At 40.8% G+C, this 64639-nt stretch overlaps 4 protein-coding genes across 9 annotated transcripts; all 4 read left to right on the forward strand.

The window, feature by feature from the left end:
* Positions 1–25379: 25379 nt before the first annotated feature.
* On the forward strand, positions 25380–28009 carry LOC115053395 (uncharacterized). 2 transcript variants are annotated; one of them, XM_029518050.1, is made up of 10 exons: positions 25380–25514; positions 25596–25901; positions 26027–26080; positions 26192–26227; positions 26448–26564; positions 26695–26719; positions 26803–26843; positions 26923–26973; positions 27047–27159; positions 27738–28009. In XM_029518050.1, exons 1-10 carry the CDS (start codon positions 25466–25468, stop codon positions 27861–27863), a joined length of 918 nt encoding a protein of 305 aa, XP_029373910.1. In that variant the 5' UTR covers positions 25380–25465; the 3' UTR covers positions 27864–28009. The 2 variants fall into 2 exon arrangements, with proteins under 2 accessions (XP_029373910.1, XP_029373911.1); XM_029518051.1 differs by having other exon boundaries at positions 26448–26558.
* A 176-nt stretch (positions 28010–28185) lies between these two features.
* nrgnb (neurogranin (protein kinase C substrate, RC3) b) lies at positions 28186–37253 on the forward strand. 4 transcript variants are annotated; one of them, XM_029517593.1, is made up of 6 exons: positions 28186–28507; positions 28599–28678; positions 28757–28797; positions 29463–31254; positions 35069–35270; positions 36615–37253. In XM_029517593.1, exons 1-6 carry the CDS (start codon positions 28354–28356, stop codon positions 36668–36670), a joined length of 2325 nt encoding a protein of 774 aa, XP_029373453.1. In that variant the 5' UTR covers positions 28186–28353; the 3' UTR covers positions 36671–37253. The 4 variants fall into 4 exon arrangements, with proteins under 4 accessions (XP_029373453.1, XP_029373454.1, XP_029373455.1 ...); XM_029517594.1 differs by having other exon boundaries at positions 35069–35224; XM_029517595.1 differs by lacking the exons at positions 28186–28507; positions 28599–28678; positions 28757–28797; positions 29463–31254 and adding an exon at positions 33396–33410.
* Positions 37254–40841: 3588 nt separating this feature from the next.
* hepacama (hepatic and glial cell adhesion molecule a) lies at positions 40842–46433 on the forward strand. Its single transcript, XM_029518266.1, has 7 exons — positions 40842–40938; positions 42952–43299; positions 43585–43866; positions 44932–45022; positions 45272–45339; positions 45494–45564; positions 46086–46433. The coding sequence occupies exons 1-7, from the start codon at positions 40842–40844 to the stop codon at positions 46431–46433; spliced, it is 1305 nt and encodes a 434-aa protein (XP_029374126.1).
* A 3906-nt stretch (positions 46434–50339) lies between these two features.
* Positions 50340–57220, forward strand: pde9ac (phosphodiesterase 9ac). Of its 2 annotated transcripts, none has more exons than XM_029517445.1 (18): positions 50340–50408; positions 51956–52026; positions 52687–52764; positions 53136–53179; positions 53329–53383; positions 53648–53718; positions 53852–53939; positions 54047–54128; positions 54223–54297; positions 54380–54466; positions 54624–54728; positions 54904–54986; positions 55271–55427; positions 55572–55685; positions 55870–55974; positions 56067–56195; positions 56278–56373; positions 57170–57220. In XM_029517445.1, exons 1-18 carry the CDS (start codon positions 50340–50342, stop codon positions 57218–57220), a joined length of 1560 nt encoding a protein of 519 aa, XP_029373305.1. The 2 variants fall into 2 exon arrangements, with proteins under 2 accessions (XP_029373305.1, XP_029373306.1); XM_029517446.1 differs by having other exon boundaries at positions 53852–53929; positions 54049–54128.
* The last annotated feature ends 7419 nt before the right edge of the window (positions 57221–64639 follow it).

Raw genomic sequence — 64639 nt, forward strand, 5'->3', positions numbered from 1 at the left:
CACATACTACAGAGTAGACCAGAGACTGGAGACTAGACCGGACCCTTCCAGGGACACGAGTCATGTTACTGCAACCACGTAAATAATGAACAACCTGTAGACCAATAGTTACGTGTCGTGAACGAATCATTCATTTCTACACTGAGAGTATGCAACAGAAAGACCCGTTCGCGAACAAATCTGAGTCTGTGGCGCACACATGCAGACCGGGGAACCTTCGAGACAGTCATGAACGAATCAGTCGTGACTACACTGAGAATGCACAGCGGTCATCTGACCAGTGAACGAGAGACTCAGACCCAAAGACCCTATTATATGAGTCATTAAGGAATCAGCCATTCCTACACAGAGAATATGCGGCAGAAAGAATCCGAGCATGTGGCGCGCATGTGTGAACCAGGGAAAAAAAATCACGAGTCACCCACCGAGATGACTTGCCACCCCCAAGCCATACAAAAGATTACTTCAATATGAATCGTTCATGAGCAACACATTACTAGCTAGCTCTACTTTACATCCCGTGACGTGCTTTCTCAGGTTGGACGACAAATTTGAACTGAAACAAATCCGTTTTGGTGTCAAGAATCTAAAACGTGGGCTTGACATAATTGTTTCTTTTTCCATTTCTTTGTCCATTTTCTGTCTCATCCACACCGCCAAGTTATGTTTTGTCTTGAAAACGGTGTATGGCATGACCGTAGTACAGTTACGGGAATACGGTTGAGACAAACCATACGAGAATCAGCAGAAAGTTTATTTTCTCAGAATTTTGACAAGACAGAATATCATCAGCTGGTGTAAGCGCAAAAGTAGCGAGTAACAAGAGCATCAATAGAAATGTAGTGGAGTAAAATGTACAATATTTAGCCTTCAAATGTGGTGAAGTGAAAGCAAAGGTATCCTCCAAAAATAATATTCAAGTAAAGTACAGAAACTCAAAAACTGTACTTAAGTACAGTACTCAAGTAAATTGACTTCGTTACTGTCCACCCCTGTACAAAGCAAGGAAGCCCATGTTTTACCAGAATTGCTGGAGTTACTGAAGCAAGAGAGATTGAGCATCCAGGAGGCCGGGCCTGTCTTTGCAGTATAAACCTCCAGAATTTCATCAAGACAGCAGAACAAAGAAGAGCTGGCATGAGGTGTGGGGCTATCTGCAGCTCCGGAGCAGAAGAAACCTGCAAAACACAGGCCTAACACAGGGAGGCATTAAAGAAAGGTTGCAAGCATGATTCTATATTTCATTATTTGTAAGCTTAGCCTTGTTTAGTTTTAACAAATTATTTAATAAATAGCAGTTATAAACTGAAGCATGATACCTCCATGGAGTTTATAGAGTTGGCCCTATATAGTCATTAAAATTGCTGATGAGTGCGATGCCTATTAACTAATGGAAACCTGGTGGACTCTCCCACCTGTTGGCTGTGAGGCTCCAGGACTGAGGCAATATTTCCCAGGGGGACACGGGAGACAGTGAGAGGAAGCTCCAGGCTCTGGGCTGAAGCTGCCAACAGGACAGGGTTTTGGTGACCCACTGCCTGACGGACAATAATGTCCATGGGGACAGACATCTCCATAAGGCTGGGAAACAGGAGAAGGCTCAGTGGACCCCAGGGAACAAAAATGTCCTGTGGCAGACAATGAAGTCACATATCTCTGTGAGAACATGGCAATATTTACAATGAAGGATTCAGGCTTGATTTGGAAAAGGAAAAGACACTTTTATATTGAAGTGCTCAGTTATGACATTGTTAATCATAGTGAATGACTGGTCTGTCAACACCTGGGACACAGAGTCCAGATGGCTCTGTCAGGGCACTGCTGTTACAGAAGGCGCCAGGGGGGCAGGGGGAGCAGTCATCAGGGGAAGTCCTGCTGGCTAATGGACTGAAATGGCCCATCGGACATGGAGACGGCACAGAAGAACCTTCCATGCAGTAGAAACCTGGGCAAAGGAACGTGTCTCATGTCATATGAACACACAGAACCGCTTTTTCCCTGCCAATGTGAGTACGCATGTTTTTTAAGTACCTGGCGGGCAGGCATTACAAGAAGATTTTCCAGATGAATCCTGAAAAGTGCCAGGAGGACAGACGGCTGGCTGAGCGCTACCATATGGGCACGCATGGCCAGGTGGGCACCGACATCCTGTGACCCAGTCAGAGAAGGAAAAGTTCAGATTCTCGTCTGGTTACTTATTATCTCCTATAAATCGGGTCATGGACCTCCAAAAGAAAGATTTATCCTAAGCACACAGCTTTTCATAACCAATGGGAAACATAGCTGGGTTATGTCATCAAGACCAGTGTGATACCATGGAAACAAAGTAATGAAGACAGTGACTCTGAGCAGTATTTGTCCTGTATGAAAATCCTGTGGGAGGCAGAGAGAGGATAAAGCAGGTTCTGCAGCAGGTGCCCTGACTCTGACAGCAACGATATGAAGACTATTTATAGGTTCTGGGTCATTTCATGCTCAAATTAGCAAAACGTCTTCTCAATAACAGACAAAAAGGGGGACAAGGATGCCTTTCAAAAAATCTCAAGATGGGGAGGTAAAGCTCATCAGAGACATAAAATCGCCTCCACGGTAGATGTGAGAACAACCACATTGCAAAAAAGAAAAATAACGCACATACCTCAGGGAAAGTACTCAAAATGACATATTACATTTCCTGCCCGAAAGGCTTTTTATAAAAGTAGTTGAACTGCAAAATTAGAATACTTTAAGTTGCAATGAAAGTGACCAAAAGAGGAAAGCCTATCCAATGTGAATCATATATCTCCAGTATTGTTGCTTCCTTGTCACAAACTTGGAAACTGCTATTTGTTTTGGTTTTCTCAGGGTTGCAAAGGATCATGTGGACATGGATAATCTTTGCAATAGTTTGCTATATGTTAATGGACAACCACTTTTTACAGTATTTCAGCCATTTTCTTAATGTGAGAATTAATTTACTAATTTACAGAGGGTGTATTAAGTTTGATCTTCTGAACTAACTGAGCATATTTTGGCTATTATTATAAAGCAGACTTACTACATGGGGATCAGACACTGTGTAATAAAAGAAAATGATGACGTGACTGCAGTGGTTAACCCTGGACTGACCCCTGATGATGTGTACTGTACCGAGCTGATGTCCAGATACTGATCCTCGTGGACAGAACCACCCTTGGGGGCAGAGTAGGTCAGCCAAGGTCTGAGCCCACAGGGGGCAGTAAAAACCAGGGTAACAAGCTTCACAGTCAGCCTCAGACTTAGCAGAGGACCTCCCCAAAAAAGTGCCTGTATAGAGGAGACAAATGCTCATAAGAATAAAAGTAACCTCTACTAATTTCTTTACTCAGACACACACACAGACAGAAAGAGAGAGAGAGAGAGAGGAGAGAGAAAATGAAACAAGATGGCATAATTCACTGGGTTAAGTAGCTAGCTGGCCATTACAGCAGTTTTAGTATACTGTCATTAGGTTTTACAACCTCCTCTAAGTGTGCGATACATTAGGTTATTATACCATACCTCGGATGGTTTATGGCATTGTAGACTACCTTTGGAAAAAGTACAATGAATAGAAAGAGACCAAACATATTTCTTTCAGGGAAATGACAGGGGAGTTACATGTTTTCTTCTGGTTACCAGCACATTCTTCATAAAGGCTGGGAGTAATTTCCACACTCTTCAGAGCTCATTCTGCGTATGTTCATTTTCTACCTGGAGGACAGGGACTTGGCTTTGCACTCCCTCCAGGACAATAGTGGCCTGCAGGACACACATCACCGTAGAACTGACCCAGGCTTAAATTGCCAGGAAGTGAGGATGGCCATGTGGTATCTCCTGCAACTGACACAACAGACATTTATTGGATGTCATTACTTATTAGGTTAGCAAATAAATGGAAATGTCAGGGACACTTTCTTCAATACAAGAGAGAGTAGTGGAATAGGTAAATCCTCCAATGAGACCACACCATTACTGTGGCAACAAAGGCCAGGAAAATGCTTATTAAAAAAAGAAATGCAGTGATAAGAAAATGTGCACAACACACAATTTTTTTAAACTTGTGTCTGACTAACATACAATGCCATTTCTAAAATAAACAGTAACACTCCATGGAAGGCTAGAATAAGCAGCTTGTTACCTGAGATACTACCAAAAGGTGTGGCTACTCTGGATCCTCCTGTGCAGTAGAATCCAGGGGCACAGGTCCCGGATGGGGAGGAGAGACTAGCCTTGGCACAGTAATGACCAGGCAAACAGGGCTGGCATACTTCTATTGAACCTGCCCCTGATAAACCAAGAACACAACACATTTATATAACCTGACAGGATAACTTGGAAATGAAATATGGTTTGAATTACAGTGAAGCAAAAATTTCCACTTGACTGGTTTTCAATAACTTTTTCTTTGATAAAGGAAGGTAGGGCTACTTTAAAAAAATATACATCATCAATAACTTCAAATGTCACAAACAGTGTGTGTAACAAGTAAGTGTTATATGTCACCATCTATTGAGCTGAAGGTGCCTGCAGGGCAGGGAACCATATACGTGGTACCCTGAGGACAGTAGGACCCTGCAGAGCAGCGGCCTCCTGTTGGGCCCTCTGCTGGCTGGGCAGAAACAGACCCCTGGATGCAGAGGTAACTGGGAGCAACGAGATGATGAGGACAGAGATTATTGGGAGTGGATGTGTAAAAGAAGAGGTGAGAGATTAGAATGACAGAGAGACAATGAAAAATGGAGGTTTAATTATAGACAAGGGTCTCTCCGTGAACATGATAAGGTACGTGTTAATTTTGCTTCTGTTTACCCGGGAGAGCAGACCCCAGTGGGTGCAGCTAGTCCAGAAGAGCTACAATAACTCCCAGGAGGACAGCGCGCGCAGCCCAACTCATTGGACACCCCCATCTGTGCGTTGAAGGCACCAGCTGGGCATGGGAATGCAACACCAGACTGTGTTCCTGTAGATAAATAGCATGTAATGTCTACAGATGGTCCTGAACTAAACACCACAGGGCCATCCTTATCTTGATTATGCTGTGGAATATCCATTTGCATAATTAGAAAGCCATTTACTGTTACAACCATTTGTTCAGGACAACACACAAAGCTCTTTGCATGTGATACACCAGGGGTCCCCAACCCCTGGTACTGGGCCGTGGTTGTGCATAATATAAAGTGTAGCGGTTACATTTACATTCTTTTTTTTTTTTTTTTCATTACAGTAAACACTCTTTCTCCATGGACAATTTCTCTGGCATGCAAGTGGTCCACAACCCGAAAAAGGTTGGGAACCCCTGTGATACCCCACATCAATCATTAATCAATCTCTTTAAGCGTACAGAAGGGCTTGATATGATACCAAAGCACATTTGTCCTGAATATACTAGAATAGCTGCTCCAAACTATCCTACCTGGTGGGCAATAATGTCCTTTAGGACACAGCATGGGAGTGTGAGATCCAGACACATGTCCAGTGTCAGCATCCACTGAGCCAGCACAGTAAAATCCTGCTGGACATTTATCACACTCAGCCTGTGGAGAGGAAAATTATGCACATCAAGCTTTATGCACAGGACGCATACAAAATCAAGATCGCAGACATTCACTGATATCTATGTATGATCCGACTGAACATTTTCGATGCTTGTGTATATTTTTGACAAACGCTAAACTATAAACTGTTCATCAAATTAGTAAGACACATACAAGCATTTATATTCTTTATGTCCAGTCTATTGAGTCAAATATTGTGCAAGTATATTATGTAGTAGGTGCACCTCGCACCTTTGACTGCAGGATATATCAGAATACTAGCAGATAATTCTACTTGTCTTCCTCACCTGTCCTGATAAAGCCTGGTAGGTACCTGGCAAGCAGGCTAACTGCATATCAGAGCCAGGTGGGCACATGTGTCCAGGGGAGCAGGGTATAGCCTGCTGGCTGGTATTTTTTCTGCCTGGACAGTAGAAGCCAGCTGGACAGGTAACAGAAGGGAAAGAGAGCCCTCTGGTGACACACAGGAAACCTACAAAACAAACACAATTGTTGAGCAATCCCAGAGATTGCGTGAAAGGATTATCCCTTGATAAATCCAATTATGTAATGGACTCTTCATCTTCTAACTATATTATGTAAGACAAATATTTCATCACTAATGTTTATTATTACATGCTGTAAACATCAGTGGTGAAATATTTGTCTTCAACGCGATAAATTCGTACCAACCTGGAGGACAAGGACGGCAATCAGAGAGATGAGTGTTCATGGTGTTATTGCTATAGTGTCCTGTGGGGCAGGGAACTGGTGCTGAGGAGCCCTGGGGACAGTAATGACCTTCAGGACATCTGTCACCTGTCATCCCTCCATCCTCTGGTGTGGGTGACCGGGCCCCTGACAGGCAGTAGTGTCCAGCACCACATTGGCCTGTTGCAACACCTTTCCCAGGGGACTCACAGAAGTGGCCTGGTTTGAGAAAACCAAAAGAGTGACAATTCGTAAAAATGGAAATGTGTGGAACAGAACAAGCAGTATGTTGAATCAATTCCAGGTTAAAATGCTACTTTTGATCACCAGTTGCTTTCTGTTATGTAATTAATTACCATTTACTGTCAATGTCACTCTAAACCCTAAGTCAAATACTCTTAAGGACACTAATATTCATTAGTAGTGAATGATGTGTGACCTGGAGGGCAGGGTAAGCAGTCCTGGGGTGCTGCCATCCGTGTGTGAGCGTTGATAAATCCAGCTGGGCATGGGTACTGGTGTTTGGACCAAGTCCCAGACGGACAGTAATGACCCTCTGGACACTCATAACTCCCCGACAAAGAGCCATTATTCCTGGCAGGACAATAAAAACTATCCAGACAAAATTAGAAAGTAAGAATTTAGTTCTTTGCTTCTGTGATGGCAATTAGTCTTGAACATTATCGCATCTGACCGTGTTGGTTTGGCATTCTGTGTGTAAACATCAAAAACAACTCTTACATTAGCTTCATTTTGAAAAATGTGCATATGTTTATTGTGCTAAGCAAGTGTGTGTGTACCCCTTGGGACATGTGCTACAGCTGGCTTGGCCATCTCCTGCACTGATGGTTCCCAGGGGACACTGCCGAGGTGCAACAGAGCCCTCCAAACAGTAAAATCCTGGTTGTGTGACAAAAAAAAAAAAAAAAAAAAAAAGTCAAACAAAGAAATCACACTCAAGCACACACACATACAAACACACCTCAAGACAGTTCGATTTCAAGTGTCAACAGAGCAGCAGCTTATGTTTAGCCCTATTAACTTGAGAGGTGGCTTTGTTTACCTCCTCACTAAATTGGCTCGGGGTTTATCTAAATCTGACACTTATTTCTGTACCTAAGCAGTTCCCCCTTTTCTGTTGTACTTACAACAGGTAAAGTATGGCAACTTTTTGTTGCTGCTTCATGTTGAAAATGCCATTCTTTGGTTTCATTAACCTATTGTTTTTTTTGTTTGTTTATTTTATTTTGCTTTTATGAGTGACAATCTTAACTCTGTCACACACTTTTTGAAGAATGAGCCACAGACTAGAATGATCTGATCACCTTTTGGGCACGGCCCTCCGCGGCTATCTCTTAAAGGTGGGTCTGGACGGTCTGCACCTTCCAGACAGAAGAAACCAGGCCAGCATTCACCTGAAGGGACAGACAGCCCCACAGCATCACAGTAATGACCAGGGAGACATGGCTGGCAATCTTCCTGAGAAAGTAAATTAGAGAGAGAAGAAGAGGGGAAGAGAAAAAAGGAGAGCGTAGCTCTAACCAACAATGATTTGGGATTAGATATTGATTGGGTGACACAGGGCAAGAAGGAAAATAATGTAAGTTACTGCGAATAATGTGGCATAGCAAGGCCTCTGACCACAAACTGTTTTGCTGAAACACCTGCTATGCCAAGTAAGACCAAGTACTCAACATTAAACAATAATAACACAATACATTTTATGAATAAAATCAAAAAAGGTAAAATGTATAAGCAACTAAATATCAAACCTAACAACTGCAATTTTTTTCCATCTCCATTTTTCTTACATCATTTCATGTTGCTCACTGTTAACTTATAAATAATTCTATATAATTAATTATATATAATATATTATATAATATTATAATATATTATATATATTATAAATATATAGTTTATTTGCTTTTTAATATTATAACTTTGAATACATTATTATGAATATATATGAATATATCATGAGTATAATTTTCAATCATTCTCAAGGAGATATGTGAGTGAGGCATAGTCGAATGAGCTAAAGTGACCTGGGAGACTAATTTGGTGAGGTTAGAGAAGGTTCCACGAGGACAGGGCAGAGGATGAATGGTGGCCTTGGGGCAATAATGACCGACAGGACACGGCCCTCCTTCCCCTGGTGAGAGACACAGGAAACACAGCATACAGTTGTCAGTCTCCTCTTTCTTTAGATAATGATCAGGCTGTCAAGGAGGCATACTGACATATTAGCAAGAGAAAATGTGGTTGTCATTGTTAAAATGGGGTGTATTTCCCAAATGTATGAACCTGCACGTCTTGTAAATATGTGTGTCTACCTGGACCCTGTGACAGAGGTTGTGGAGAAGTGTTTCCATGCAAGCAGTAATATCCTTCCTGACATGGTCCAGTGACAGCCGTATCATTTCTAAAAGCACAGTAATGTCCGCCGTCACACTGTCTGCACTGAGAGACAGACCAATACCCCGAGTCAGAACTATAAGTTCCCTCTGGACAGCCTCTCAAGTCAAATCCGGTTCCTTCAGGGCAATAAAAGCCTACAGGCCACAAAATAAACCCAAGGAAATGCATGTCAGAAAGACAAATTTTGCTTCAAGTTCAGCTTTTTTACTGATCATTGCTTGTTTGTTTCTGGTTTAGTTTGATTTGTTTTAAAGAGGTTTCCTAAGCATACATTAAACCCACAAACCTGCAGGACACAGGTGCAGAGTGCCAGACACACAATACCAGCCTGGCACACATGGCTCACACTGAGTAGCACGGGTAACAGCAACATAAGTGCCGGGATCACAGGGAACAGGCTGAACTGTTCCCTCTGGGCAGAAGTAACCCTCAGGACAAGGTCCCCCAGTGATTCCATCCAGAGGGGTGGATGTGACAGCACTTTGTACACAGTAATATCTATAAAGAAACAACAGAGCATTAAAAAAAAAAACATAAAATAAATATAAGCCATAGTCCACCAGGGATGGATAGTTTTTAAACCTGATAAAATCTCAAATAATCTCAAATACCAATGGAAGTAGCATTTATTTAATCGTGAGTCTGACGTACCCCGCACTGCAGCGTCCACTAGGTTGAATAAGGCCAGCAGAGTCACAGTAAAATCCCCCCAGACAGGGTTTGCAGTCCTCCTGTCTGTGTAGACCTGAGCTGTTTGACCATCTTCCTTTAGGGCAGGCTACAGGAGCAGTGGTGCCTGTAAAGATGTAATATATACCAATTCCCATTTCAGCTGCAGTAAACAGAGCGCTATATAGGAATCTGCTCAATAAATGCAGAGATGTCACAGTTATTGAATTTGCTGACACATTACACTGTTGGCAGAATTTAAGTGCAACTTGAAAGTCAGATGCTCTTACAAAACACCAATGCTGCATGCAACATTGAGCAGCTCAGGACAAGGGTAAACCCCGAGCCTGTTTACCCTACAGCAGCTGTTTGTAAGCATTGGTCAGCACCCTGAGTCACTCCAACAAGTGTACAACAGCCTCAAAAGTTACAAGATAAATGTTGTCAGAATTTCCTTTGGGCCACCAAATGGTAATTAGCATGAATAAAACATTATAGCCCTAGAATACGATAGAGTAAAATGTTAATAGCCTCACACAGCATACATTTGGTTACATTAGCCTATAAAACAAGTTGCATCAGTGCCAGATTACAAAAACCAAAATTTGGAAAATGCATCCTCAGCTTCTCATAGCTGTTTTGGTTTTTTTTTTTTTTTGGAAAGAAGAACAAGCCAGTAACCTGAGGGGCAGTATTGACCAGGTGGACACAGAGAACCTGAGGGTCCATCCGTTGGGTTGGGAAAGGTTGCTCCCTCTCTGCACCAATATCCAGCATAGCATGGTCCTACGGGTCAAACATTTTTACAACCCACTTTCAGTATGACCTAATCTAAATGCAGCACCACACGACTTCTGGTAAAAAAAATACTGTAGTTAAATATATATTTAGTTTTATCTTTAGAGATGCATTTTACTAAGATACATATCAGCATCTTGAAAAATAAGTTAAGTCAAAAGCTAGTTGCAATTTGAGTGAAGTTTAAACTTTAAATATTTAACATTTGAATGTTTAAAGCAGATGGAGGGACTTTCCTCCTGGGCCTGTCCTAAACCTTTCAAATAGCATATTTAACACCACGAGAAAGAATAACACAAGAAAGCTGCAGGAATTTCTGTGTAAACTGTGGAAAATAATCCTGTGAAACATAAAGTAAAAAAAAGGAAGAAAGCTGATGAAAAGGGGAAGACATCTCTCTTTCTCACCTGCAGGCTCTGATAGTCCCATAGAAGGACAGTACTGTCCAGCAGGACACGGCAGGCAGCCTGCTGGGCTGTCTGAATGCTGTCTCGGGTTGAAGGAGCCTATGGGGCAGGGGTGTTGATTAGGAAGAGCTGTTCCTGCAGGGCAGTAAAATCCTTTGGGGCACGGCCTTGGCAAGGACACATTGCCCTGACCCAGTCGTGAATCACAATAAAAACCTTTGAAGAAGATAAATACTTGTTTTTAATTCAACAAAGTCAACATGGTAGGGTAGTAAAGAAGAGATGATTGAAAACTCTAACACCCATATGTGTAGAATTAGAGCCCTTCGCATTGCATTCTTTTCTGCAAAAGCAAAAATGGCACAAGACTGAATAAAATTCTTTCTAAAAAATAAAAGAAATTTGCTTCTTCTGATAATGTTAAAAGAGGTGTGATGGCCCCTACCTGCCTCACATATAGTGCAGATTTCCTGCCTTTCTCTGTTCTGATAGGTTCCTGGTGGGCAGGGCTCTGGGGCTGCACTACCCAGTGGGCAGAGGTGACCAGGTGGACATGGCAGAGCTGCATCCACAGCCTGACCAGGAGGACACCAATAGCCTATCAAGTGACAAGAGACAAATATGGCGCTTAAAAGAATGAGGCTGAAACTTTAACAAAGTATATGTATTGTATGTACCAAGCAGTATATGTATTTTTATCCAACAAACAAGTTGCAGAAGTATTCAAGGTTTATATTTCCATTGATTTATGAAACAATGACCTGGGCTGCACGGTCCAGTGGGAGCCCTTAGACCAGCTCCTCTGCAGTAGAATCCTGCAGTACAACGCAGGCAGCTAGCAATGCTTGATAGACCTGGTACTGAGGAGTAAGTACCAGCTGGACACAACTCAGGCTCTCCTGAGCCCTCAACTGTAGAGAGATATAATTGGGAAACTCAGTCATCTGTTCATTTAATGGGGGGGCTGCCAAATTTTATTAGAGGTGGTGGCAATAATACAGATTCCAGACAGGCAGGGATCAGTTGCATGAACAAAACCAGGCAAGAACACAACAAGCAGAACATGAGTGACATGACTTGGGAAAATGACTTTACTGAAATAGTCGATATATATACTGTGAACTGAGAAGGGTAGGGAAAACAGGTGAGGTGGCAGTCATCGGTGGGCGATTAGGGAATGAGAGACAAGTGAGCATCCAGTGGGTGGACTGAGAGCATTAGGAGACAGATGCAGAATGGCAAAAATAACCAGGGCTGAAACAGGAAGCACGGTACAGGTCACACTGGACAGAAACTGTGGAGACATCCTACACAGGTCAACAGTTTATCAACACAAATAGGCACAAGATGACACATGTTCATACCTGTGGGTAATTTAGGCTGTCCAATTCACCTGAGGTATAGTTATAACTATTCTAAAGTCTTAGTCCCCATTACAGCCATGTCTTTGGTGTGTGGGTGGAAGAAATCAAGAAAAAAACACCAATGTTAAAGGATGGGACCCCTTACTATAAAAAAAAAAAATATTCAAAACAGCTGCTTGGGGAATATAAAAAATATGAAAGGACTTTGTGGACTCACATACTCCGTTGTATTGGTCTATGATATATTGTACTTTTTATTAATATGACAGCTCAGTTTCTCTCAGCATCTTCTGTCTTTCCACTTCCTATGAAAGTTTTTTCCAATAAAACCTAATTATAAATATTAATAAACGAGTACACCAGGCATCTGTGAATCCAGTGCACCAGGCAAGCGCCAGGCTACACAACTATTAATAGGCTTAAAAACCGTGCTGGCAATTTGTTGATGCAATCATTCCAAGGCAGTAAAGCAGGGCTTACCACAGTATGTCCCAGGTGGACAGATGCTGCCTCTTTCTCCATCTGTTGGTCTGGCCTCAGTAGCTCCTCCCACACAGTAATACCCAGGGGAGCAGGGGCCCATTGGCAGAGCCAAACCTTTTGAGCATCATAACATAATTTATTTGTTATTTATAAAATTTACATACCCAAAATTATAAACAGAGACTGACATTTCGTCCTGCAAAAAAAATAAAAAAAATCCTACTTCAAAGGTGCCTGCAAATGAATTGCCTGAAGGGTATCTTATCGCACAATGCTCTGAATTATTATTTAAAGTGAGTTCATCAAATCTTGGTATATCATTTGTGTGTAAATGAATGAAAACCAAGATCGCTGATGTGCTGACTGCATACTAGTGACTATGGGTGAACAACTCTGTTTGTAATTGTCAATGCCCAAGTACCTGAAATGTTGCAGAAGCTTCCAGGAGGACAGGGCAGAGGCTCAGAGCTACCTGAGGGGCAGTAAAAGCCCGCTTGGCAGCGCCCCCCTGTTGAAGTAGCTGGACATAGGCAGTTGGCATTTGTGTAATTGTCTAGGTCAAAAGGTTGGGAGTTCCATGCAGCTGACACACAAAACCAACCTGAGAGGACAAAACGCAGCATGAGACAAAGTGAGACATTGAAGCTAATGCAGTGAATTTTGGAGTTCTCTCTGTCTCTGTTCATGACCCTGTACACAACCACATTTGCTCCTGAAATATTCTGTGCCATCACTGTGGAGATCAGATGATTACTTTCTAAGCTCAGGGTGAAGAAAGATGCTAAACAAAGCAGGAGGATAGCAGTGCAGCACTTTTGAGGGAGATGAGTCATCCATAAGAAATGTAAGGCTTAATAAGCAGTGAGCCCATGCTACCTGAGGTTTTAATGATTTTGTGGATGATATATGGAGCTGCGTTGCTTTGCATTTTGCACATAAATAAATAATTTAAAGAGGATCATTTAAAAAGCTGCCGTTGTTGCTGAAATATTGAAGTCGGGGTTTTTCAAGAGGATAAGTATAATAATGTGGCTAGTGTGGAATCATGTTTCATTTTTAATGTGAAATCTTTTTCTCTCTACCCTCATGTTGCACAGACTGTTTTAGACTGGCCTGCCAGCCCCTGGAGACAAATAGACTTACACAGAGGACAAAGCCCTGACACTGACGAACTAGGCTGTGTGGCTGCGATTGTATCCTTGGTTGAAATAAACAAAGACACTATTACTGACCAGCTTTGCACTTCCCAGACACTTTGGTCAGCCTCTCCTTCTCACAGTAGTGTCCTGGAGGACAAGGTAGACAGCTGTCCAGACTCTGAGTCATGAGCTCTGGGTTGTAGTATCCACGAGGACAGGGAAACTGTGTGGCATGCCTCGTGCCTATATATATATATATAAAATACAATTAGATTATTGGAGCCTGTAAAGTAAAGCATGTAAAGTAAAGGCTAACAAAAAAAATCTGAGAAAATATGTGTTATTAAATTTATCAACACGCAAAAATCATGATTGTTAGTGATAAGGCAGAGTCTACCATCAGGGCAATAGAATCCAGGGGGGCAGGGGAACAAGGTGAAGTTGCTGGTCTTTTCTGGACAGTAGTATCCAGCAGGGCAGCGGGAACACAGTGACTGGCCTGTGAGGTTGGTGTACGTTCCAGCTAGGCATGGCAGTGGGCTCGCACTGCCCTCTGGGCAGTAATGAGCTGGTGGGCAAGGACCTCCTTCTGAGCCTAGAGAGGAAAAACAAATTAGATGTGGTAAATGAATGACTGCAAAGCCTTTAATTTCATGAATCCGGTGACAAACTAATTAATTCAGTAATCAGTCATTCAACAAAACACCCTCATGCATTCAGATCTGTTTCTCTTCTGATCTGATGCCTATTCATAAGATTTCTATTCACACATTATATATTAGTTCCGTTCTCCACTATATAATTTCATTAAAGAAACACATGAATTAATAATCATTGATCGTTGAACTGTTGAATCATTGGGTTAATATTTGAAGATATTTATACAGTTTACCCTGCAGAAGGGAGTACGGGAGTAAGTACATTATTGTTGCATGATATAATGAGCACAAATAAATGCTGAATGAAAGCTTTCATATGAAATCATATGAAATCAACTTTGTGCCATCTTACCTGTACCTGTTGTATCTCCCCCTGGACAGTACAATCCCACCTCACATTGTCCAGATGGATGAGTGGATCCTGCAGTATGACAGAAGTGACCCGGTGGACACGGACTACAGCCAGAGACGTCTGTCAGATGAAGACTGCAGCCACACAAATAAAACTTATATAGTTACATAGTAAATAAAACAAACTGGGCTGTGTAAGTGGAAAATTTCGGCCTTCCAACCTTTTAGAATAAGTCCCTGGTGGGCAGGGAAAAGGAAGACTAGTGCCCTCAGGACAATAACTGCCCTTTGGACAATCTCCTCCTATACCTGTGCTGAAGTTGCCACCTGGGTTCTGAAAGTTAACACCTTAAAAAGTTGCACATTTTAGTCAGGCTTAGTTTTAATTAGGTTCTGTTGCCCAGTGTCACATATGGCTGGCATGCTGTGATTGCATCATTGGTTTGTACCTGCTATGCAATAATAACCTGCCTGACAGGGCCCAGTAGGTTCAAACAGACCCCAGTCATCACAGTAGTACCCTGTTACCACAAAACAAGAATGTCATTACTGTAAAAATCAGGCATAAAGATCATCAAAGTGTTAATGACAGTAGTATTTATGATTGAGCCCATTAAATCTGAACATTTTTGTCAGTTAATTTAATGTGATAATCTTCTATTATTGCCTTTGTCTAAATCACTTTGTTTCAACATGTCACAATTTAATGTATCGTCATTTTAATTAATCTCAACATTTTATGGAAGACTTCCTAGTCTTGCAGGCAGTGGACAAACATGTGGCTCTACTCTCACCTGCTGGACAAAGGTGGCATTGCTCAACTTGGCTGAGGCCAAACTTTGAGCTGTATGTGCCAGGAGGACAAGGCAAGATGCCGTCAACACCACCACCGAGACAGTAATGTCCAGCTGGACAGAGCTGGACACCTTCTCCTGATAGACAGTAGGTCCCCGAGGGACAGTCATCACATGCTTCTGCACCTTTGCCCCCAGATAAAGGAAAGGAAGAATGAATGAGAGCCCAGCTGCTTTTTATACTTAAAAATTTGATGTATTATACAGATGACAGCATGAATTTTTTATGAACCTGTAGTGTTTGAGTAAGTTCCATCGGGGCAGAGTACAGGAGAAGCTGAGCCCACTGGACAGTAGTGTCCAACTGGACAAATGTCTCCTGTCACCCCATCTGAGGGCATTGAAGACACAGCCCCTCCTAAGCAGTAATATCCTATAAATCAACAGACACATTAACTGACATTGACTGATGAAGAGAATATACTCGAGAGCAAGATTGTCTCTAATTATCACCTTTGTAACCATCTCACATCTTCACCATTCACAAAATGAAGCAAGACAGTTATTGTTTTAAAAGATGAAACATGCTTTTAAGTAACAGATCAACAGATAACTCATTTTCATACCTTCATCACAGACTCCTGATGGATGGCTTAGTCCTGTATGGTTGCAGTGAAGTCTAACAGGGCAGAGCCAGCAGGAAGACAAATTATGGGCTCCTACAATGCTGCTCCAGGTTCCTGCTGGGCAAGGGTGCTGCTGGGGGAACTTAGTACCTTGTGGACAAAAGTAGCCTGCAGGACATAAACCCCCAGAGGCCACATCCACCTGTGGAAATGTTTTAATAACCATCTGAATGTCAACAAAGTTTGATCATTTTGGCTTTCAGTTCTAGTTAGACATCTAAGCTGTGGGCAGTTTGAGTTAATAGCTGTCATTCATTCCCACGCACTGTAGCTAATCCAAAAGACGCTTCTAAAAAGCACAAATTGATTTATTTATTTAGGCTTGAACTAATCAGTAGGTGGGAAATTAGAAGCTGCCATCAAATCAGCTGCACAACTTAAACTTAAAAAGCCAGGATTTTGAAACTTCTTTGAAATTGAGATTTTTCTTTTCTGTCTCCCTAGCTCATGTACTGAAATGATGCTAAAAAACAGCATTGGCTCACTTGAGCAAAGCCAAACGAATAAATCATCAGCAAGCACAGAGGAAGCATCATGATCATCATATATAATTGTGTACGAGTCAGACAATAGCATGGTAAATTTGAAGGGCCTCAAAGCTGAACTTATTTTTACATTACTGCAAATGAAAAGATTACAGTGTGAACAAAATCTACATTTTAGCATCAGTCTGTTCTTGTAATGTAAATTCTATATTATATTATTAAATATATTCCTTTCAATAACTGCAGTTTGAAGCTGTTGAATTAAATATCCCACCATCCAGTGTTCAAGCCCAAATAACACAGACTATTCATATCTGGAGATGAGATAAAGACACAGTTATTGGAGTAATGAGTTTTATCCTGGCCAATATTTAGATTTTTTAATGCAATTATGTTTCATTTTCAATTTCATACTGTTTACTTTATGTTTATACTACACCGATGCCTTCTTGGATAAACTGCTCAGGTTGAGCAATCAAAGATATTATTCATCTTACTGGAGAGGCAGTGGATGCTCCAGACGTGCAGTAGTGTCCCGGCTCACAGAGACCCTCAGGGTTAGAGAGACCAGCTCTGCTGCAGAACCAACCAGCTTCACATGGTCGACAGTCCTGCACAGTATCACCACCAGGCTGGTCAGAGTAGGAGCCCTGAAAAAAAGGCATAGTTCAATTTCACACTATTAACTATTAGAGTTTGGTCAAGGGCATGAAGCTCACTGAAGAAATGGTATGAGCATCTGACTAGACACACAGATACTGACTGGAGGACAGGGGTGTGCAGAAGAGGACCCTGGAGGACAGTAGTGTCCTATGGGACACAGCGGTGCCAGGGACAAGCCTGTCTGGTTACACAGTCTGCCTCCCTGACACTCCACACATGACTGTGCACCTCGATGCTGTGGGGCAATTATGAGCAAAGGGAAAACTTTGAAAATGGCATTATCTCATTATCTAAATTTAACAGTACAGTTTTAGAGGAGCAGCACTTGGCATGTTGTACAGACAGCTTTATACCATCTGAAAAGTGCCTAGATGACATGGTTCTGCCCTGAATGCCCCCTCCAAGGTAAAATAACCCTTTTCTGCTTCATTCTGGACAGGCGAGGCTGAACCACTGGTACAGTAGTAACCAGGAAAACAGAAACCTGAAGGTGAGGTGTTGTTGTAACCTAAACAATAGAAACTGAGAAGGAGAGAAGATCATTGACACATGGAGTAAAGACCTCAGTTTCACACAACCCTTTTACAAATCACTGATCGAAAGAATCCTACAGGAAAATAAAAAAATGTGGAAATATGAGTGACACTACCCTGGTGGACAGCTGACACACTCCTCAAGCCTGCCGAGGCCAGTGATATTATTGAAGGTACCAGGGGGACAGGGGAGGGGGGCAAACGAAGCTGCAGGGCAGTAACTTCCTGCTGGACACAAACCTCCTGTCAGTCCGTCAGTGGGAGTCTGGACACATTCAGTGTGCATGCATGTAAAAAGAATTAAAAAGAAAAAAAAAAAAAGCACTGTAGTGAAAAATGTGATTCCTAAAAGACATCCTCGTGTGACATGTGAAAGGTCTCAGATTTAAAATAATCTGCACCTTCTTCTCAACAAAACAAATGAGTTAGACAACACATTATTATTAATTTAACAAAATTCACTTGTGGACTTCAAGAAGACTAGCAGCCACTTCAAAGCAGTTACCAGAGATCAAAATATATAAAGGAAAGGATAAAGAATGAATTGATGTCAACCTTAATTCAGTAACATATCTAATCAAAATTCCCATACAGCAGACTTGGCTCTCTCTCTACAGTAGAAGCGCTCTTTGCAGCTTCCAGAGGGCTGCATGAGTCCCACACCAGTGCAATACTGGCCTCCGCCACAAGGGGAGCATTCAGACTCATCACTGAGAGCTGGGCGGGAGCTATAGGTTCCTTCAGGACACGGTTCTGGCATAGAGGTGCCTTCTGCACAGTAAAAGCCCTATGAATATTATGACAGACAGAAAAACAGAGAAAAAGAGACAGACATCTGTATCATCTGAGGCTATAAATGGATTTATATAATTATATATGTTGTGGAGAATTTACACTGTCTCTTTCATGCGGTAAAACATTTTTAACACATTTTCCAACAGTACCTGAGGGCAGACTGAGGGTGTGTGAGTTTCCAATCTGTCACAGTAATGCCTGGTTGGACATAAAACACACGCCTCTCCACTGTGACCAAGTGTGTTGTTCCTGTATTGACCAGCCTGGCACGGGAACATATAGGGGTAACCAGTCCCTGGGGGGCAATAGTGCCCATCAGGACATACCCCTGTCTAAAGCACAACAGAATGTTAGATTATTGAGTCAATGAATTTGTAAGTATATTGCTCACTTACAACAGATAAATAAATAGCGAAAAAAAAAATGTCTACAATATACTCACACAAAACTATAGATATATGCCATGTATGATTATTTAATCATTTATGTGCTCTACATTGAAGATGGGTCAGAAATATTAGATGGACAAATCTCATTTATTTGATGTCTTACAGGACTAGTGATAGGCTGCTCCTGAGGCTGCTCAGAGTAGCAGTAATTCCCCTCAGGACACTGGGCACATTCACTCAGATCACGGAGCCCTGGAAACTCACTGTAGCTACCATTCGGGCAGGGAATTGGGTTGGGATCCTAAGATGAAATCACATTTGGAAGTAGTTTAGTTCTCAGATGTATTTATCCAGCATGTGTATGTTTTTGTTCCTTGACTCACGATGCTTCCTCCAGGGCAGTAGAAACCTCGAGGACAGAGGGTGGCTGAGCGCTGGGGGTCACGGGCTAAACCCTGAGAGCAAAGAAAGCCCGGGGGACAAACCATGACGCTTAACATGGCTTCTTCGCTCGTGGTCTCATTGCTGCAGTAGTGACCCTGGAGGCAGGGTAAACACTCCACAGAGCCCTCGTCCTACACACAAGAGAATGTGAAGAAAGATCCAGGGAGTTGAAGTTAAAGATATCAACTAGTATGGGGGAGGGATACAAAAAAAAAAAAAAAAACACACACACACACACACACACACACACACACACACACACACACACAAAAAGAGCAAAGAAGAAAAGCATATAACTTAGAAGTTCCGGGAATAACACCGATATTGCTGAGATGCTGTGAGCAAAAATGTAACTATTGTAAAATTTAATTATACTTCTTGCTGACATTTACAAATGTACACACTGTGAGTAATGTAAGACCATATCACTGTGGGTGGAAAATGGAATCTAAAAATAGGGCGATTGGGCTTATAGAAGGACAGGCCAAAAACACGAGCACTGGTTTTCCACTGGTTCTGTCAGTTAACCAGTCACAAAGGACTGTGTTAAAGATGGGGCCTTACAGAGAAGCTGCCAGCTCCACACACTCTGGGGTTGACAGTGGCTGAGAGGGGACAAAAATAGCCAGCAGGACAAGCAGAGCAGTCCTCCAGCTTCCGACCTCCTTTCAGGTGGAGAAATGTGGAGCTGGTAAAAGATAAGACAGAGTGGATGCACTGAATCATATTTATTAAACCAGTTTAATCCTTCATTTCGCTCATCTATAGCAAATTCTTTCCATATCATCATCTTTTTTATCATTGCACGCTTAACTACTGCTTACGGTGGACATGGTGAAGGTTTGGAGGTGCCTTGCTGACAGAATGAGCCTTCAGGACAAATCAGGCAGTCCTCTCTGTGTCTGTTGCCCATTCGCATGCTGTAGGTGCCTGCAGGGCAAGGAAACTGGGTACCATACGCAGTCCCTGTCGAATGCAACATCACCGTAGTTATAGCTATGTAAATGAGAGATGATTGCAAATTTGGAAGAAAGGATTTATAAGATATACTTTTTGAAAAGGAAAACATTTTATGTAATGGACTTTTGAACTACAGCAGTGAACAAACATATATTGAAACTACCTATGCTACCACGTGATTCATGGTCTTCAGTACCTTCAGGACAGTAGTGTCCAGAACTGCATCGACCTGACGGCGCTCCAGATCCAGCTAAACAGTACCAGCCCTGTGGGCACGGTTGACACTCACTTTCAGCTTCCAATCCACTGTGACTGTTCCATGTCCCCACAGGACACTTATACTGGGTGGGAAACATAGTTCCAGGGGGACAATAATGTCCCGCAAAGCAGGAGAGTGGTGGTCTCTGGATACCACCAGTTCCTGATCAAATAGATTTGACACTGGCATCAAGGTGGGAAAACATGCAAACAGGCTGTAATCTGTAGACACAGTCAATGACCTCCCTATGTCTACCTAAATACCTCAACTGTCATGCAATTTTAAACTCGTTGTGGCCTTGTTATTATTGGTTTTACAATGTTGTTATAAAGTACCAAACAGTGCTTCTGAATTATAAGTGAAATGCATCTGTGTAAAATATAATGTCACCACGAAGGCAGGCGTATCGTGCCGGGCACTGCTGACACTGTGAGCGGTGCGTGAGGTCGGTACGGTTGCTCAGTGTCCCCGGTGGACAAGCATTCGTCGGGTCATTAGGTTTTGAGGAACCAGGAGGACAGACAAACCTATAGGATTCAGAAAAATTGATCAGACTCATCAAAAAACAATTCCACAGCACTGAGTAGAAAAACCTTTATGAGAAGATGTTTCATGGATGTGTCAGTCTCAGTATCCATAACAGAAATGTACACATTCAAAAAGAAAAGTTTGCAGTATCACTGAAGAGTGCTTGACAGAAAACCTTTTCTTGGACCTGAGGAGGTTACTTACCCCTGCATGCAATCCACATCAGGTGCTCTCAAGGCCACCTGTGTGCATGCCTTCCCTGCATAGCACTCTCTGCAATCAGCCAGTTCATCCTGACCCTCAAGGGGATTGAAGGAGCCTGGAGGACAAGGCATAGGGTCGCTTGTCCCATGAGGACAATAAAAGCCAGAGGGGCATTTGAGACAATCCTTCACACCTGGAGGAGATAGTCACAAACATATCACTCCTATGTACAGTAGGTTGATTGTCAGGTTACAATACGCCTAATATCTGTTAAGATTCTGGTTAAGATGTATTTAAAGGCATTCAGTGTTTTTGTGATTTATCCGTTCTGTAATCAGTGCTCATGTAATAGTCAGCCAGCTTTCCCCTCATCATCTTTTCTATATTGGACAGCTCCAGCTTGCAATCAGCAGTTGTGCTTCTTATTGACATTTTGTCTCTTTGCCCTCTTGCCATCTGTTGCAGTTTCTCATCCATATAATCTGGTTTATAAAGGTAACTAAACAACACTTACTTATTTATATAATCACTGAGTTTTTGCTATGAGAAACTAAGACACCATTATAGATTTCAAAACAAAGAAGGAAAATATTATTTGATGAGAGCTATATATACTCACTTATAGCCCCTTGATGAGGGGTGAAAGTTCCTAGAGGACATATCACTTCTTCCAAGGTGCCAGCAGGGCAATATCGCCCCCGAGCACAGGGCAAGCCAGGAACAGATGAGCCTGTCACACATGCACACACAAACACGCATGCAGACTTACATATGGATGCCATACAAAATGAGCAGTGTGTACAGCGCATGTTGCAGTGTTACATTACAACATTTTAGCTGTAAAATGAAAATATTTGACTTCTATTTCATGCTCTTTCATTTTCATGTATGGCTGGATTACCTAATGTCCCACAATATTATTTCAGCATTTGTTGCTCCTCTGAAGTCGGTGTACCAGTCGTTAGACTTACCTGCAGGACAGAAGCGCCCTTCTCTACATCTCTTACAGGCTGCCCTACTTGTCTGACCCAGTTGTTCCCCAGCTGTACCAGCAGGGCAAGGTGACCCATGAGGGGCAGCAGTGCCTTCTTCGCAGTAATAGCCCTGTGGGCACAGGAACTGAGAGGTAGGTCTCCATGAACTGCCTTCCAGACAGTAAAACCCTGGAGAAAAGTATTTATAGCAAAGGTCAGAGGGATATGTTCACAGGATATAATAAGGTAAAGTCATGTAAAACTATTAACAATTAGAAAGCTGAATAAAAATGGCCTGTTGGACGAGGAACATCATGACTGACTGGGTACATTTTTGTTTAAATTGGTTATTTTCTGTGGAAATCATATCATTGGGTGTAAAATTGTGAATATTAAAGGATAAAAGTCTTGTCATTTTACCTGCAGGACAGATTGTGCAATCTTTAAGCCTCTGCAGACCTTCTTTAGAGCCATAAGTCCCTGCAGGACAAGGTACAGCTACACCACCTACACAGTAATGACCTGTGGTGAAGAAAAACATACCCAAATGTACATTGGGCCTTTTTCCAGGAAGAAAAAAAATATTGTGATACAAGTGACAGTAAAAAGCGATAAACTAACCTACAGGACAGACCACACATAACTGCTCCCTCGTGTCTTTGTATGTTCCTGGTCGACAGGTGTTCATTTGACTTGATCTTGGCAGTGGTTGGCCCCAGCGTGAAGCAACGACTCCCCCACACAGTGAGGACGTATCATTACAGCTACGACAGTAAGTCTGTCCGGGTGTGGAGGACCAACCAGGAGGACATGGAAGAGGCTGTATCATCCCATTATCTGGACAGTAACTTCCTATGGCATAAAGAGGATACATTTTGTTGGGGGCCGTAATAATCGCAAATTAACAAATGTATTATTTTAGTTTACTTGTAAATGCTTCTTTGGTACTGCATTACCTGCTGGACACTGCAGACACTGGATAGTGCACATAGTGGAATAGAAGCCAGGGGCACAGTCATTGCACAGAGTATGATCTAGGCTGGGCTCCTTGCCAGGCCCACACTATAAAGCATAAATAAGAAATCAATAAAAGAGCAAGAAGGAAAAGCATATGGCTTCAATTGTTTCTAATTTCTAGGCCACAATACTATCAAGTTTTTCATTCTCACATACAAAAAGTTTTCATTTCTATGTATCTGGAATTGATCGTGCTGCATCTGATACCTTCTGAGGGAATCCAGAGGTGCAGACAGAGTCTACAGGGCAGGTGACACACTGCAGGACCCCCTCAGGAGAATGTTGTCCTGGGGGGCATAATGAGAGCATCCCGTTGGCTGGGTCACATGAAAAACCTGCAGGACACAACCTACAATCCACTCTGTCCTCTGAACTGACCAGGCCTGGAAAACATGGCTGCAACACAGAGGAATCAAAGTTGTAAAGACAGAACAATAATAATAATAATGCATCTTGTCATACAGGATCAATGATGGTATTTGAGATATTTCATGTGCAGAAGAACACAGTGAGGGAAAAAAGTGAAACCAAAGGTGAACGGACATTGGTGAGATTTCTGAGGTCTATTCACCTGCTATATATGTACGTATAAGAGGCTAATTATTTGGCTTTCAAAGAAGGTCTGGACAGAACAGATTAAGGAAACAGAGAGTGTAATGATGAAAGTTTTTTTTTTTTTGCTCGTTTGTTGTTTTTGTGGTCTTTTACCTTGCAGTCTTCGATAATGCTTTTTCCAGGATAAAGGTTAAATGTTCCTGCTGGACATATATGAGGCGCAGATAGATTGCCAGGACAACTGTACAACATAAATACACCAGAGCTCAATTATATTAACACATTTATTTTTACTTTACATTTTTTACATTTTATTTCAAGTTTTTTCATGATTGTATGATTCCTCAAAGGAACATTTAAATGTAATCTATGCAGTTTCTTGATGTATTATTCAAGATTGTTTAAAACTTACAAATGGCCAGAGGGACACTCTAAACAAAGTTGATGCGAGAAGTACGTTCCTTCTGGGCAATAATCCAGGTCTATCTTTTTGCTGACATGGACATTTGCACTCCCATCAGATGACTCTTTAAAAAATAAATTAATCTTAGAAAGGCTGAAAAAATTTCCAAGATGCTTTTGTTTCCTCTCAAACTACATTGATTTTTCTCTAAAAACCAAAACAAAACACAAACATCATATTTAACAGACATTGTTCTTACCTGAGGCAAGTCCAGATTGTGTCAGAATCAGAAAAACCCACAAAGCTGGAAAAAAACATACATGAATTACTTTCAGTGAGCACATTATGGCTTGATTTTCTTGATGTTCTATCACTTGTTATTTGAATATTTTCCTTTGAAACTGTCTGACAGGAGTAGTAGTAGTTGCCAATATGACAGTAGCAGATAGATTAAAGGCATGAAAGTGAGAGGCCCTCAGTCAGTGAAACTGAAACAAGAGCACGAAACATGATTCCCATGTGATTGCTCTCCCTGATCATGGTGTGCCATGATGTTCTGAAACTCTATCTTCCAACTTCATAATGGATGAGAATGCGCTAAAGCTAACCTAGATACTGTCTCTGTTAGTAGATCTGTTCAATAATGGATGAAAGTTATGTAACTCATTCAGATATTGTAACATATATATAATTTAATACAGGAGAAATTTTTAAATGACTGGATTTCTTGAAGTCATATAAATTAGGATGTTGAATTCTTCATCACAAAAAGTCCCTTTTAGTCTTCAAAAGTTTCAGAGGAGTGCGAGACAGTGCAAGAAGACAGTAGGACACTGGTGCATCTGCAGGTATATGTGTAAACCACAGTATCTGGTTCTGTATCTTTTCTTCAATCAGTTGTGAAATATATGTTTTGTTTCAATGCATACATAAATTTGATAGTTTAAATGTTAGTGGGTCATTGATTTGTTGTTTCTGATAGTAAGCTTTTTGTCATTTATACTTTCAACAGAAATGAATTTTTCTAGGAAATCAAGTGGAATGAATGGAAACTCAAGAATTGTTTTTACCTAACTCTAAATCCTGTTGTGAACCACTTCCTGTTCTAGTAGCTTAAGGTTGGAACATGTGTGTGGGCATCTCAGTATATTTTCTGCAGGTGCAAGGAACAGCAAACTAAGTGCACAAGATATTCAATTGTTTATTCAGACAGGGGGAATAAGAAAGAGAAGTTGCAATAATGAAGATTTCAATCCACTTTACATTGCAATTTTTCTGGCTGGCACAGGGTGAGACTTATATATTCTCTTTTTCGCTGCATTTGGCTGATTTTGTTGCGTTGAGCAAACAACAATGTTCTCTCTTTGCAGAATTTGTGAGCTGTGTTAATATGAAGGTACCCAATGACACCTTGCGTGTAGAGTTAGGGGTTTCTCTAACGCTAAACTGCACCTACGATTGCTCCACTGGATTTGTTCGAGGTTGTTGGATTAAAGCACAAGACAAGTCTGTCTGTCATGGTACACTCAGCACAAACAGATCTTGCACAACATCTCTTCATCTGTCAAATGTGACTGCTGAAGATGTGAACAAGAGCTACATTTGCTACACACAAAGAACAGATGACCCCGAGCTTCCACAAAAAACTGAGCGCATTGTTTTACTGCAACTTGAAGGTAGACGAATAGTATACATAAAAATCAATATTGATATATCATGTCGTTGGCATTTAAGCGATTACAGAAATGCCACAAAGTCAGGAGTGACTTGTTGTCAGTCTTTTCTGCTTGTTTGTTTTCAGCTAAAACAAGTCTCACAAACTGGACCGCAACGTCAGAAACTGAAACTAAAAATGGTGAGATCCTTGTACGCTTATAAATAAGATAAAATATCTCATGATCACCTTACTTTTATAAATTTATAAATAAATTATAAATTAATAAATATATTATCCTGTGTTTCTCAGCATCTCTTCCAGTTAAGCCAGAAGATCCAAGTGGAGGTAAGATGGCACTTTGAAACTGTGTAGAATATAATGTTCATTAACAATGATAATGCAAGAACTGTGTTTAACTATTATGTTTACTATTCTGCAATTTCCCAACCTGGGATAAAAGTATATCTATCTATATTTTGTATAATCATCCATATATTAAATCAACAAGTAAAAATTTCCCTTTCACATAAAATCAAAGTTTATGCTTTTTGGCTGGTGTTAACAGGAGATTTCAAAGGAATACAGTTTTTAGCAGCAGTTAGTGTTGCTGTGGTCGTGATGCTTACGGTGTTGGCTACTTACCTGTGTCTGAAGTGGAACAGACAGAGCTGGAATGGTAAAGGTGATTACAGAATATTACACTTTGACCATATGTTTTATGTAAAAAAGAAATCAATTACGAATGAGAAATGACAACCTTTTTTTTTTTCTTAACCTCTCTATCGTCTGATGAACTATGCCATAAATCCCAGAGGAGCCTGTTCTGTCCAGGTCAAGGTGAGTACAGTTCATATACAATTACGTTATGATTTTTGTAAAATTCTTTATTAACCAATTTCTTCCTTTTCTGTTCACTACAGCTCACAACAACACTCAGATGCTGCCTTCTCACCAGTGAAGGGTAAATAGGTGAAAACATGAGCTATCAAAGAGCATTGCTTCCACACAAGCCAGTCATTCTTACCTGTCATATTCACCAGGATCACTGTCCATACAAAGTGAGCGAGTGACTTTGAGGATCCCAACATCAGGTAAGCCAATGTACTGTTAAAATGCAAAAACAGATCATTTCTGATGACATTTAATTATTTCTTTTTGTCACAGAAAATGACAGTGCCACTGAGGTTCCATATGCTGACATAATGATTGCTGCCCGAGGTGTCAGCACGCCAGAGCTCACTAAGGTTTGCTACTTGAACGCTGGAGATCATAAGGAGGTGAGAGACAACATGTCTGTCATCTGTATCACACTGAATCCTAAAATGAGCCAGAAATCTTTGAAACTATAGATCACAGTCACAAATCTTAAACTGGTGCCTATTTTAGATTTGACTGCTGTTGCCGCACAAGGAGCAAAATTGAAGAGCTAAATTATTTAATCATAATAAATAAAACAACGGCAACAACAATATATTCTTAGCAGGGACAGGAAGGGGAGGGGTACAAAAACAGCAGCAACAATATTAACATGGGGGGCACACAGGGTAAACAACAATATCAACAGAAACAATGAGAGCTTTGATCACAGGATTTCCAGTGCAAATTTACCACTTTGTTTAACGTAATTTAAAATGAATGTATGAGTGTGTGATTATATATCAGCTGTGCACTTTCTATGTAGGTGTGTGTCTGTGTATGCTACACTGTGGCTAGCTGACTGTAGCTGACGCGTTTCTTTAAATACTACTACTACTAGTTGATCCTGTCAACTAAGCTTTGACTTCTGCACAAATAGCCAGCAAAAGCACTGAATCGGTCCAAACGTAGTACTTGATAAATCCTGCTTCCTCTCCAGCTGTGGGGAGATGAACCAAAGTCTCACCTCCAGGCCTCACGATCAGCTGACAGGCTGCATGTGCCCAGAGAGGTCAGCCGCAAGATGAGCACCAACTCGGAGTATGCGGTCATCACATACGCCTGAGGACATGGAGCACACGTTCACTGGGCTATTCATACTAACAAAAATGTACATAATGCTATTTTATGTCACCTTGATCCATTGTTTGCTTCAAGAATACAGTATACCTGCAGCTATTTTCCAATAAAGTTATTATTTTGTGAGTGCAATTATGTTTGAGCCTCGTCAGTATCCGTAGTCGTAGAGTTGTTGCTACGGAAACAGTTATCAACAAAAAGTCTTCCGTTTCCAGACATCGTGTGTTTAAAAGGAAAGGTGGATACTAATACCAAGTTATTTCAGGTAATAAATGTAACCAACTACTTTTGTTTAGACACTTTCTAGACCTCATTAGTCGCGTGTAGCGAATGCGTTAAAACAAAAGCCAAAAATTCATGTTATTTTGTCTATAAAGTTAAGCTAATAGCTTCTGTGCCACACGCACAGATTAAAGTCAATAAAAGAGTGAGGACGAACTCAGACTTCCATAATAACCGTCCAAAGGTGGCGGAAGATGTCGGTACCTTTCTCCAACACTCACCTGCGGGTCCCGCGAGGTTTCGGTACAATCCTGGAGGGACTAGCCAGAGAGATCCTGCGAGACCAGCCTGAAGACATCCCAAAATATGCTGCACATTACTTTGATGCTCTTCTCAAACAAAGAGAAGGTAAGTCCAAGTTCCTGGGTGGTGAAATGAGACAGATCCCGCTGACATGTGCTGTCATTTTACTGTTGTTTCCTCTGTTTTGTGCTCACAGAAAGTGGCATTGACCCTGCCGAGTGGGCCGCTAAACTTGAGGATAGATTTTACAACAACCATGCATTCAAGGCTTCTGGGGTAGGAAGTGAATCTGCAATATATTAGCCTCAAACTGCCGGCACACATAAATCTCCTGTATGTTTTCACCCCCAACAGCCGAATCCTGAAGAACCTGCAACAGAAGCCACCATTTTCAAGTGAGTCCCACTTTTGCGTGCCATCCTCAGAAGAGGGACAGGATAAACATGAGGGGAAGGATAGCTACAAGTATAGAAGAGAATGCAAAGCTATTTTGTTAGGTTCGTTATTAAAAGGTTTATGTCAGTATTAAGCCGATGGTGTGAGGATTTCTGTAGTCCTGGTTAAGAAATTTAGGAAGTTTATTTATACAATTGATCTGAACATCTGCAGTTTTACCACTGCAAGAGGCACTTTCTTTCAGGTTAGGACATTGGTGCATTCTTCCAACAATGGAAGGTGTAGTTCATGCAGTTAAATGCTAGAAAATAATCACTATACTGCACAAATATTTGTTCAGTGTTTACAAGAAGATCCTGTAATATTATGTTAATATATATATATATTTTTTTTTAATTTGGATAGTATAGTTCATTCTTCAGTCAGCTTTTCAGGGAGGTCCATGCTAAAACTGTATTTCTCAAGAATACATTGTGATCCATCCTGAGGGAGCACAAAAATAAATTGAAAAGGCCAGTAGGTTTGCAGAGTCAAAGGTGAGACCAGAAAGAGCAGGACTGATCTGCAAGTAATCAGAAACTATAGTGGCATAAATTTCAATCAAATTTCCTCCTGGTGATAGCAGAAACATTTCAAACCTTTCATTTTGACTGGTACCTTTTAGAGAAAAATCATATGAATCCCAAACTGAAGATGAATCAAGTCATGCAGCTGAAGCATCAACTCTTTCCGTCACACATCCCAACAAATCTGAAGAGGCAGATTCAACTGGAAGCACAGAAGGAGAAAGACATAATATTACAGTCAAACACATAGTTTCAGTGGAAAAGGAAATTTCAGAAGATGAATTCATCAACAGGCTACCAGCTGCTGATGTACAGTCTGTTGAACTGAGAGGGATGGAGGGAGAGAAAGAAATAACAATAAATACACTTGATAAAGTCGACTGGGCAGCTAATGAAAAAGGTAATCGTTATGTTTTAGATGAAGACACACATCAATCTGAGTTAGAGATGGCCAACTGGCTATCATTTGGTGGGGTGTCTGATATAGATGTTTGTGCTCAGGAGTTAAGAGTGGCAGAAAATGAGGTAGGTGATAAACAAGTCTCAGCAGTTGTAGAAGAGGAGACTTCAGACTCAGAAGGAGAGAAAAATGCTCAAGTTAAAGAACGTATGGAGGTTCTTCCATATTCTGGACTGGCTGATGTGGACATTTGTACCACAGAGCTTGGTGGAACGGAGACAGCAATGGAAATAGCCACTAGCCATGATTTACATTTACCTGAAGATGAAAGCTTAAAACCCCAACCTGAGGAAATTCTTAAACAACCACCACAATCAATCAACAGTCAATCTGAAACCTCTGACAGCAATCAAGAAACTGAAGATCAGACAGAACAAACGAAAGCAGAGGAAGAAACAGTGACTGAAATTTCTTCTGGGGAAAATCATGAAAGTGTAGCTCATATTGAGGGTGAGTTAGATAGTAATGCTATACCAAAGGAGAATTCTCTGGTTGAGATTAGCTTTGAAGATGTTCCAGAGGCTCAGGAGATTACTGAGGTTGGGGAGAAACAACCAGGGGAAGAGGGATCAAGAGAGGTCTCTCAGACTATGACATTAGAATTTCAGGAGGAAGAGTCAAATCATGTTACTGCAGTGGCAACAGACCAAAATATATCTAGTCCACAACATTACAAGCAATCCAAAAGGGAGAGAGCTGAGAAAGAACTTTTCCCTGAAGGGGAAGAAATGGAAAGTCAGCAGGCAGCAGACGTGATGAAGGAGAAGGTGGTCACAAATGACTTGAGCCAGAATAACAGTGATGAGGATGATGATGAAAAAGCAGAAGGAGTGACCTCATCATATCAGCCCACCAGTGAGGCAGATGAAGAGGACCCAGAGGATGAAACTGGTCATATAAATGAAGTTAAAGAGAAGATTACTGAGGGTTGCTGGAATGAGGATTTTGACACAAAGCCAAACAACACTGATTTTAAAGTAGATAATACAGACACAATTGGAGGAGACAAAGAGGATACGCATACAAAAGATGATAGTGAGATTGAGCATGAAGACATTAGTGATAGCGATGTAGAAAGTCATTCGTATCTTGTAATCCAGTCAAATACATTAGTGGCTACAATAGAGGCAGAGAGTGAAACTTTAAAGGCAAGTAGACAATGTTCCCCAGAGGGCAGTCAGAGAGGACTTGCAGAGTCACATCAAGAGGATACAGAAGAGGAAAAAGAGATCAGGCCAAAGGAAGCAGTTAAAGTTTCAGATGAAGAAAAGACAGATTTTGAAGTCCAGGAGAGTGAGCCGATGATTGAAGAGGAAAACATCAGCCTCAGTGAGAGTGCAGACAAAACAGCAGCTGACCACTCAGGAGAAGAAAGGCCACTTTTGTCTGAGAAGGATGCCACAAATCCTGGAGGCAGGAGTAGTGACAAGGTAAAGGGTTTGACACATTTCACACACATTTCTATGCATTAATTGTCTGAATAATTTATCATTTGTTGTTGTGATTTGATTTGATTGTAGGATATGTTGAAAATCACCACATCCCCATATTTTTCTTCAGAATGAGGATAAATGTCCATGCACTTTCAGGCAGAGCTGTCTTTAGCTGGACTAAAGTGTGCTCTGCTCTACTTCCTGTCCCACGTAGCCTATATAAATAACTTTTAGGACGAGTCTGATCAACATATTTTTTAGCTTTCCTTGGCTTTCCACAGTTAAGTTATATAAATTATTTGTTTGACTGGATAAAGAAAAGTAGCTTATCTGAACAACTTTTGATGTCATTAAGAGGATCACAGTTGCATTCATCAGCACTAAAATTGTAGTTTGAGTCTTGGAATCCAGCATTTTCAATATTGCTGTCTAAATGTGAGTGTGTATGAGATGCTCTTCAAGGCCTATACTATGCTGCATGTTCATAAAACTGTAATATAGTTGCTTTGTTAGTACCAGATCTGCTTTCCCTTTGGGAGCCACCATAGCCTTCACAAATTGAAACTTGATTCAATAATCCATCATCATAAAAGACAGACTAGACAATTTGGCTTATGAATTAGGCCTTTAACATTTTTATTGCTGTCACAGTTAGTCCCAACTGACTTGTCTGGACCAACAGGGCTCGAAACGTGAAAGGAGGGAGTGTAGGAAGGGGCACTAAGTATGTTACCATGGTAACCCCTCACCAATCTGCTCTCTCTTAGTGTCGTCATGGAATTAATAGGAGATGGTGATGCTGAGAGTTGCTAGGCACCATCTGGATCAGTAATCTACCTTTAATAGCAGCTTCACTGTGACTGATAAAACAGAAAAACAGTGCTTTTTGTGTCTCTATATACAATGCTGTTGTGCTCTATCACAAAACTGTAGATTTGATCTATCCTAACAATAACCTGGCTGCAGTATCTCAAATTTTCTAGTTTTTTTTTTTTAATAGGGTGGGGGGGTTCAACTTTTTTCCTTTAACTTGCTCTTGCTGTTAAAAACGTGCCTTCAGGGATGTTACAGTGCTCTGATCATCTTAAGTGGATAAATAATTTTAGATACATTTAAGATGACACCACAATCTACTTTAATGATTTATTACAGTAAATTCTGTAACACACAGTGATGGTCATGATTAAATATTTGCTAAGGTAATTGATTAAGTGAGTGTTCTTAGGGAAATTACGCGGGATGATAATTTAGTATTGTATTTGAATGATTAACAAACCAGCATTATAGTGTTAAAGTCAGAGATACAGCTCAGATAGATGGATGTTTTCTGTTTCTCTTCCTCTCCGTCTTGTCTCTGAGGCTGGCAGAGGAGTGTGGGCGGCCATACCAGCTGGGATCAGAGGGATGGAGAGGGCTGTTAGCTCACTCTGCCTCTAATAAATTTATAACACCTCCTAGTGTAAAAACAGTCCAAGATGCTTACACTTTATTATTTCCACACTATTAGTAACTTTGAAAGTCGGCAATTATTTTTTTTTATGACCATCTGGCTTTTGTGTAGTAGTTCTATGTTGGTCATTTATTTTTATTTGTGAAGTTTATTATTGGAAAGCAGATAAGATAAATTTGTTATTTTGCATGTTCCTTATTAAGGTCCAGACTGAATATGTCCAGAATGTCCACTTTCTCCAAAAAAAAAGAACTTTTAATTGTGGGACTTGTCTCCATATTCAGGCCATTCCAGTTGTTACCTTAGTCTTTAGGCTGTACCTAGTTTATGTTGCTGTTCTGTTAAAGGTCTGTATCATTAATTTCATAACAGTAGGTCAGCAACCTTAATGAGACAGAAAAGATGGAACACATACTGTCATGTTTGTAGGAGGTCTCTCTTTCCCTCCTCCCTTCCTCTTCCTCTCTTTCTGACTGTATGTCTCTCCATCTCTCTTTCTCTCTCTCTCACTCTGCGTGAGCTGGTGTTACTGAGCATACAGTGATTGTTAGTAAGAGACAGTGAAGCATCTGTACTATACCGGAGACTCATTTCAAGAGTGCTTTGTTTGGTCCACATAGAAATTGAGGCGTACAAGTCATAGCAGGTCAGTTCATCTGAACGCCAAAGTCATCTCTGAGAATAAGACATGGACTGTCACAACGTAAGTAAAAGCTTCAGATTGAACTTTTTTTGATATATTTACTTTTCTGATTTTGATTTCTTATTAGTTACAAATTGTGTTTGCTACAGTTTTTCGTCATACTGCTTTGCATATTGTTGGTACTCTTGTCTTTTTACTCTTAGAGTAATTGTATGTTAACAATTTGTGTCTTTATGGCTCTCAAGTTTTTTCACAGAGAAGTAACTACAAAGCCCATTATGTAAAAAAACAAAACAAAAAAAAAACTCAAGCTATTTTCACCATATATGGACATTTGCTTACCTGAGATTTGCAATATTAAGGCTTGATTAAGTCTAAGGAGCCTAAGGAAAAAACAAACAAACAAAAAAAACAATAAGACCCATGAGAAGGTGTGTAGCCAGCAAAATCCAGTGAAGCAGCGCTGCTTCTCTGCTGCTGCAAAAGAGCTGGCTTCTGACAGCTCGGTGAGCAGTCAGACACAGAGGCTAATGAATGCTGGCTGAACAGGTGGGTGGTCACACTCCTACATTGGAGGGGTTTCACTGGAGACATGGTAGTGGGATGACAGTGGGCTTGTTCTGTGGGCTGCCTTTGTATGAAATGTCAGTCTGCTTCTATAAGCAAAGCACAGAGTGTAGCTGATATGTGTTTGCCACACAATGTGAAATAATGTTTACATAACCCATTGAAATCCTTGGCACTATTCCACTGGCACTTCATGACAAACCAGAATTTCTCCTCAGCCCACCCCACGTTTCCTAAGGAACACCAGGGTTGACTGCAGTAACATTTTCACTGGATCATCTTTTTTAGCCAAAGATTTTTATTTATTTATTTTTTTTTTTCTCCTTGAAAGATGATTTTAAATCAAACGATAACTAGAAGTTATTACTCATAAAGCAAAGTTTTAGACCAAATAGTTTCTCACCAAAATAATAAAGAAAAAGAAGAAAAAAGCAGAATGGTCTTTTGTCAAATGAACAATATTCAGCAATCTAATAATCATTGTCACTCTGGAATCCTTAAAAAACATCCTGAACCAACCTTTAACTCAAAACAGCACAGTTGACCATGGCCATTTTACAAAAGTCTACTGCTGTTTTCTCCAGCATTGTGCAACAACAAGAGGAAGTCAACACTAATATGGGACAGTAAAGTAGGCTATAGAGTCGTATAATTACTAGTGCACATTTTTTTACGTAGGTTTCCTGTTCTTCTTCTCTCTCCATCCCTCTACTGAGACCCACCTTCCTCTCCTTCATCGCTCGCTTTCACTGTGTCTCTCTCTAACTGCCTCTGCCTCCCATCCAATCTCTCTCTTGCTCTCTCAACCCAACCAGTCGAGGCTGTTTGCGGCGCACCCTGAGTCCGGTTCTGCTCGAGGTTTCTCTTAAAGGAAGTTTTTCCATGCAACTGTCACCAAGTGCTTGCTCTTGGAGGGTCTCTTTAACAACTCCATAAAGAGAGTGGTCGATGTGTAAAGTGCCTTGATGTATTTTTGTTATGATTTGGTGCTATATTAATAAATTTGATTTGATTTGAATAAAGATGGCATATTCGGTAACAAGTACACATCCCACTGTGCCAAAAAAAAAAAGTTAATTGTACGAAATATGGAAACAGTCCATTCAGGATGGGATTCTTTTGTCAGCGCGTCTTTGTCGTTCTGTCAACAGGAGGAGTGCAGCCGGCCCCAGGAGGAGGAGGATATTATGGACATCCCCTTGGATGACCCAGAGGCCAACAGAGCTGCTGCCAAAATCCAGGCTGGCTTCCGTGGTCACATGACCCGTAAGAAGATGAAGCCGGAGGACAAAGCAGAAGGGGAGGAGGTGAGCAGCACTGGGGATGTGCTCAACGGCAGTCAGGGGGACACAGGTCAGTGATGTAGAGCCCAGAGATAAGACTAGGCCCCATAATGCAGTTAAAACGATCACAGTAGGTGACATAAGGTAAGTGAAGAACAGCATAAGTCAACCATAAACAGATTTTCATGTCTCTTTGAGTTAAAGCGATTCAATAATCTATACTATAAGCAAGTAATGCTCTGGGAAAATGTAGGATTGCATGATATTGTTCCTTAGTGTTACGCTTTTAAGAACAATCTACAATATTCTAGGATTTTAAGGGTGTCCCATCTAAAGCGAAAGCAAGAAAATCTTATTTCTCAGAACTTAATGCTATGCAGGAATATAAACTGATTTACCAATGTTACACACGAGGTAAAGAAACCATTTAAAAGCTATGCATTCAGCACACATTTTTGGATTACACCAAGTGTGATTAATGTGAAACCCAACAGAGAGACTCGTTTAATTACCAAATGAGGTCTCCTGCAACAGATAATTGAATCTTTCAATTCATTCTTCTGGCTAAAGTGAATATGCTTCTAGATGTGCTGTTAAATATTGAAAGAGAGGCTGTTTAATGTGAAAAATGTCAAGTTATGTACTCAAAATGATTATTAAGTTATTTTTCAGCTGTTATTTCATTCAACTGTTCATTCATTCACCACAAGCATTAAGGTTTGTTCTTATGCTTTTCCAAACCAAACAAACAATCTGGCAAACAGCAACAGCGCAAAACAAAACGCTCAAAAATTACAACCACTTTTAAAGACTAGCTCTCCACTTAAATCATGCTCTTTTAACCTGAACCATCAGGACTGTGATCAACAGGTAGCTTATTTGAGAAATGAAGGAGAAAAAAAGAGAAGGCTTTTTTCTTGTTTTTATGCAAGACAAAGCTGCATTTTCTTTGGGGATGTGACTGACAGAAGCGATTTGTTTCCATGATTCTCCCTAACCCAGTTGCTGGCTGCCTGACATGCTTATATAGGAGATCTATTTATAGTTCCAGGTGCTTTAGGTACAGTATATGTTTCAGAGGGACAGCAGAATTAATGGTGCTGTCGGACTGGAACGGAGCACCTTGGAGCACCTCCCTTTGGAGGAGACCCCCTTTTCACAATACAAGTTAGTTTATGAGCTCATCAGATATATCAGGTATCAAAGGCCATCAATATCTCAGTATTACAACATTTTTTTAAAACGTAACTTAAAGTATAAGTTCTACTGAAATATATTTGCATTAGAGAAAGGTCGGAATAATAAATCCTGAAAGTTTGTATCACAGTATTCACTTTGACTATCATAGCATGCACAGAAATTGTTTTCAAGGTTCTGCAGTGCTTAACTAAGCCCTGCCTATTTCTGATTTTAGAGGCAGGAGGATCGGGGACAGTAGAGAGAGACAACACATCTGTGCCAGAGCAGTGACAGCGCTGTCCTGACCTGGATGAAGAGAAAGAGAGGGAGGAAGGTAGCGAGAGATGGCTGGCATAAGCTGGCTGGGCTGGCTTTCAGACACACCTTTTTACCCCAGGAGTCATTTTCTTTTTCAACACAAATTAGCAGTAGGCAATGAACAGTTTAGAGGGTGTGCTATGTGAATTTCGTGAACTCTAACACTCCTCTGCTTCTCCAGCTGTCTCATCAGTACGGATGTCTTTGACCCAGAATTTGCAACTCACTGCATGTACTTGTAAAACTTCTGGTAGTGTGCTAGTTTTTAGATGATGATCTGTGAATGTGAAAATGAATGTCCTCTAAATGCTATACGGGGCTTATTTTGGATGGTACAGTTCATACCATCTGTGTATAAACCTTATATGCATCAGCATTAGACTTTGCATAAGTAGTGGCTTACATTTTTTTATTTTGCATTATTTTCCGTTGTGCGATTATCTTGACTTAATTTATATATTTGACTTGCTTACAAAATAATTAAAACAACAAAAATATTAAAAGAGAAGTAGCTATGTATGTTCTATTTATTCTAAGTTACTTAATTCAATTTGCAATTGCCTTGATTATCTTTTTAATCACAAGTAGGTTCTCTTCTCACCTGTTTGAGCTTTTTTTTTTCTATAAATCTGATCTTCCAGAACAGTGAGCATGCAGTAATTACACTTGTTTTTCCAGATGCATTTTACAGCTTTACCTTATGGGACACCGGTTCAATATGCTCTGTTGTTGTGTTGGTGGGTTTGACTTGTTTGACTCATGTTTGATCAGGTGTGTGAAATTCTATTGTCAGAGTTTGCAGAGCTTTCATGCTTTAAACTTAATTGAATAGTATCTAGCTGAAATTTGCTGTACAGTAATGTGATTACACTAATAAATCCACCTCGAGGATGTGATGGAACATCTGTTTATGACTTCATTAATACAAACAGCACCCTTTTTTTATCTGTCATCTACAACGCTGCAGGAGCCTAAACTTCTCTTTCTTTGTGTGTGTGTGTGTGTGTGTGTGTGTGTGTGTGTGTGTGTGTGTGCGCTTGCATGTGCATCGCGGCAGCATAAGCAAGGCTGATAATTGGAGCGAGCAGGTTTCCATGAAGCTGGAACAATGTTTTTTCTCCCGTGTGGTTCTCTTACACAACCAACTCATGGTTAATTCACAACACAAAACTGCATCTGTGCATTTCTAATATTTGAAAATTACAGTTTCATTAGATATATTTATTTAGTTCATATTTCTAGATAGGACAATTTCAGTAGCAAATATAGGTGCACAGTAGCTGATCTTTGGTTGTAGTGTTATCTTTTCATACAATCAAGTGAATTATCAACACCCACAGCAGAGTGATGTGTGTACCTTGTGAATATTTTGCAACAGATAATCTGCATTTATTGCAATAAGGTTGCAATTATACCATACTTTTTGCCGTGTTTGCCAAGACAATCTTATTCACTTAATGAGAAACAGGCCAGAGCATCTTAAGTCTCCCAATGCTCCCACTCAGCTCACCCACACACATCTGAGCCACACAGCACGCTGCACAGACTCAAACTGCACATTCATTCTCACACAGGAAAAACAGAGTCCGTACTTCAGTATGCAGAAGCCAGTGAAGTCACCCACTGTCACGTACACATGCACACAGACACTACTTGGTTTTGTCATCAGCTGTAGAGGTAACAACTACAAGTCTTGGTCTCTGTGGTTTTTCTAAGCCAGAGTGGAGAACATTTCCTTCTCAGAATGACATTCACCCTCCTACATCGCACTCTCATAAACATCCTCTCTGGGCTTTGTATGGACCTCTTCTGTCTTTTCTCCTACTCAGTCCCAGCGGTGCCACGGCCACGTTCTCCTGTCTCTTTAATGACTGTGGGTGAACAATCAATATCCTGCACACCTCCAAACATAGCACAACACCCACTGGGTGCTGTAAATTGAATTCAGAGAGTGCAGAGAATGACATGTTTTCAAAAACAAAAAATGAGCCTGATGATGTCCTCATTTGAATCATGTGAGCAAGTTTAAGTTGCTCACTGCCGCTACTTCTCTCTCTCTCTCTCTCTCTCTCAACCCAACCAGTTGAGGCAGATGGCTGCCCTCTCTGAGCCCGGTTCTGCCCCAAGTATCCGCCTCTTAAAGGAAGGTTTTCCTTGCCACTGTTGCAGAGTGCTTGTCCTTGCAGGGACATGTTGGGTCTGTTTAACAAATACATAAAGAGTTTGCTGTACAGTGCCTTGTGATTTGAATCTATATAAATACATTTGATTTGATTTAAAGCACAAGGCATCCTGAAAGAACAATGTTTGTGCCCCCTCCTTTTACAATGTTCTGAACATATAAGCGGGCTATTTAAGGAGCCGATCATATGAGGGATTTGCTCGGCTGGTTTGTTCTCTTCCTCAGACAGCTTGTCAGTGAGAAAAGATCTCTGTAGTCTCCTGGGTGATAATTAGAGCTAAATAAGCCGCGCAAACAGCAGAGGGCGCAATTATCTGCTTTCAAGCTGATGGGCATGTGGCCTCGCCATCTTAATAGATGGATAGAAAATAAAAAGAGGGGGACATCAATGAGTGGCCCTCAGTGCCACAGCTGAATGAACCACACCTGATGGATCACCACTTGTCACATAGTAAAAATAAAGGACGCATCATGTCTGTCTGAGTCACATGGAGGATGGCATCAGAACTAAATATGAAAAGGATTTTGCCAAAACTCATTCACCCAAACTGAATGGGATGCAGGCCCCGTCTGTGGCCCATCTCTCTTCCTCTATTGACTGGAAAGTGTCTGCCTTCATTTAGAGCATGGTAGAAGATGACAGGAAGAGGGAGGTGCTGTTTTCAGTGAGGGCAGAGGTGGAGGGGAAAAGGTTCGGCTTTGATGGCTGACTACACAGCAGTCTGAGTCCTGGGAGAGCGGTGGTGAACAGCAGCTGTTCCCACAGTCCTGGTGCTTTCTGTCAACTGTGCCTCCTCCTCTGCTTAAAACCTCCCTTTGTTGTCAAACAAAATGCTCCAAGAACTCAACAAAAGGCTGCTTTCCTGAACTGGGAGAGACGGCATATAGAGCATATGACTCATCAGTGCACAGAAAAACAAAGCCTTAAACTCAGAACACAGAGAAAGTGATGACAAACTTATTGAAACTTGACACTTATTAGAAAGTGACATGGTAAAAATATTAGAGTTCTGTGATGTGTATGGAGTCAGAAGAACAATCTAAAGCACTAAACCCCTTTATTCAGCCTTTTTTGTTGTTGTTGTTGTCGTTTGTTTATTGTTTATTTATTTATCTAAGCTACCTGATGTTTTCCTTTTTTTATTTACTTGTGTTCCATTTTTTCTGCTTATTTGTGCACATAGGGTTTTTATGTGACAGGAAACAAAAGGGCGAATATGTCAAAGTATTAAAAGTCATAACTTGAATGTCAGAAAAGCAACAGCTTTGGCATTTGCAGCTTCTTCTCCTTCAGTGTTGCTTCCCCCCGCAGATTTCTTCAGGAGTCCATCGTGTTAATGCCTTAGTGTAGCTTCTACACCACCCAGAGGACAAAGTAGGCACAAGTCATGATTTTTACTTGTTTCTTCTTAATTCCTTTTTTGCTGTGTGTGTGTGTGTGTGTTGGGGGTTTAATTGTGAGACTACAGTTCAGAGAAGAGTTGCACATTGTGATAGAAGTGGACTAAAGAGGGGAAATTAGTTGTTTTTCAAATTCAGACGTGTTAGGGGTTTAAGTGGGCTCCGCTGTTTGGTTGAAGTACAGTTGATCTCTCGGGAATTCTCGCAACTTACAACTGAACGAGAAGCAGAAAGCACAAAGCAATACTGGACACTTTAAGATAAACACCCATCGAAAAAAGCAAACGCTTTTCATCTTTCAGTTCTCTTCAGAAAGGGCAGTATGGAGTCGAAGAGGGGACCTCATCTACACTATGTCTCTGTCTCAGTCAAACACACACACACACAGTTGGCTGTTGTTGGCTCTGAGTGGGGTGCTGAGAGGAGAGTGGGGCTCAGTGTGACCAGAGAGCGGCCAGTGCTGCAGGCAGGCAGCGGAGAGAGTGTTGAGCCACAGAAACGTGCCCAGAGTGGATAAACCATGCTCACTAAGTGGGAGAAAGACTCTGCCCAGGACACAAGATGAAGGTGGAGAGGAAGACCCCCTCTACAAGGAACAGTTTAGCTGACATTCCTGCACTGCTGACGCTCTGTGGCCTCCTCCTCCATCTCTTCACAGGTAAGTCAAAGCACTTGTTGAGCCATCCAGACAAGAGGATAAAGAATTTCCCAGAGTCTCCTATTGTATGTTTCAGATGATGGCCAAACAAGAAGCCTTTTCCTCAACTGTGAAACTCTGGTAGTTAAATAACAAGCAAAGAGAAGGAAACTTTTTAATCACTGCTTTGTTGTACAGTCGTTAGTTTAATCCCATTATGCCACTAAAAACCACCTTAAAACCAACATAAAGTGAGTAAATCCAGGTTAAGTTAGCCAGAGATGTTTTTCCTTGTCCCTGTGATCCAGCACAATGGATCTGTTCATGTGTGGTGCTCCATATTGGTCCTCCCCATCAAACGCTCAAAGGATCCTGGAGTGTCCATTGTAGGTGTGTGAGGCGGGGATGTGTAGGTTGAGTGTGATGATGTTTTGTGGGGAGCCATTGAAGAGCGGAGGGTCTGCTCTTTGGATGTAAAAACTTTAGGGTAAGCTCATTTCAGTGAAAAAATGATGTCAGAAATTTAGCTGTGTTGATTTTAGTTTTAAAATGTGTGATTTCATTTTATGCCCGTACCAGTTTACCCAACTGGACCAGTTTTTGTTAGATCACAGGATCCTGTGTCTTTCTCCAACTTCACCACTGACAAAGAGTTCCTCTCTCTCTCTTCCTCACTAACCCTCTCTCACTCTTTTCAGTGGAGGAAACTTGTTCCAACAATCATGCCCTTTGTCTTATTGCCTTGGCAACCCCTGTCAGGCGGGCCAAATGGTTACCACGGCAATGAGGCGATGCCCTGCTAACTGCCACACTGCAAAGAATAGGGACGAGTGCATATTCTCTCTCTCTCTCTCTCTCCCTCGTAGGTTTATTTTTCAATCACTGAGGCCTAACAGTAGGATGCCCTTCACAGGCCCTCAGCCAATGTTTAATGCTCCGTGTGTCCAGCCTCAGCAGAGTTATAGGAACCTCCACTGTGAACATAATGGCTTTGCTGTGTTTGGTTTCCAAGACAAGGCACGTTTATAAAGGATAAAATGTGGCTCACACTGTAAAAGCTTATCCCTGTATCCCTACGGGAGCTGGAGGATAATTGGGGAACACAAATCAAAATTAGTCATTACTTGTTCGCCGTAAGGGGTTGTGAGGAGTTGTTTGAGGGAGCTTCTGAGGAACAGATTTGTGATCTAGACGTGCTTAGGCATCATTGGCCTGTATTGGCCCACAAATAAATGTACACATGCCAAATTCTTTCTGTAAATAATTTTAAGATGACTAATGGCAATTTCAGGGCAAAACATTTATATTAATTAAAGTGCAAGTGAGAAATAAATCCGTTTTGGAAAAAAAGCCAAACGAGTCCTTACTCACAGCATCGAGGTTCAAATAATTAAGTCGTGTTTATTTCTAAGTAAAAGAAGTTGTGGAATTGTACTATGTAACTTTCACATACTCCATAATCACCAATGTCAATAAAATAAATTACCAAGTGGCATGATGAAATCCACTTAAGATTTTTTTTTTCTTGTTTACATCTTACAATCCTGGGAATGTTGACATGTTTTAGTGCTTTTGGTCTTTTGATCAAGTGACCAAACATGTTTGGGGCTTCAACAACAAACATAAATCGTAGCTTAGGTTAGGTAATCAGGTAATTAAGTGACAGAAGTCAAATAAATGAGGAAAATTAACAAGCCTAATATTTCCACACCATCCTAGACATGGAATGGTGGAAAAACGAAATACCAGATGAATGGGAATCAGACGGGAAAATTAGCTTATGTTTGGTTACACCTACATGGACGTGGTTTTTCTACCTCTTCTTAACAGGACCGTTACAACTCTGACTCATCCTCTCTGTTAGTGGTGGTAGCAGTAACGAGTGTCTTTCTCTGCGTGAACAGTTAATTCCTCTGATCTCTGCTAACTGGCAGAGCACTAAAGGCAGCATAGTGACCGTCCAAACTCTAATCCCACACGCTGTTCTTGTATTTCTCCCTGAGACCTCTCTGCTGTCACTCTGACTCCCCCCAGGTGAGGTGTCTGCAGTGAATGTGACCAGCCTGACCCAGGTGGTGAGGGGTACAGTAGGCAAAGAGGCCTTGTTGTCAGTAAGCTACTCCAGCAGCAGCTCTGACAAGCCCGTGATTAAGTGGCTGCTAAAGAAGAACAAAGAGAAACCCATCACTGTGGTTCAGTCCATTGGAACAGACATCATAGGAAACCTGAGGCCAGAGTACCGCAACCGCATCCTGGTGCTTGAGAATGGGTCACTGCTGCTTCACGACTTGAAGTTGTCGGACGAAGGCGCGTACGAAGTGGAGATCTCCATCACGGATGACAGCTTCACTGGAGAGCACTACATCGAACTCACGGTGGATGGTATGGAGAATTTCCTCTCTTTGAAAAGCCTGCTTTCTGCTTTCGCTCGTGTTTCAAAATATGTGAGCAGTCGGAGCAGAACACTGAACAGGAGTTAGGAGCTAAAACAAAATCAATACCAGTTGAAAATGCACTGCGTGATATAGAGTGATTCACAGAGTCGTCTGTGCTCTTCTGAAGACACCGAATGAGATTCCACTCATCGACTGTGTATAACTAGAGGTGAACCACCCTCTTACATCCGTAAATTTCTATGTCCCTGTGTTTTTGCCCTTTCATCCTCAGTTCCTGTGTCCAAACCTTATATCCAGATGATGGCCTCATCTGTCCTGGAGTACAGCGAGCACTTCAACCTGCACTGCTCACACGAGAACGGCACAAAGCCCATCTACAGTTGGCTGAAGGGAGGCAAGGTGCTGACCAATGATTCCCGCCTGCTGCTTTCATATGACCAAAAGGTCCTGACCATCTCACGTGTTCTCATGTCGGACGATGACATTTACACCTGTGCGGTGGAGAACCCCATCAGCAGCCTGAAGAGCATGCCTGTCCGACTCACTGTCTACAGTAGGTGGCATGTTACACTGGTGGGATCTCAAGTTTACATAAGTTTGCATTACGGAAAACAAGATGATGGTATAATAACAGTTGAATTAACAGCCCAGCTGGAAGAAGTATTCAGATAATGCCATAGAAAACACCCAAATACAAATTTCAGTAGTGTTCAGTGGGCAAAATGAACTTTGTCATTGTTATATTGGTATATATCATAATAATTATTCATGCAATTTTTATTTTGCATAAAATGGAAATACTTACCTGCAAGTATAATATCAATGTACTCTTCACTAATAGTTTCTAAATGTAATTATTCTTTCTAGCACTAACCAATTTAAAGAATCTCATCATGGAAGCTGCATATACTTCATCTCATGCAACAACCATCCATTTTCAGTTAATGACAGAAGCAATTATCATTCCATGTTGACCCGTACACAAGAATACCAGGCCCTTTAAACAATGTTGTTTAAAACAAGGGCAAATCCAGGCAGCAAGTGCAGCAGAATTGGCTCAGACCGGCTGTTACCAGGCGCCACTGTCGAGCCACATGTCAGGCTGAGAGAGGGGGAGAGGCGGTCTGATCCAATGAATGGACAGTTATTTATGAGGACGGGGGCAGAGAAAGAAGGCAGGTGGGGGCTACGCTGTGCCTCAGTGGACCTCAGTAATCCTGACTTCATTATTGCTGCAATGTGATGTGCTGCTTGAAGAAACACCTACAGGCCCTTAAACTGAGTCTGTTCCCTCAGCGTGGGTAACTGCACGGCACAAAGTCTCCAAGTGACTCCTCTAATGGGCTGCTTCACTGCATCGCTTTCATGCCAGCACAACCAAAGCATTTGGCAGCAGAGTCTAATGTTTTGCACATGCTCCATATCCGGGTCATGTTTTTTTATTAGCTAAAAGAAAGTTATTGAAAGCATGACTTCATGTAATCCTGCAAACTTTGCTGAAATGTAATTCCATTCTGACAGAAAACTTTCTTTCTTTCTTTCTTTCTTTCTGTCTGTCTGTCTGTCTTTCTCTCTGCCTTTGTGTTCACATCTACCTCACTGTATCATTCCGGTTCAGGACGGAGCTCACTGTACATCATCCTGTCCACCGGGGGCATATTCCTCCTCATCACCTTGGTGACGGTCTGTGCCTGCTGGAAACCTTCAAAGTTAGTCTGTCTCCCTTTCCTTCTTCTCCCTGTCGCTCTCTCTCTTTCTCTCTCTCTCTCGTTGGCTTTGATATTGCACTTGAGGATGTGAACAGAATCTCAAGTAGCTGAACAGTTTCATCTCCCTCTCCTAGCCTGGATGTTTAGCGGAAAATTGTTGAACAACCTTGAGCTTGTAAACGCCACGGTTTTGGAACAGTATTTGAAAATATCCCAAGAGGTTTTGTTTTTTGTTTTTCATTGCTGTAGAAAGAAGCATCGACCTGTCCCTCAAAGAGCTCCTGTCTATGTAGAGCACAGTGAAAATGGCCATGACGGTGAGCAACAGTTATATTGGCTTGTGGATCAAGCTCTTTACGGTTTTTTGTAATTAACCATTGAGCATTGCACAAAACACAGATTATACTCATTGTTCATCTCATTGTACTAGTGAGCAGAACGTTTCTAAAATAAATATTTTATGTTTGTCAGTTGACGTTGTACCCAAACCAGCCACACTTGGCCGAAGAAGTCCCATGCCTCTTTACGTTCTGAATGAAGATGTAAGTTAATCGTTTTCTTCTCTCAAAATCCTGTTTAACATTTATATCTGCCAATAAGACCAAAAGTCTTCAGTCACGCTTCAGTTTCTAACTGTGAGCTGCTGAGAGCTCACATGAGCGTGCGTTTTCATGGTTGGAAAGTAATTAGTTCTGAAGTAAAGCATCTTCGGAGGGTGATGTCATAGTGATGTATGTTGATGGTTTCAGATGATTTCACTAAAAACTGCTAATTTGAGCCTGATGATCAAAGTCAGGGGATCGATACGGCCATCCGTCATTGACTTCTGGGCACGAGGACTGGCTGCAGAAAACACTTTTGTGCTAATCAATCCAGTAAATGTCAAAATATTCCCCGAGTGCCAAAAATGTCAGCCTCAGACCAGCAATGCCATCAGTAAAGGCATGCAGCTCAAACATGATCCAACTTATTCACTGGTACAAAATTATAGCTTCACAAAAATGTGATACACGAATAAAAGACCACAGATGATGACCGCAGCGTGTCTATCGTCTTGTTTCAGGAGAGTCTGGAGCGTCTGGAAGAATGCTCTGCCAATGCAGTCAGCCAATCAGAAATGAACATGCCTGCTACCTATGCTCCAGTTTTTCACTCCTCCTCTAATAGAACTGAGCAGCCCATCTGGACTACCCCACGCAGATACACCCGTAGCCCCTCTCCGCTGGCACAACCTCACCCACAGCCCCCTCTGGGCCCTCCCCAACGTCCCATCCGCTCACCTGCTCACTCCCCCAGTTCATCTCCACGCAGTTTCAGCCCAATCAGAAGGGTCCGTCCTCCGGCGAGCATCCCAGCCAGCCACCTGCCTGTAGAGGCAGAACTTCCAGATCCCAGTGACCAGACACACTGACGTGACCGTCCATCCCAACAGTGAGAGCTGCTCCTTCCTGGGATGAATGTGTTCATTCTGTGATATGTAAAATGCAAATATAGTTTCTTGGTCTTTTCTTGCATCCTGTCAGAGATTGATAAGGAACGTGATGGATTGGGTGCTTTAGGAGAAGAGATGAGTTCCCTTTAAGCTAACCCTTCATATTCCATTATTTATGGCTCTGCACAATAAGCCTGTAGTTTTTGGATGATCTTGAGTGAAATGTAAAATTATATCCTGTTCACCAACATGTAGTACATCATGTATGTGATGCTGAGATATTAAAGATTTCCCTGCTCTGGTATAATTTTTCTTCATGTTGTATTATGAATTTTTGCTGGGACCTTTTGACAAGTGTCTGTACATATATAAGTTAAATGCTTTAAAGGGTTGGGTGTTCTTTTTTTGTTTGTTTGTTTGTTTGTTTTTTTATTCTTAAACGACAAACTATTATTTTCCACATTAGATCATAGTATAAGCTATGGTAATAAAATAGTTTGAAATAGTTTGAAGGTTATCATCAAATTTGTAACAATCACAAGCAAAAATTGAAACCAGATTTAGCTTTTTGCAGTATCATCATGCACACATAACAAAGTCATGATGGCATAAGCCTTCCTTTGATCACCTTATATTTTGTGTGTAATTCCTGTCCAGTCCATTAGATGTCACCCACATATTTCTTCAAAAACTGTATTTCAATATAAAATTGTCAGTGATAGATTTACTTGTTCATGTACAATTGCCTTTATACGTTTTTTGTTTAGTGTAGCAGTTCATATATGACACTTTAGAGTGTGTTGTGTTATGTTCTGTGCTTTGGGAGTTCCTCTTATTCTTCAACTACTTGTTTGTCTTTAGCAGATCATCGAAGATCAAACTGCACACAAGCCCACCCTGAAAATTAAAAACCGTTGATTACTGACTGATAAATCATATCGGAACATATGACTTATAACTAATAACTTATTCTATCCTCACAAACATTGCATGCTGTAATTCTTTTTTTCCTATTGCATAAAGTCAGTGGCAGCACAGATTAAAGATGAAAGGGCGTGCTGAACTGTGTTCCCTTGTGAGGTGCATGGTTTGAGAAAAGTGTGAGTCATGCAAGCGCAGGGACATAAAGTGGCCTGGTCCGTCACTATTATCCCTCCAGATGAACAGCTGGGCATCTTTTGTGATGAAAATCTGCATGATTTTATTAATTGCTTTTATCCTGAAATGTACCTTCCATACTGGAGGTGTTGTGAGTCTCATCGATACATTAGAAAATGAGATCCGCCTCATTTGATGTGGGCTTTGTGGTGTGGTTGGTCTGAACCAACCATTATTCCCTGGAGCACAGACTCATGAATACACAAACATCATCCAGGGTCCACACATGGACCACCAAGCAAACAGGCAAATGTTCATAATCAGTTGTGGCTTGTGGTAAGCGGGAAATGAAATGTCCTCGGATTAGGAGAGAGGGCCGTTCTTATTGAGCTTGGACGTCACTTTGACTCTATTTTGATCTCACATTCTGTGATTTGTCTGTTTCATCATGATGTCTCAGCTCTCTTCCTGGCAGTGGAACCTAGAGGCTTGGGCAATAATTAGACTCATGGGGATCAGCATCAGATCTGTGTGCATATGAAGGAGTGAAATGTGTGGAGATTAGGTGTCCTTTGAGTTGAATAGAGAGGTTGTATGATGCTCGTCATCTCTAATTAATTATCTCCTCCTCCAGCCTGCCAGGTGGAGCTTTCTCACTAAGGCCCTTGTTCACATTGTTAATGTGTGAGTCCCAGTAGAGGACAAAGAACTTATGAATGGATAGCCCTCATTTCAGCTTCTTTTGTTCCCAGGCTAGGATCTTTCAGACATCTATATCAATAATCTTTACCATTCAAACTGATATAATATAAAAACTAACAAAACTTTATTCTAAAACCAGAGCATTTCCAGCGGTTATGTCTTTTGAGAAAGAAAGTCGAGTTCTTCTCCCTTCATCATATCATTTGCAGCAACACCAAAGAAACATTTCCCCTCTAAACATCTAAAATGATTCATTTAACTAACTATTTTAGCCATACATATACAAAATATTGCTATACTTTACAAAACACTCTGAAATGAATGTTTCTGTATGTAACATAATTAAATTAGTCACATCTCAACCATCAGCATCATTAAAAGTCTTTTGACACACTTGCACATCAATATTAATGATTTAGATGGACTAAATAAGAATATCATTCAGAAGGATACATTTTCATGCTGCAGGACTGTCCATAGTGAACAGGTACTGGACTTTAGTAAAGGCTCGGAGTGTTTGCTTCTATCCCTGCTGTTAAACTTTACACACTTGGACAGTGTCTAAAATAAGTTTTAGACACAGTCCAGTTAAACTTACCAATTTGTGATACGACTACTCAATTTGGCACGTGAACGCAAAGCCTTTAACAATATGAAACGCGTTGTAACATGTAATCAGAATGTGTACATGGCTGTGTTATTTTATTATTTGTGTTATTGTCCTTGCTCATTTATAAATTGATGCTAAAATAAAATGCACTCCAAAATCTGCTCAAGAGCTCTGCTGAACTCATCTGACCAAACCATCTGCTGGAGCTGTACTCAGTGATCGAGTGGATGAGGGGATTGAGTAGGCTAAAACACACAGACAGATACAAACACACACATGCAAACGTACGCGCACAAAATAAACACAGATTCTTATTAAGTGAACATAACACACTTTCACATGTGTACATACAAATGCAGCACTCATGCAGATTAGAGGCTTACAGAAAGAGCCAAGTCACATGAAATTAGGGTCCTTCTTGGTTAGAAGTGGACTCCCCTGATAAGATATAATTTTGCAGGTAAGATTAGGGTGCTCTAATCAGTGTTTTGTTTGTGCGCTGTGTGCATTTTAGGCCAGCAGTGATTGCTGTTTTCAGCAGAGCATAGCTGTAATATGAGTCTCTGGCCAGGTTTCAATCTGATAGTTGTTCAGTAAACAAGTTATGTCCAGTTCAGGACAGAGCCACAACACTTCAGTGGGCTTTCCTGCAAGATACAATGAATCAGTGTATGTAGATAAGATGTTGTGTGTGTGACCAGCACAGTTAAACACTCCACCACTTCAGATGGCAGGGTTGCTTTTTTTCCCCCCATAGCAACGGTCTCCTGGCAACCAGTAAGAGCGCCATTTATATTTGTAGTACTCAATACCCCTCCGACTCCCTCACACATACCCTTCCTCACCTTCATTATCAGCCACATCCTCTCCATCCTCTCTCTCTCTCTTCCCCATCGTTTTTCCTGGGAGTATGTGTGTTTGAGTTTTTCTGCATGTGAGTCAGATGCATCCTCAGCACCTGGGACATTACCTTCAGTCTCCACAGGGGAAGCTCCATCGCTGACACTGTAAGTTTAGCAGATGTGCTTTTGTTTTTCATAAATGAATGTGACAGTGGTTATTTATCACCGCATCACACATGTGAAAGTGTACAACTGTATGCTCATCTGTTTTTCTTTTTGATTGCCTCATGGAACTGTGTGTTATGGAAAATGTATTATTTGTAAATGCCCAGTTCATTTTTCATGTTTTGCTTCATAAAAGTGTTTAATTATGTTTTCATACACGTCATACACTTTTTGTTTTTTCTTGACTGAAGTTTATGATATTTTGTAACTTCACACTGATTCTTTTTGAGTTTGTTAATTACATCATTTTGCATTTCCAAGCATTACACTTAACTGGATATAGGCCGAAGAGTTTTCTCCTTAATTGTTATTTAGCATTGTGTACCAGGTCGTTGGTTCTTCTGGTTTGTCAGTCAGGGCTCCAAGCCAAAACTCTGCAGGTGTTTAGCAGCAGAGAAGGAGGTCAACATGGGCTCGAGCTCCTCCTCCTACGCCCCTAAATCTATTTACCTGGATGTGGATGGGAAGGTGCAAAAGGTACGTCCATTTTAACTAAAGATGTTTTACTTAACAGGTCTTTTTATTGTTTTAATTGATAAAATTGTGTGCAATGTAGCTAGTTTGACAAAAAGGTTAACCACTTGGACTGAAAAGTAAATACATTTACAAGTAAAAGTGCAACTAAATGAACTATCATAAATGTATATATATGCAGATATAATGTTTTGATAGTGTACCTATTCTACTGTATTCTGTATAGAATATTTAAAACGTATGTGTCAACCTTTTAATAAAATTACAATTAAACTTTTGAAATTCAGGTTGTATGCACATATGAGGGAAAGTCAAAATATTCGAAAGCAAATAATAGGCTAGCAATTAAAACAAAAGAATTATACCATAATCTGATCATTAGTTTGAAAAGAAAAGCAAGTAAACAAATGTAGCTACTGAAATTAAATAGTCAAATTCTTAATTCACCTTCTTGAATCATGACAAATATTCCCTGAAGGCTGCGCTCACACAAGGAGCTAAATTTAGACAGCAAGGTGGAGCTGTTTCCCTTCCAGGTGTTACTAACAGAACCTCACACCTGTTGGTATTAGCTTACTCACCACAATTAATTACTGCTGCCTAGTAGCCCTGGAGCATGAAGAAAACTGGGGATTTATATGTAATTATTTCCCGATGCTTGGGGGAAACATTCAGAAAAGAAGAAATGAAAAATTAAGTAATAAAAGAAGCAGTGACTTAATTCAGCTTTTTGGTCTCGTTGACAACAGAGCAATTGTTTAATGATCAGTTGTGACAAATGGTTTCGGGCTCGGGTTTTATGCCTCAGCATTCCACACATACTGCGATACAGATAAATGAAACACTTGCTGATCGGCTGAATGTCGAGTGCTTCAAGTAGAGAGCTGGCAATGACACATGTCTGTTCAAGAGCCCCGAGCCCACGGTCTGAGGCTGAATGTTTGTCTGCTACACCTGCTCCCTTTTCCATGGAAGACCATAGTTTCTGCTCGGGGTGTATCCGCCCTGTCTTCACTATAAACGCTGCACACATGTACAATTGTTATTATTTTTTTGTACACAAGTCAGGCAGTACGCCCAAGTTTTGTTAACTGGGCTGATTTGTTTTTCGGGTGGCAGGTGTGAATAATGTTGCTATCTTCAAGATCTCCATGAACTCTTACACTCCAGCTGTCCTTTTCTTTCCCCCATTGGTCTCCCTGTAAACTTGACCTTATTCCGCCATGAAACAAACCATCCCTTACTTCACAGTCCCATGTGGCTCGGTTGTCGAAAAAACACATGAAATTTGATAACCGTCCTCTCCTGTCAAAACAGCGGGGCCTTATATCAAAACCACAGCAGCTGTTTGTGTGCAGGTGTGCCTTCAGAAGCCACATACACACACACGCACTGTGTCCCAGAGGAGGATTTCTCAATAACTGTGAGGCATAATAGCGATTAAGAACAGAATTGTGAACCTAATTCACTCAACATGCTGCCATGTTTAACATCGTGTGTAAAAAGTGGAAATAAAACACTGAATTGAAAGAGATGTGTATGTCTGACAGGTGGTGTTCAGTCGGCACTGCAGCCCATGTGACATTAAGGAGCTTCTGTGTTCCTCATCCAACATTCCCAGGTTTGTCTGCGCACATTTTCATTCACCCGGCTCACACGTATCCAACAATCCAAGGAAACTAGACTCAGTTGTATTTTCCTTCTCATGTAAGAGGCTTCTTCAGTTCTTAACAGATGTACCTCATCCACAAAGGGTTTTCCTGATTTCCGTGCTTGCTTATTTTTTTTCTCATTAATTATCAAAAGAGCTATGACATAAAACCACACAGAAATATCGTGCAACAAAGCAAGACCATCATTCGTTTATACTGCACCATGACACATAGAGGTAGAAAATTTGTTAAGATGCTCCCCACAGAGCACCAACTGCTATGCAATGAACACTTATGAGCAGCAGCCGTATTAGTCATGTACATCTGCGAAGGCAATGACGAACGATAGAAAGTGGATGTAGTCATCCAATTTTATTGTGGAAGATTAAGTGATTCAGTTTTTACTATTTGCTCTCGGGCACTTTGATTTAATGAAACTCGCAATAAAACACAAATTCATTCAGATAATTGTGTGTGTAAAAGAACAAATACAAATTGCATTTCAACAAGTCCTTAAACCACGATTTAAAAAGTATAACCATATAAAACCTACTCTGTTCAAATAATACTGTAAATGACTCAGGGTAGGGATTACAACACATTTTTCTTTTCTCAATCTTCTCAAACAGGAACACTGCCATCATGATGGTGGACCCAGAAGGTGCCCTGGTCTCCATAGATCCCACCATGCCCACCAACTCTCCAAAGTATCTCCACCATCAGGGATTTGTGTAGAAATGCCAAAATTAAATTTCATCATTGTCATCTTTTTTCTCACCCCTCCTAGAGGCCCTTTTCTCCTTAGAATCATTACTGAGTGAGATTGAGATGTCATTAGGAAACAGAAACTGTAAAAATTGTTTAAAAACCAAATCCTGCTGTTCTTGATATGTGTACATCACTTTTTCAGTGAGCAATGTGGTGAGATATCTTTAGTCGCTCATTTATAAGGGTTTGAAAAGGATCTGTTTACGGGCATTTGGAAAAATAGATAAATAAATAAATCTGTTTATTACAAACATCTTTATGAGCATGTTAGAAATCGGAACTAATAATTGCACGTGTGATTCTCTCACAGCTCTTTGTACAAAGTGGTCCCTCTGTCTACTGGTCAACTTGGAGGTAAGCTGACTGTGATGTTGTTCGCTGCGACAAGCTCATTAACACATAGTCCACGTTCACGCATCAACAGCAAATCTGCTGTGAAAATCTTGTGAATGAACCAAACGTGACAGTGGAAATGCTTATTGGGGCTGGTTTGTTGTCTGCAGAGAAGGAGGACATGTTTCAGAACGTGCTGTCCCAAGTGGCTGAGCAGTTCAGCAGGTAACAGCTCTGTTGTTTATGTTATGTTATGGCCGGAGCCTGCCACTCCCCGCCCTAACACATAACTCACACACAAAGCCACCACTGGTGCATTTCAGTGGCAGTACCTGCTGAAACCCACTGAGGCGAGGCAGCGTGACGCCTTTGTTTTGCCTTGAGCTTTATTTTGCAGGTCCCATTCCAGTTCTATTTTGTCATCATAAGCAATGACCCCTGCAAAGTCGGGCCTACATGTCATCCTCCTAACATTTATTTCTCTCACAGGGCCTTTCGCATCAATGAATTGAAGACCGAAGTCACCAACAGGCTAGCAATGTTGGAGAAGAGAGTGGAATGTGAGTGGTGCAATTTACAGACAGTACCTGAAGGGATCTTACGCAAAATTCGATTTTTGAAGCACATAACCTGTGATAAGAATTAAAATGAAACAGTTCTGGTCCAAACCTATTTCTTGCCATTTTGCCGCAGTGGAGGGCTTGAAAGTGGTGGAGATTGAGAAGTGTAAAAATGATCTGAAGAAGCTGCGTGATGAGATGACTTCGAGAGGTGGCAGCAGGTGAAACAGTCAAATGTTATACCGCTACAGACCTGTCAATGCAACATCCATGGAAATGATCAAGTACTAACAAAAAGTTCCTTAAACCTTTCTCTATTTGATCTCAGAGTAAACTGTCCATGCAAATACAACTTCTCAGATGACGGGAAGAAAGTCACTCCTAGACGAGATGTCCCCAGTTACCCAAAGGTATGTCCACATCGATAGATCCTTTTTGACAGCCACTAAATATTATCTGAAGCCTCTTCTGAAGTGCTGATGACCCCTTTATTTTGCTGGATAGTACACATTGTCTCAGGAGACTGTTGAGGCACTGAAGAAGCCAACGTTTGATGTCTGGCACTGGGAACATAATGAGGTTTGCTGATTCCACCATTTAGCCACATCGTCCATTTGCATTTTATCTCAGAATCTGAATTGTTTTCGTCCTCTTTTTGCAGATGCTGAGCTGCCTGGAGTACATGTATCATGATTTGGGGCTAGTGAAGGAATTCAACATGAACCCCATCACACTCAAACGCTGGCTGGTAAAGTTAGAACAGTAAAGGACACCCTATAGATTGACAGTTATTTGACAGGGTCCGGATTGCAGCAGCGCTACTACGAGGAGTAGATTATCTGCAATGGTTACGATGGTTTGAAACTTCTTTAATTTGAGATGTTTTATGAATATCTGCCTTCTAGTTAGCAATTCAGGAGAACTACCGTAACAACCCCTTCCACAACTTTCGTCACTGCTTCTGCGTTAGCCAGATGATGTATGGCATGATTCATCTGTGCAACCTACAGGTAAACGCATATTTAATGTCAAAGACACCATTTAGGTGAACTAAACATTATTTAAAATGCATTTCTACAAAATAACAGCCAGAACGCTGCTGTTGAAGTTCTTACTTACCAAATGATGGATGTTTAAAGCATGAAGCATTTTCTGCTGACACTGTTTCTTTGCGTTGTTGTCCAGGAGAAGCTGACTCTCACAGATATGGGCATTTTAATGACAGCTGCAGTATGCCACGACCTGGACCACCCCGGCTACAACAATACGTAAGACTCACTATCCTGTGTGTAGGGGTGTTGACAGGCAGACCTGGGCAGATGCCCAGTGACCTTAACCATGTTTTGACATCCTCCACACAACACTGTAGTCAATGAACTGTGAAACTAGTTCAGCATGGAGAGAGCCGTGGTATGAAAACATCCTGATTTTGATCATCATATTGCTCTCGGTTGGAGATTGGGGCAGGCAAGGCAGAGACCTCTTTTATCAGAGGAATTTCATGGGAAAATACCATCAACCCATCATTCATGTTCTGTCCTCCATCTATCAGGTACCAAATCAATGCCCGCACAGAGCTGGCAGTGCGCTACAATGACATATCCCCGCTGGAGAACCATCACTGTGCTGTGGCCTTCCAGATCCTTTCTCTTCCTGAGTGCAATATCTTTGCAAATGTGGATCCCGAGGCATTCAAACAGATCCGACAGGTGAAATGCGCAGTTGGCGTCCTGATTACTTTACTTGAGTAAAGACAGAGGATGTCTTTATAACAGTTAACCTGGAGACTGATTTGATTTCTTGGCTTAAAGTATAAGAACATCCCTTGCAAACCTCTGCTGTTATATTTTCAGGCAATTATCACCCTCATTCTGGCCACTGACATGGCCCGACATGGAGAGATACTAGACTCCTTCAAGCAAAAAGTAGACAACTTTGACTTCACCAATGAAGAGCATGTGACATGTGTATGTATATGATGTCCTATAACTATTCTGACCCATATTCTTTGTGTGTCACTTAATTGGGAGAAACCAGTTGTTTTGTCAGAGAAACGCAGTGGATGCTGGCTGACTCACTTGTGTCACTACAATGATGAATAGGAGTTTTTGTTTGTTTGTACACATCTTGTGCATGTGTTTGTGCTTTCAGCTGAAGATGGTTCTGATCAAGTGCTGTGATATATCCAACGAGGTGAGGCCAACAGAGGTAGCTGAGCCGTGGGTGGACTGTCTTCTGGAAGAATACTTCATGCAGGTAACCCCAAACAGATGTCCCTGCGGTCAGATGTCTCTGGTTTCAACAAAGGCTCGGCACACTGATAACATTCCCGCTTGTTTGCTTCGTAGAGCGACAGGGAGAAGTCTGAGGGTCTCCCAGTGGCTCCCTTCATGGACAGGGACAAAGTCACCAAACCAACAGCTCAAATTGGATTCATCAAGTTTGTCCTCATCCCAATGTTTGAAACAGTCATGAAGGTAGAACAGGATGGAACTGGGACGTGAGTTTGTTTCAACACACCGTCTTTGATGATGTTCACGCTGTAATGTTCTCCAACAGCTTTTCCCTCAGATTGAAGAGATCATGGTTCAACCTTTGAGAGACTCTCGTGACCACTATGAGGAGCTGAAACAGATTGATGATGCTATGACAGAGGTAGAACCTTGTCTATTCTATCTGTCTATCTGTCTGTCTATCTGTGTATCTATCTGTCTATTCTATCTGTCTATCCGTCTGTCTATCTGTCTATCTATTCTATCTGTCTATCTGTGTATCTATCTGTCTATCTATCTGTCTATCCGTCTGTCTATCTGTCTATCTATTCTATCTGTCTATCTGTGTATCTATCTGTCTATCTGTCTATCTGTGTATCTATCTGTCTATTCTATCTATCTATCTGTCCATCTATCTGTCCATCTATCTGTCCATCTATCTATCTATCCATCTAGTTAGTTTAGTATAAGAATCCATAAAGAGGGGGAAACAGGTAGCCAGGCTTTATGAACAGGTGATATATCCAGGGAGGTTGTGCTCTGAACTCTGAAAACCTGCACACTTACAACTGCATCTGTTTCTCAGCCTCTGTCAGAAATCATATTTCGCACAACTGAACTTCAAGCTTGTGTCTTATTTTTTGGATGTTGGTAAAGTGAAGACAATGCTAGATTATTGTTTTATTTTAATATGGTCGCAGACATGTCTGACATTTACCAAAGTGACACCAAAATGCAAAGAGTTCATGCAATGGCTGTAAACATGCTTTCTTTGGTGAGAGAAAGGTAAACAAATCCAAGCTGGCTCAAACTGTTATTCATTCAATTTGTTTTACATGGGTGGGGTCTCTCTCTGTCTCTCTCACACACACACACACACACACACACACACACACACACACACACACGGGCACATCAAACCACTTACTAACATAAAGGTGTGTCTTTTGTTCAATGAGGCACAGAAGAAAAAAACTGAAAATATGTCATTAGGCGGAAAGAAGAAGTAAGCTCTGCAAAGAGTGAGTGCAGTGGTATCTGTGTAAGTAAAAGTAACTGTCGAGTGTGTTTTTCTTCCTCTCTCTTCCTGTAGTGTTAGTGCTGAATGCTCTATGTCTCTGCCTCTCTCTGGCCTCTTTTTCACAGCAACTCTCCTCTTTACTGAACTCTACCGACCAAAGCCAGACTTTGGCAACGTTCAGCATTTTCATTACTTTGGACTCTCGTTACATGAGATCACAAAAAGGAAACATAACGTGATACCATTTAGCTGCTCTAAGCAAAAATGGTTCAGAAAGGATCAATGATCTGCAAATAAAAGAAATCCAATTGCGAAAGCAAGTGCAATGTTCAATTAAAGAAAATATCATCTAGTGAATTTGGGTTATACAACTATGTCAAAATTTCCAAATGTTATTATGCAGTTATGAGATGTGAAAACAAAGTGGTGGAAATGTTGTTCACCTGTTTCCCTCTTAAACACCATGTCGCCTTTTTTTACAGTGACAAGACACAACATTTATTGCACATGACTTGAGACTTTAACATCTCTACTGTCATATTATATTGCACTTTTCCACAGAAATAAAATGAAGTCGCCAGTAGAGTCAGAGTGTGTCTTGACTTTCCACAGATGGAGGTCAACACTCACTCACAGCTATATGGCAACTTCAACAATCAAAGAGCTTTTCTTTTTATTTCATAAACACTGAGGCGGATGGTTTGTGCTCATCTAGGCGCAGCTCTCCGTCAAAGATCTATTGTTTAAAAACTGTTTTCATTTCAGCTGTCCTCCCCCAGCTGCAGCCCTGCGCCTAATCCAAGCTTTTATTTTATTGCAGGGGTCATCTTTTGTTCTCCAATTCAGGAAAGACTTTAAAAAACCTTGAGCCATGTCTCGGTGAAGACATCCTGCGCTCGGCTCTGATGGTGACAGCTGGAGCAGGATCGAGACAGTGAGAGGCAGGCTGCTTGGCTACGTACCTAACCAAACTTAGGCATCAAGGTGGCATATGCTGAACTTTGACTTAGAGTTTTGTAACAGAGGGACCTGCTGACTTCTCTGATTATTTATGGTTTAATGTTGTTCTCACTCTTTTTTTTTTTTTTAAATAATAGCACTTCAAGAGTTTGACGGACCAGTTTCTCCAGAAAAAAGTGTAAAACCTTATTTTGAGATTTATTACTGTGGATTTAAGAATATACAACGGCCACAACATTGGCCTCAAGGACCAACGTTTCAGGAATTTATTTCCCACAAACAATAAATTATTATTATCTTAGTATTAGTAGTACTACTGGATAGTAGTACTATCCAGTAGAAATGTGAACTGCACCAAAGCTGGATGTTTTCACCTCAGTGTAGCAATACGTTGTTTTCCAAAGAGTAATGCAGCTTTGCACCTTCACTTTTTTTGTTCATTCATCATCAGTCTAGGTGTATTCTCAATTCTCAACTTCTTTAGTAAGATAAAGCTATATAGCTGCAATAACTGTTTAAATCTTACTTTAATCTCACAATACATGTAAAACTGTGTAAATCTTTGTGTCTGTTCCTTTGTCACACTCTGTGGTTCTTTATAGATAAAGGTTAGGCAACGCACATGTCAGAGTGTCATCTATTTCAAAAAGAAACAACTGTGCATCAAGTGGGTGAAGATACTTTGTGTGGTAGAAAGATTTGAAAACAGGTAATGATGACTGAGGTCTGTAGGAGAAAAGTAAAAAAAAAAACAAAAAACATGATTCATGGCAGTTTGGTCTGTTTTCATGTGCAAGAAATAAATTTTGCCAAGGCAAAACTGAACACGCTGCATCACAGACAGAGCCTATTTGCTTTGTTAAGTAATATTTATCCTACACTAACTGGATTCGATTACATGTTTCATTACATAATAATATTACATATTTATGTTTATTTTTTCAGCTATTATGAAGTTAAACATGTAAATGCAAGCATCATATGTCTGTACTAAACTAGTACTTCTTCTCAAGCTCATATTGCTGAAGATGAATGTTGAAAATGTAACAATAATGCTTAATATTAAGGAAGCTCATGCTTCAAGTCAATAGATGTGTGTTTATATGTGTAAATAGGATATTATAGTCATATCAATACTACATTGTGATGTATCTGTTTCCCAACAGTCAAACGTCTACTGCAGTTTGACAACAAACACTGATGCTCAGTTTTGCAACATTCATTCATTCATTCATTCAAGTTGTATAACTTTCAGTGGCAAATGTTGTGTAGACTTTCCAGATGTGCATGACATCTTGGTCAACCTCTCTGACTGAAATACATTTCATTGCCCCATTTTGGACTTTGGGGGTAGAATACAGTCGATGTGTGTTGAAATACGAGTAGTTATCCAGTTACATACCACCCAAAGGTACCACTTATCTCCCCCTGCGCTCCGCCCCCTTCTCTCCATGCTTCCCTTAGAGCCGTATCAGATCTGGGTGGTTGTCCTCCGGCTACTCCACAGTTTATTTATTAGTGTGTTCTTTGGCAACAAGTTGACAATTACTCCAGTGCGGTTATTGCCTCACCTGTTGGCCTCGTCGAATACCACCTACATTGCTCCGAAGAAATCAAAAATAATAACACGGGGCAATGCACCCTGGGAATCACCAAAGGCATTATTTAACTGCTTCCTTTTGTTTGACTCTTTGGCACATTTAAAGGTCAAGTCAAGAAATTGCTTCTCTCCTCTAGTTTTTAGCTAGAACGGATAAATAAATCAGACCATTTATTTGCATTTTAATTGTCTGGATTTGTTTGCATACAACTGCACTCCAAGTCGTTAAATGATTATCGCAAAACAACAGCAGAAAAAAAGAAAAAAATTATCGAGTGAGTAAACAAATGAGCGTGTGTAGTGTCTGAAAGAATGTAATTACCCATCACCTTCCCCACATGGCGTGACAGAGTGTGTTGACATGAACCTACAGGAATGCTCTGATTAAACAACATGCTCTCTTATCATGAAAGGATACTACACTGCACTCTGCTGCATTGTGACTGATTAAAGGACTGCTGTGTAGGACTGAAAGGAGTTTCATCCTGACAAGTTGAGACAAAATGCTATATATCATATTATATGTCTCCTGCTGTCTTATGTATTTGTGGGAACTAAATGTCAAAGCTTTGGGGAAATACTTGTGTTTTCTCTGCAAGTCTGTGAACATGGCTTATGCTGCAAAATTTGCTTTGGAATGCTTTCAACGTTCATTTGAGTTACAACATTAAGAGATGAAACGCTCAAACACCACCCAGTTTGCAAACTTGGCCTTTAATACGCTGTTAGAGGTTTCCAACTTAAGGTAAGTGATCTCCAGAACTCTTTAGTCGCTCTCTTTGCCTCGAGGCTGGGTGCCACACTATGCTCAACCGCTACAATACTTCAATGGGCCAGTTTGTTAAAATGGAAGTATTGAGAACTGTATCTATTACAAAGGCACCTAAATGGTGGTTGAACAAACAAGTGTTTAATTTTTCTTTCACTATAGTCCTGCGTGATATTGGACCTCTGCATGCATCAGAAGGTGTGGCAGCTTTGCAGTGACATTTGAGGCGGCCTCAGTGCACAATCATACTGACATCCAGTCAAAACAGAAAAACAGAGCATTTTAGAAACTCGAAAGAAACCTTTGTTTTATCTCAACTTTGCAATTTCCTTACATTCTGGTGGATTTTTCTGAAAGTGCTGAAGTGCCTTCTTATGTTATTTCAAATTGTATTATTTTATTTGATTCATGCTCTTTTAATGGATTATTAGATTATTGGCTGAGCACTGACAGCAGTGAAGCATCTCCCACAGAAATCACTTGAGCTGTGATGTTCAAACTCCGATTAGTTAAAGAAAAAGGGGCTATTGGTTTTCAGAGTTGGAAAATGAATTTGATTCAGATGCAGATTATGTATACATACTGCTGATGCCACAGATATGTGGTGGTGGTCTAACAAAACCCAGTGCTGCAAAGGATTGAAAGGTAATTTGATCCAACTGCAGTGTTTTAATCTGGTTTTGTCATGTTTATCAGTTGAAAGGAAGAAAAAATGGTGTATACAGGAAAGTCAATCAAAGCGATAGAATATCCTTTCTGCAATATTTCTGTCCTGTTTTACATGAGCTGTGTTGACTTGACAACACAATGGAAAGAGCTTCATGCAAACCTAATCTCTGGTTCATTCTGTCATTCCAAAGGCATCTTGGAGTCCCTCTCTAAAAACCTTGTTCTCCTTCCTGTGTGTCAGACAAAATACTCATTAAAAAATATAGATTTACAGGTGCAGTTTGGACTTTTGGCCATAATTAAGAATTGTCTCTCTTTCCTCCCCCTCTCTGATTTTTATTCCTCAGTACTGTCCCATGGAAGATCACACTACGGAGAGTTCCTCCCAGCATGCACTTCCAGGGGTTATGGTAACGGGGCAGTGTTTGTGTGTATACTGTGTGTTTGTGTGGCTTTCCAAAATTGAAGTCTTGCAGCAGAAAGTGTGGATGATCCATGGCCTAGTTTCATGGGGAACTGGAAAAAATACAAAACACATGGTGTGCAATAAATTCTGTTCGACCTGGCTGTTTGTAACTGCTTTCTATGAATTTGCTCTTTATGCACCTCTTCTTTCTACAGCAGTAAGATGTGGGATTTAAAGGTAAGTAGCATCAATCAGTTCAGCTGGTTTATTAGGTTTGTTTAAGTTCATCTCAGTCATTATTAATATTTATACATGAAAACCTTCTTTGTTTACTGTTATATGAATTGGCAGCCCTCTCAATATTCAACATATAATCAGACAAAATAAGGACAAGGGGAAGCAAAATCCGTTCCCCATCAAGACTAGACTATAAAATATTTTCAAAATAAAACATGAACATGAAGCTTGGGAGTTACAATGTGTCATAGCCTGTGAACAAGACCAAAAGAAATAAAAGGATGGGGGAAAAAGTTTCATGAGATCAGGGGAATGAGCCAGCTGCAGAAGGTTTTTCTCTGCCAGATGAACAGATGACTGCACGCCTCAGACCTGTTTCATGTGAGCAAACGACACGCAAACCAGACAGTTAAATGATCATGGATGTTCTCGTCCCCTGACTCCCACATTCACAAGAATGTCCAGTTCCTCATTACGCCATTAGAATGCGAGAACACAAGCAAGATTTACTGCGGACAGTTAAATCCCTGCCAAGAATGGCAAGAGGTCAAAGGTCAGAAGTGAAAGTAAACCTGGTCCTGCATTTTTGCGTTGGTTGCTTGAAGACTCTGTGGCACACACAACAAAGAGTAGCGTCATATGGTGTAAATGTGGGCACAAAAACAAAATAGTTTTTCATTTGTTTCTTTAAAAGAACTGCTAATTATAGTGTCTGTAATTCAGCTTCTTGCTCTCTTCTCTTAAAGTTTTAGGTGTTGTTAACAAAATAATCCACAAGCTCACAGCTTGTTTAACAGCTACATTTTTTTACAAGACAGGAAGCCCTCTCACACTGCCAGGATGCTCTGAAACACCTACATCCTGATAAAACAGCTCTTAAACTTAATGTTTGTGTGAAATGCTGTCATCGACGTCAACATCGACTTTTAGAGAAAATTCCTACTCTTTAAGAAATTAGGCAAGCTACTGCAATGCATTAATGTTTCATGATCAATTTGGCATTCGGTTCGGTTATGAATTAGGAAATTGCTAATATTAAATTTAAATTAATTATGATCCCCGTTAACACCTGCATTCATTTTAGAAAACAATTTTATATGCTTCATTAAAACTTTGAATGGGTTTTGTAAAATGATTTCCTGACTTATTAAATTCTTTCATCGGCACATTACATTTAGTGTGGCTCATTTAGTTAACCGCTAAAAGCTGACGTGGCTCCCAAGGCTCCTAAACGGGTCAAAACCTCCACAATGTGGCTGTCAGGACCGGTTTATTCAGCGATTACATCATCCATCATATTATCACACATTAATGTCAACGTCATTTTGCTTCTCTTTTGATTTTGAGGTCACATCAGCATAATAGCAAAGTCAACACTGGCTTAAAGTAAATACTGACATATTGGATTTCCATAGAGTTGTACATATAGAAGCTAAGTCAACTCAATTTATTGCCATCTTTCTGTATTGTTCCCTTTTTAGCTGGCTCATGCAAGCTCTGTTCCAAAACAGAGGCAGTGTGGTGAACCGTCATCAGATAATTGTTTTATCTGAGCCTGTATTCTCTGAAACTGAAGTCACATGGTCTAGATGAGCCATTAAAAAGATATGCCAATTTATAGATAATTCTGATTATTCATTGCAAATATTAGAAGCAAACAAACAACAGTAACTGGGGCATGGAAAGATATTTGTTTTCAACAGGCTGTTGTGACACACTGGGTTGTACTTTGTTCCAGTTACACAGAAAACAGTTCAAAATCCTCCTTTAACAGTCTCTGTGGTTTTGTCTTCATACATAAACATCTTGTGTGTGTTAAAGCTGTTTACCATATACCGTGTTGTGTCTCAGTTTAATTAAACTTAACGCACATAAAAAATATGGTTCAGAGCCGCAAAACACAGATTTAACGTTTTCCCTCATTGGCAATTTACAGTCATCCAAACCAGACATTTCATTGGGTTTATTGTTTTTCTCGGGAGAACCAATTAGATTAATGGTTTTCCCAGTCAAACAGAGCTCCCGAGCCACGAATGAACAATGTGGATGCAAAAACAACATAAGACTGAAATATATATGTTGAGCAAGTCCTAATTTCATGAAATACTGATTGACCAGAGCATGTAGTATTTTTTATTTCTTTTCTTCACGTTAATCAGTATGTTAAGGAAGAAGCAGTGAGCCCAGACTGGCAGATGATAGTTTGAAAAGAGGCCTGAGAGTTCACGGAGCATTGTTTACAGCGTGGTAATCTGGAACAGGCATCTTGATTGTGTACTGGCAGAACATCAGTAGCCATGCTGTGACTGTGGGGCCACACAGAAATTACACTGGCCTCTTATCTGTATGAATAACAGGTCTGTTACTGCAGTAACAGTGGGCCTAATGAAAGGTGGATATATGGAATAAAGCAAAAAACGCAAAAGACACTCTGTAATCTCAGTCTGGGCGTCGGTGCAGGAATAGAAATGGATATAAGTGAGAGGGGTAATGTTTGTGTTAAGCACTATTTGCATAATGATTTCCTGGATTTTACATTTTTTAATCTTTGTGGAAACTATTGTAAAAAATCCAATGCTTGTAACTCAAACAAAAATTTGTGCTTCAGACATGACTGTTAACTGCAGTTTTTCAGCCACTTGGAGGCAGCAGAAACAAGCAACATTAATATATTTTCATCGCTGATAAATATCAATGAACCAGGTTGAAAAGCACGTGAAGAGCAAAATTATTGCACAATTGGCTCTCCATTTAGCTCCATTTTGGT

The sequence above is a fragment of the Echeneis naucrates genome, chromosome 13, assembly GCF_900963305.1.
Source record: "Echeneis naucrates chromosome 13, fEcheNa1.1, whole genome shotgun sequence".
Classification (NCBI taxonomy): domain Eukaryota; kingdom Metazoa; phylum Chordata; class Actinopteri; order Carangiformes; family Echeneidae; genus Echeneis; species Echeneis naucrates.

Bases quoted from the DNA above. Each gene is read 5' to 3' on its own strand.
- LOC115053395 (XM_029518050.1), top strand. From the start codon at position 25,466: ATGAAGATTTCAATCCACTTTACATTGCAATTTTTCTGGCTGGCACAG. The intron at 26,081-26,191 runs GTGAGATCCTTG...TGTGTTTCTCAG, and splicing joins AGAAACTGAAACTAAAAATG to CATCTCTTCCAGTTAAGCCA. The intron at 26,974-27,046 runs GTAAGCCAATGT...TTTTTGTCACAG, and splicing joins TTTGAGGATCCCAACATCAG to AAAATGACAGTGCCACTGAG.
- nrgnb (XM_029517593.1), top strand. From the start codon at position 28,354: ATGTCGGTACCTTTCTCCAACACTCACCTGCGGGTCCCGCGAGGTTTC. The intron at 28,679-28,756 runs GTAGGAAGTGAA...CACCCCCAACAG, and splicing joins ATGCATTCAAGGCTTCTGGG to CCGAATCCTGAAGAACCTGC. The intron at 31,255-35,068 runs GTAAAGGGTTTG...TTCTGTCAACAG, and splicing joins GAGGCAGGAGTAGTGACAAG to GAGGAGTGCAGCCGGCCCCA.
- hepacama (XM_029518266.1), top strand. From the start codon at position 40,842: ATGAAGGTGGAGAGGAAGACCCCCTCTACAAGGAACAGTTTAGCTGAC. The intron at 43,300-43,584 runs GTATGGAGAATT...TTTCATCCTCAG, and splicing joins CATCGAACTCACGGTGGATG to TTCCTGTGTCCAAACCTTAT. The intron at 45,023-45,271 runs GTTAGTCTGTCT...TCATTGCTGTAG, and splicing joins GCCTGCTGGAAACCTTCAAA to AAAGAAGCATCGACCTGTCC.
- pde9ac (XM_029517445.1), top strand. From the start codon at position 50,340: ATGGGCTCGAGCTCCTCCTCCTACGCCCCTAAATCTATTTACCTGGAT. The intron at 53,940-54,046 runs GTGAAACAGTCA...ATTTGATCTCAG, and splicing joins ACTTCGAGAGGTGGCAGCAG to AGTAAACTGTCCATGCAAAT. The intron at 54,729-54,903 runs GTAAACGCATAT...GTTGTTGTCCAG, and splicing joins TTCATCTGTGCAACCTACAG to GAGAAGCTGACTCTCACAGA.